The 72,089-nt window shown below is 42.6% G+C and overlaps 4 protein-coding genes across 7 annotated transcripts in view; 3 read left to right on the forward strand and 1 right to left on the reverse strand.

The window, feature by feature from the left end:
* The first annotated feature begins 6,792 nt into the window (after positions 1 to 6,792).
* Positions 6,793 to 24,975, forward strand: LOC111957759 (phosphatidate cytidylyltransferase 2). The gene is made up of 13 exons (XM_023978737.2): positions 6,793 to 6,987; positions 12,050 to 12,186; positions 12,657 to 12,753; positions 13,439 to 13,536; positions 13,990 to 14,129; positions 16,880 to 16,938; positions 17,763 to 17,845; positions 18,377 to 18,464; positions 18,598 to 18,666; positions 18,765 to 18,917; positions 23,574 to 23,693; positions 23,871 to 23,974; positions 24,365 to 24,975. Exons 1-13 carry the CDS (start codon positions 6,925 to 6,927, stop codon positions 24,486 to 24,488), a joined length of 1,335 nt encoding a protein of 444 aa, XP_023834505.1. The 5' UTR covers positions 6,793 to 6,924; the 3' UTR covers positions 24,489 to 24,975.
* A 5,077-nt stretch (positions 24,976 to 30,052) lies between these two features.
* On the forward strand, positions 30,053 to 43,460 carry LOC111957755 (rho GTPase-activating protein 25). 2 transcript variants are annotated; one of them, XM_023978734.2, is made up of 12 exons: positions 30,242 to 30,446; positions 37,571 to 37,670; positions 38,386 to 38,588; positions 38,806 to 38,893; positions 39,109 to 39,222; positions 39,696 to 39,903; positions 40,500 to 40,632; positions 41,167 to 41,240; positions 41,482 to 41,603; positions 41,947 to 42,104; positions 42,363 to 42,940; positions 43,222 to 43,460. In XM_023978734.2, the coding sequence occupies exons 3-12, from the start codon at positions 38,403 to 38,405 to the stop codon at positions 43,421 to 43,423; spliced, it is 1,863 nt and encodes a 620-aa protein (XP_023834502.1). In that variant the 5' UTR covers positions 30,242 to 30,446; positions 37,571 to 37,670; positions 38,386 to 38,402; the 3' UTR covers positions 43,424 to 43,460. The 2 variants fall into 2 exon arrangements, with proteins under 2 accessions (XP_023834501.1, XP_023834502.1); XM_023978733.2 differs by lacking the exon at positions 37,571 to 37,670 and having other exon boundaries at positions 30,053 to 30,446.
* A 5,708-nt stretch (positions 43,461 to 49,168) lies between these two features.
* On the forward strand, positions 49,169 to 53,507 carry LOC111957557 (bone morphogenetic protein 10-like). Its single transcript, XM_070436846.1, is given in 3 exon segments — positions 49,169 to 49,791; positions 49,793 to 50,100; positions 52,314 to 53,507. Coding segments are annotated over 3 exon segments (1,632 nt in total). The 5' UTR covers positions 49,169 to 49,585; the 3' UTR covers positions 53,432 to 53,507.
* An 8,210-nt stretch (positions 53,508 to 61,717) lies between these two features.
* The window catches only part of LOC111957758 (cholesterol 25-hydroxylase-like protein), a 13,030-nt gene continuing 2,658 nt past the window's right edge, over positions 61,718 to 72,089 (reverse strand). The window contains exons 2-3 of one of the 3 annotated variants that reach the window (XM_070436875.1): positions 68,878 to 69,047; positions 61,718 to 65,824 (exon numbers count right to left, since the gene is read on the reverse strand). In XM_070436875.1, coding sequence (XP_070292976.1) covers positions 65,365 to 65,824; positions 68,878 to 69,047 — 630 coding nt within the window. In that variant the 3' untranslated portion in view covers positions 61,718 to 65,364. Of the gene's footprint in view, positions 65,825 to 68,877; positions 69,064 to 72,089 lie in introns of all 3 variants that reach the window. The other 2 variants (XR_002876447.2, XM_023978736.2) reach the window with 2 other exon arrangements.

A 72,089-nucleotide genomic window follows, 5' to 3' on the forward strand; every position in this document is an offset into this window, starting at 1 on the left:
ATAGCTTGACAGAATGTTAAATGTTCTTTTTTGAGACTGCCGCACACTGTGGAAGGCCTTCCTTAACTGTTCTAGATTTCACAATTTTTTCCTTTCCTTGAGAAATGAATCAATCGACAAGCATTGACTGCATGGCCTGATTCTTGGAGCATTAAAACTGGGCATGGGATAGATTTCGCTTGTTGAGTGTAAAAAAAAGAAATTGCCTTAACCATGATCAAAACAATAAAAATCGTTTTCACTTGCATTTCACATGTTTCCGAGGTGGTTCAGGAGCGTTGAGCGTTCATTCTGCTATACTACTGTGACTGTATGTGCTGCTATCTCATGCAGTGGTATTCCTCCCAAAGCCAAATAAAGCCATTTATTAACCAAACCCTTACAACCATCGGCAGTGTCTTCAATAATATCATATCATCAAAACCATTCGACATAAGCTACATTTTATGACTGGGCGCAGGTTTAGAGGGAGAAGAACAAACCGAAAAACAATGCTATAATATTTGAAGCATTTTGCATTGAAAATGCATAGAGTACACAATACAAATGTTAAAGATAGAATACTTAATTGGAACACTAACAAAGTGATCACCCGCCTCAGTTTTAGTAAAAATGCTGAGGGATGGGCCGAGAGAAATATAATCACTTTCAAATTCATAGACAGAGCTATGGATACAAGGACTGACCGTCATGATATCAACATTATAGTTTTAACCATGTTTTGTGGTTATATAGTGTGTGTTTACGTTTACTTTGATTACAAACATTGGAATAAAACAAGTTTGGGGTCTGGTGGGTACGACAGTGGAACTAATAAGCTCATGAGGCATTTATAAGTTATATTCTTCAAGAATCATTCATTTAAAGTTTTAAAAAATGGATGTAGCAACTAAGGTTTCTAGATTTAAATGGAAAAACAAACCGTGATATCAAATCATTACTACACTAATGGACATGGTCAAAGAGATAAATAATAGTCCACAAAGGGAACAAATCAATAAATGGACTTTATTCAAACTGCCTGTCCATCATACTATGTTGACCCATTAGCATGACATAGCAGATATTATTGTCAGTCATGCCACTACCAACTAATGCCATTATTCAATAACTCACTGACCTAAGAGGAATAGGCAAACCTATAATAAACCATAAATGATCATATATTTGATATGACATAACAATTTGGGTTAGCCAACTGGCAATGACTATACCACATAATAACACATCAAAGTTATGTCCTATCACTGACTGACAGGTTATGATCATGTGAAGTAGACATTATGCTTTACTTTAGTCTAGTTTGTTGGATAAAAGTTTTACGAACTGCTCCACCAGACTGAAAGTGATGTATGAAGTCAGTTAGGCCTCTAGATGAGTTGGAGGGTTGCGTCCCAAATTACACCCTATTCCCTATTTAGTACACAAATTTTGACCAGGGCCCACATGGAATAGGGTGACATTTGGATTGCAGGCTAGATCTCCCCATATCAGCTCCCTCTCTCTCCTGCCTGCTTCAAAGGTAAAGGATGAGTGAAGGAGAAGGTAAGATGGATGACAGTAGCAGAGTGGCCACCAGCACTGCTGTCACAAGCAAGCACCTTATCTTAGTGGGGATCTTTACTATCTGCACAGCCACTCAGTAATACTGTGTGGACAAAAAGGTATCAGCGCATTGACAAAAGGTCATCATCAGCACTAAGGACAGATCAATGAAACACAGAAAACAAGACAAAGCCTGCAAGAGGATATGTAAGACCTTGGTATCATATGAACCTCTACACTTTGAGATTATGGGAAGACACTGGCAGCGACAGTCAAAATTTACTTAAAAACTTCTGTGTGTGTGTGTGTGTGTGTGTATACAGTGCATGTGTGGCCATGTGAACCTCAACCTTTGTGTCGGTATGCAAGCCAAGGCACAGAATGACTGATTCACTGTCATCTGCGTGCCATGGAAAGAGTTATGGGTTGGCAGGGCCGGTGGGGTGAATGAGAAAAGTCCAGGGATGTATCACTCTGCAGGAGGATTGCAATGGAAGAAGACACACACACACACACACACACACACACACACACACAGCAAGACAGAGCATAGTATCTAGACAGATTTATTGAAAATAGAGGAATGTGATCAATCCCTTTCTGCGGTGTGTGGCTGTGCCGTGGTGTAGCCGTCCTTGATTTGTTTGGCGGCCTTGCGGTTCGGCACGATGCGGGGAGATATGCCGTCGGCAGATTTGTTGTTCTGGAGATGCAGACATAATTGAACTGCACCTTTTTCTCAGTGCACTCCCGAGACCTGCTGCGATAAGGTCGTAAATCTTGGCCTCAGCAATCAGCAACCACCTCCCTCTATCCATGTTGATGGCCCAATAATTACATTTCCAKTAGAAACTGAATTAGAAGATGGTTACTGGCAGGTAGACAGTTCTCTGACCTTGCCACTGCTTATCCCTTTATCTCCAGTACGGTCAACTGAGTGTTTGGGAAAGGGTCAGTAACCTAATTATATAACATAGACTACTATTACTGTTATGTATGTATACATGACATTAAGATAATGAGTGTACCCAGACATCTTGCTAATCAGAGAAAATATTCCTTTGTGATAAGGATAAGTATTACGTAATTTATTAGCACATGTGGCAGAGGAAGCTGATTGTATCTAGGCAAAGTTACCAAGTTATCAAAGTCTTTCAGTCTGGGCCTCACGGCAGTTTTATCCGATGATCAGTGCTGTGTTTTGGCTTCTCAAAGGGTCCTAGGGATTTATTCAGTTGTCAATAGCAACATATTGCTGATTCAGAAAAAAAGGAAATTGTCAAATTGAGGGTACAATTACTCAATTATTCTTTGTCATTGATACTCACTATCTCTCCCCTTTCTCTACATCTGTCTCATCCTGCTTTTTCTGTACAAGAAGTTTTAATTCATCCACCATTCAGCAGCTCCCCTTTCACACCCTCTTCTCAGCCTTTCTCCCACTCTCTCGCTCCCCCTCTCTCTCTGTCTCTCTCTCTCTCACCTCCCTCTCTCTCTTTCCATTTCTCTGGCATCCTTTCTCCACAGCTATAAATAGACTTCTGCATTGCAGATGTCCCAGAGCCCCGAGGAGCCCCAGCCAAATTCTGCCACTCTGACATACAGTACAGCAAGATACCACACCACCGAGCGGGGCAGGGGGGCACCCTGCCTCATGCATACGCAATATAGCATGACTGTGCAAAGTCGGGTGCCGGAACCTGGTGAAGTACCGCCACATACCACAGAACACAGACACAACACTGCAGTACAAGTATAAAATGTAACCATGTGAAATTGGTTTTTAGATTGCTTTGTGTTTAAAAAAAAATAATACAGTAAACAAACAGTTACCATTTTTAGGAAAAAAGTTATTCAACAGTTATGAACCGAGAAATGTATGGATCTTTACAACTCTCTCCCTAATATGTCTTAGATACATTCACCCAATAACAAGATACAGTATGTGCAGCACCCTCAAAACGCCATGGATCTGATACTGTCAGGGAATGTGGAATCACAATGATCGTAGGGTAGACAGAGAATGGATATGTAGCTTATAGATCACCTCGAGGGAGTGATTGACGGAAGAAAAGTGCTGCATGCATTAATTTCCATAGATTGATTTATCTCTTCCAGCACTACAGGGGTTTTGATGGGTCATAAATCTATGTGCTGTGCTCCAGCATGGGCTACTGTGGTGAGAGGGCTCTCAATGGATTTATGCAAGAATCAAAGGAAGTAATTCAAAGAACTGATAGAGAATTTAAAAAACATCACTTCACAGTAGGCCTATTTAACATGAGCACTGATGTTTTTATAGAAATTGTAGTTCATTCGTAGCCTACTTTACAATTTTTAAACCACTATTGATGACCCTTTAGTACTCTCTTATGAAAAATGTAATATTGAGAGGAGAAAAGAGGGGAAACGCCCTGAGAAGCATAACCACTTGGCTTTTGTGTTTTGTCTGCAATGCTGCCTTCCCTTCACTCCGACTCTGCAGAAGGCCATTAAGTAGTTATACTTCTCCATACCCCTGTCACGCCACTGGGATGAACCACATCTCTGTGCTGCTGGGGGGAGAGAGGCACACACACGAATGCACGCACGCTGCTACACACACATGAACGCATGCTGCACAAAGCATCTCAAACAGTCCTCATTCAATACATTTGTCAGCCTTTGCTGCCACTTGGTGTCAAAACTGTCAATTGCAAAACAAAAACATTTCAACTTCACATTAGTTTTAGCCCACTTCAAGTACCATAAGGGTGAGATATCAGCAAGCCAACTGCATCGTCTGGCATCGATCATCTAGCGCACCAGTCTCCGCCATGAGAGTGCACACTCCGTCGTGAAGGAACTCTCTGAAGCTGGCTTCTCACCATCATCAATTTATTTGTTAATCTACCTACAGTTGAAGTCGGAAGTTTACATACACTTAGGTTAGAGTCATTAAAACTCATTTTTCGGTGGAGTGGTTGAAAAATGAGTTTTAATGACTCCAACCTAAGTGTAATAAAACTTCAGACTTCAACTGTAGGTAGATTAACAAATAAATTGATGATGGTGAGAAGCCAGCTTCAGAGAGTTCCTTCACGACGGAGTGTCTAAAACCAAACAACGATTTATTCTGGAAATAGGACTTCTTGCACAACATTCTGATGGAAGATCAGCAAAAGTAAGAGAATATTTATGATGTTATTTCGTATTTTTGTGTAATATATTGGCTCCAACACGGCGGAGAATAGGTGAGCGCTGTCTCACAGTAATGCATGCTGTATGTTGTAGTAAAGTTTTTTTTATTTTTTATCTAACACAGCGGTTGCATTAAGAACCAGTGTATCTTTCATTTGCCATACAACAAGTATTTTTATGTAAAGTTTATGATGAGTTCTTTGGTTAGATTAGGTGACTGTCCAAAATATCTCCGGACATTTTTTGTGAATTATAACCACGATTTGCAGCTCTAAATATGCACATTTTCGAACAAAACATAAATGTATTGTATAACATGATGTTATAAGACTGTCATCTGATGAAGTTGTCCAAAGGTTAGTGATTAATTTATCTCTATTGCTGGTTTTGCGAAAGCTATGTTGGCGGTGAATAAATGGCTTTGTGTGTTTGGCTATTGTGTTTTCGCTGTAAAACTATTGGGTGGATTCACAAGATGTTTATCTTTCATTTGCTGTACACCATGTATTTTTCATAAATGTTTTATGATGAGTATTTATGTATTTCACGTTGCTCTCTGTAATTATTCTGGCTGCTTTGGTGCTATTTGTGATGGTGGCTGCAATGTAAAACTACGATTTATACGTCAAATATGCACATTTTCGAACAAAACATAAATGTATTGTATAACATGATGTTATAAGATTGTCATCTGATGAAGTTGTTCAAGGTTAGTGATTAATTTTCTCTCTATTTCTGGGTTTTGTGAAAGCTACCTATGCGGTGGAAACATGGTGAAAACATGGCGTTGTGTGTTTGGCTATTGTGGTTAGCTAATATAAATACATATTGTGTTTTCGCTGTAAAACATTTTAAAAATCGGAAATGATGGCTGGATTCACAAGATGTTTATCTTTCATTTGCTGTATTGGACTTGTGATTTCATGAAATTATATTATATGATATCCCTGTCCCGTTAGGCTAGGCTATGCTAGTCAGCTTTTTTGATGAGGAGGATCCCGGATCCAGGATGGGTAGCACTGAAAGGTTAAGAAGGAAAGAAATTCCACAATTTAACTTTTAACAAGGCACACCTGTTAATTGAAATGCATTCCAGGTGACTGCCTTATGAAGCTGGGTGAGAGAATGCGAAGCGTGTGCAAAGCTGTCATCAAGGCAAAGGGTGGCTACTTTGAAGAATCTCAAATATAAAATATATTTTGATTGAACACTTTTTTGGTTACTACATGATTCCATATGTGTTATTTCATAGTTTCATAGAACAATGTAGAAAAAAGTAAAATAAAGAAAAACCCTTGAATGAGTAGGCGTGTCCAAACTTTTGACTGGTACTTTATATATATAAAAAATATAATTGTATATGAAATCCACAACCCAAAAACCACAACCAGCAGTTACCACTATGGAACACATTAACTGTTGATATGTCTAGGCTAGAGAAAGTTGATTTTCAAGAGTGTTTGGTACCCATTGCAAGCCAACGTTACAAAAAGTTGCGATACAGATTGCAATTCAGACCATTAGCAACGTCGCGATTCAACACCGAGGGTCGTCACTAGTTACAACAGCCACAAAGTCATAACCCCCGCCCATTTCGCAAAATAAAATAAAATAGGTAAAATACACATATTTAGCCGATTTTATTGCGGGTGTAGCGAAATGCTTATGTTCCTAGCTCCAACAGTGCAGTATTATCCAACAAGTCACAGAAATATAAAAGTAAAATAATGTCCGAGTGGCATTCTCTAAAATACAGTAGAATATAATACAATATATACATATGAAATGAATAAAGCAGTATGTAAACATTAAAGTGACCAGTGATTCCATGTCTATGGGCAGCAGGATGAGTAATCGGGGGCTCAATTGCTCTTCTTAAATTTGTATTTTAAACCTAAACGTAACCACACTGCTAACAGTATGCCTAAACCTAACCTTGGACTAAGACCAAACTGCACATTTTTGTTTTCATAAATTGTTACGATATAGACAATATCATTTGGACTTTGTGGCTGTAATATCTAGTGGAAACCCAGTGAGAGGGACGTGAATCATCTGGGGTTAACAAGAAAGCATAATTTATGTCGAACGAAACCGTCGTATTTTGTTGTTTAGTAAGCTAACGTTAGCTGGTAAACTGTAACAACCCTGTGTCACATACACTCACCCTCTGTAGTAGCTGGGACACGAGTTGCAGAAATGACAGAGCTACGGCACCGCGGAACGACTGAAAACGACCAATATCAACAATCCGAAGACAAGGTAGCTAGCCTACGGTACTACGGAGTGGTTATGGACTGCCATTTGGAACAAACCCGTTAGCTAGCCAAGGCCCACTAGATGGGACATCATGCCACAAATTATGATTGTGACTAGAATAATGATAAGTATTATTTAGCTAGCTGTAATAGCGTACAAGGCAAGCTAGTTAGCCAGCCACGTCAAACGTTACAATTTAAGTAGCGCGAACGTTAGTTTGCTTGCTAGCAAAACATAGCTAGCACGCTAACAAATTGTATGCTGATTTGTTGTTTACATTAGCTCTGGCATGAATGACACACATTTACAAGATACCATTAGTGGTTAACTAGCTATCTATATCTAACGTTTGTCTTTAGCTTGTCATTGAAAGTAACAAGAAGTATAGCTATTCCTCTCTTGCCTACTCCCCAGTCAACTGAACTAAAAATGGGCGTTGTGCATWTACTGTGTGGCCAGGGCAACTAACTTTAAGTAGATGTATCTATTCAATTAACTTAATCTATGTATTAGTCATAAACTCTGGCTAGTTTTCAAACGTATGAGTTGGATTTCAACTCATGAGGTAGGCTGAATTGAAATGGCCATGGCCAATCAACTCTGCAGGAAGGACAACCCACATACACATTTCAAGCCACATACAAATTCAGACGGATCACAATCACTGCCTCAATTTATAGCTAGTATGTATGATGCCAGTTGTGGGCTGTTTCGAATAAAAAGCCTGGTTACTTTACATTAAATTTAAATTAGGGATGGGCAATATGGCCAAAATATCATGTCACAGTATTTTTCAAATGATGGTATTTTATGTTTTGGATAATAAAAGTTATATATTTGCTTTGAGTAGTGGGTGGCAACACATACATTCGAAGTTAGTTTAACAGGTCTCTCTCCATTCTGATGGTTTTATAATGTTCAATTAAACTTCAACCCCAAATAATTTTCAGCATTTTGATCAATTTCTGCATTTCCTGCACTCATTTGAGATCATTTCCACTGCCACGTAGGGCTGCACAATATTGGCAAAAAATCGAGGCCTTATTTTTAACCAAATGTTAACTGCGATTTGACTTGCGATTTAGTTTAAACCGTTGTAATCATGGAAAAACGTATGATTATTCTAATTCTATAGTTAGAAGATAATAGTGGGCACTTTGAATACAGTGTTGTTTGATATGACAACTAATTCAAATTCCAGGGAGGAGTTATTGTGACAGGGTAGGAATCAAAGTCTTGGTTAGGGGACCCTATATTCTTTGGCCACATTAAATGTTTTCACTTAGCTACTTCATGTAGCTAACATATTCATGCGGGATGGCAGTGGTGTTTGAAATGGAGGGGAGGGACTACAGGGCTAAGCATGTCTCTTAAGGAGGCTAAAAATAGAGTTTGGCTTGGAAAAGTTGAATATTTTCAGAAGGAGTTGGGTAATTGGTTAAGGGAGAAGGATGGGTTTGAATCAGTTGAAGCTAGCAATAACAAGGGAGAGGGTACACTATATATATATTTAGCCACCCGTTCAAATTCGTGGATTCGGCTATTTCCGCCACACCTGTTGCTGACAGGTGAATAAAATCAAGCACACAGCTATGCAATCTCCATAGACAAACATTGGCAGTAGAATGGCCTTACTGAAGAGCTCAGTGACTTTCAACGTGGCGCCGTCATAGGATGCCACCTTTCCAACAAGTCAGTTCGACAAATTTCTGCCCTGCTCGAGCTGCCCCGGTCAATTGTAAGTGCTGTTATTGTGAAGTGGAAACGTCTAGGATCAACAACGGCTCAGCATCGAAGTGGTAGGCCACACAAGCTTACAGAACGGGACCGCTAAGTGCTGTAGCACGTAAAAATAGTCTGTCCTCGGTTGCAACACTCACTACCGATTTCCAAACTGCAGCTGAAAGCAACGTCCGCTCAAGAACTGTTCGTCAGGAGCTTCATGAAATGGGTTTCCATGGCCGAGCAGTCGCACACAAGCCTAATATCACCATGCGCAATGCCAAGCTTTGGTTMGAGTGGTTGTAAAGCTTGCTGCCATTGGACTCTGGAGCAGTGGAAACATGTTCTCAGGAGCGATTAATCACGCCTGACCGTCTGGCAGTCCGACGAACGAATCTGGGTTTGGTGGATGCCAGGAGAACTCTACTTGCACGACTGCATAGTGCCAACTGTAAAGTTTGGTGGATGAGGAATAATGGTCTGGGGTGTTTTTCATGATTCGGGCTAGGCCCCTTAGTTCCAGTGAAGGGAAATCTTAGTGCAACAGCATACAATGATGTTTTAGACGATCTCGTGCTTCCAACTTTGTGGCAACATTTTGGGGAAGGCCCTTTCCTTTTTCAGCATGACAATGTCCCCGTGCACAAAGCGAGGTTCATACAGAAATGCTTTGTCTATCGGTGTGGAAGAACTTGACTGGCCTGCACAGAGAGCCCTGACCTCAAACCCATCGAACACCTTTGGGATGAATTGGAATGCCGACTGCGAGCCAGGCCTAATCGCCCAACCTCACTAATGCTCTTGTGGCTGAATGGAAGCAAGTCCCCGCAGCAATGTTCCAACATCTAGTGGAAAGCCTTCCCAGAAGAGTGGAGGCTGTTATAGCAGCAAAGGGGGGATCAACTCTATATTAATGCCCATAATTTTGGAATGAGATGTTCGAGAAGAGTTAGGAGGGAGTGGAGGGAGAGTTCTTTTTAAATTATTATTWTTWTTTTTTTTTGAGAGGGGGGGCAGCTCTCGGAACTGTGGGCTGATCTTGGATGGTTGGTGGCCTGGCGGTTGGGAGCTTGGGCCGATAGGTCGCTGGTTGGGGACCCTGATTTGACTTTGTGGGAGATCTGTCGACATGCCCTTGGGCAGAGCGCTTGACCCTGGTTGCTCCTGTCGGTCCAGCTGCTCCTTTTGCTCCTGTGGAGCCAGCTAACTAGCGATTTGACGTTAGCGGCTAACACAACTTAGCCAGAACTTGCTAAGAAAAGACAAACAAACTAATGGTGTAATTATAGAATGCTAGTGTATTTATATTCAGAAGTGTAACCGGTGTGAAATGACTAGCTAGTTAGTGGGGTGCGCGCTAATAGCGTTTCAACCGGTGACATCACTGGCTCTGAGATCTTGAAGTAGTTGTTTCCATTGCTCTACATGGGCTGTGGCTTTTGTGGAGCGATAGGTAACGATGCTTCGAGGGTGTCAATTGTTGTGTGCAGAGGGTCCCTGGTTCGAGCCCAGTGAGGGGTGAGGAGAGGGATGGAAGCAATACTGTTACAGAAGCAAAGTGAAAACCGCATCGTAGTCATCAACATTGTTTCATGTGCTGCGTTAACCATGAAGACTGAACGCAAGTGTCTCGTGGTGAGCAACAATAAATGCGGTCTTTGAGTGCCAGGGGTGGGGATAGGTCTGTGTGGAAAGCAGCATAGAGAGGGAGCGCGGAGAGAGATGACTCACTTAGCGGAGTAACCTAAAAAAAATGGTATCACATTTAACAAACCAAACATTCAAATACCATTATAAAAGGTCAAGTAAAAACACAAACCGGTCTGTGCAGCCTTACATTTTAAAGTCAAGTACCTTTTATGAGCTCTAATTAAAAGTGTCCAGCTGCTTTGTTGTGTTGCCTTTTCTCTCCTCATCCATCACACAGGCTCCACTGTGGGGCTTTACTAGTTTCAGGGTCCTTAAAAGACATGCTTTGTTCCCCCCTCCAAGTCCACTTTGACTTGCATTCCCGCCTCAGAATGTAGGCCTTGCGTCTTGGTTTTTGATCAGTGATTGTCAGGCTGGTGCCCCCCTTAGCGACGTTGGCAGAAAGCGGATGTTTCTGGTTGATGACTCCGCTCTGGCGTCTGTCTACTCCTGCTACGTTCGGTTAGGCAGGTTTCATCATGCAGCTGTGTTGTGCTGGTGGTATAGGGCCGTGGCGCTCTGTGGTTTGATTCTGTCAGACATCACTGTAGAAGGACCCTGCCTGCAGGTGCATCATCAGTTCTCCATGGAGAACTTAGTGTCTCTGTCTTGTGCCTACAAAATGTTTTGAGTTGAAATCATATGAGCCAAAGTTGACTTGGTTTGCTCTCACAAAGTTTGAAGAATGGGTATATCAGTCAAATTGTGACAGCCTAAGGACACTGGAAAATAGATCCAGCCTATTTATACCCAGAGGAAATGGCATGTTTGTTGGTCAGTGCCAAACGGAAACCTTGGGATGTCCCAACTCCTAACGTTAACCCCTACCCTAATCTTTTACATTTCAATGGGGTACGGTTAGGGACGTCCCAAGGATCCCAGATAGCACTGACCATTGTTTGTTGTGTATAGTATGTATTAGAGGTCGACCGATTAATCGGAATGGCCGATTATTCGGGGCTGATTTCAAGTTTTCATAACAATCGGAAATCGGTATTTTTGGGCGCCGATTTGCCAATTATTATTATTTATTTTTTTATTAAAAAAAATATATATAATTACACCTTTATTTAATGTTTATTTAACTAGGCAAGTCAGTTAAGAACACATTCTTATTTTCAATGACGGCTGCTCCTTGCCTCCCAGGGAACATGAAAGGGGTCTCTTCAGTACCAGGAGTGTGGAAGGAGGGGCTATTTTTATCCAGGGCATCCTGCCTGATAGGAAATGGGAACCAGCAAACCTGGGGGTTCCATCAGCTTGATAGCTAGGCCTACTGCTATATGTGTGTGTACGGTGTGTGTGTTGACAACCAAGACAGGCAGAGTGTAGGCTAACAGCTATCTGTTGTGTTAATAGGAGGTTATGTGACACAACAGTGCAATTTTGGTAGCGCTAGGGGGGAGAGACCACGATGACATCACAGCAGTCTGCAGTGTCAAATGACAAATGACGCCAAAGCGGAAAAGCACTACAAGCTTGCTCTCACAATGTTGTTGTTCACTGACATAAAATAGACCCGGAAAGGAAGTGGGGGAGCATTCCTCATAGGAGGCTAGCTGTGTTTGTTTACATTGTATGACTCACTCTATATCTGTGTCTGTCTCTCTATCTCCCCCCTCTGTCTCCCCTCTCTCTCTTTCTCTCTCTGTAGGGATCTGAGAATGAGGGGAAAGCAGAGGGGGTGTCTGAAAGTGAGACCAAGCCTGATACAGGGCTCCCGAAGGTGCCTGTCCCTGCTGATGACACCCCTGAGGTCCTCAACAAAGCCCTATCTGGACTGTCCTCACGGTAAACACTTCCAACATATATATWTTTTTTTCATTGACTATTTTCTTATGGTAATCACACTCACAACCTCCGGTTTGGCCATTGTTTGGAACAAGGGAAATATCACCTATTCACAAAACGTAATATCTGCGTCCCATAAGTCTCTGGTCAAAAGTAGTGCCACTAGGCCTATAGGGAATAGAGTGCTATTTGGGACACAACCAACATCTAGATTTTTTTTATTTACTATCTTCGGTTTGCTCCTCCATCCTAACAACATCCTGTTATTTAGACATGGATTATTGAATGCTAATGAAATACCATCTGCTATGCTCAATATAACTATTGATCTGTGTAGGCCTATATTGACATTCTTCAGGAATGTATTGACCAGCACTTCATTTGTGCACACAGACAACTGATATGGATGCTTATTGTTCACCTTTTCATTACACACTGTATCTGGGGATTAACTGTGTYTGTGTTCTCAGATGGAAGAACTGGTGGGTGCGAGGGATCCTGACTCTGGCCATGATCTCCTTCTTCTTCATCATCATCTACCTGGGCCCCATGGTGCTCATGCTGATTGTGAGTGATCCTCATCCTCCTTTCCCTAAGCCTTCTGTCTGTCTGTCAGTCAGTTTGTTAGCCGATCCCAAATCGCTCCCTACCCGTCCCCCTTGGTCCGAACCCCTCTTTTGCCAGATCTGCAGACTTAGGATAGGTATACGCCCGTCCCCCTTGGTCCGAACCCCTCTTTTGCCAGATCTGCAGACTTAGGATAGGTATACGCAGTCCAGTGATGGAACTTCCACCATATTGCGTACATACCTTACAGATCTGCAGAAACAAAAGGTTAGGACGAAAGAGAGGGTAAGGGATTGAATTGGGGCCGGCTGTCTGTCTGTCTGTGTCCTTAATGGATTTAGGCTCAGAGTGTAGCTCAGTGGAAATAACAGACTCTTCTCTGCTTTACTGCTCTGCTGGACTACCTGCTGGGAGGGAGAAAGCTTGCTGCAGGAAGTGAACAGAGAACACAACTCTTTATAGAGTCACAACACAAGAACATTGAACCAAAATGTCTGATTAAGTGAGATGGTATTGAGCAACAAGGAATCATACGATCCAGATACTGTTTTCAGGGTGATATCAAATGTGAAGTGTGGTAGGGGAATACCATGTAGTTGATACCAAAACCCAGACAGTCAATGGCAAACCTCAGTCATTTATTACAAACCTGTTCAAAGTAATAATGGAACATCTTTCTCTACAGGTGCTGTGTGTGCAGATCAAATGCTTCCAGGAGATCATCCACATCGGTTACAGTGTGTACCACTCCTACCACCTGCCCTGGTTCAGAACGTTGAGTTGGTGAGATGCGCGTGCGCACACACACAATTTTATGTCTGTGTTTAATGTTATACTGCAACTAACTGTTTGTTGACCCGAAATAATGAGTTGCACGTTTTATTTCATTGCAGACTTCCTGAGGTTTGTTGGTATGGTGATGTTTACCCAGTTTAAAGTGTTCATCTATATTATTTCTCAGCAGAGAGAAACTATATCATGTTACATGTAGTGGTGATGCTATTTGTAGTATGTTAGCTCTGGTGTAAAAGCTCTTTAGTTATTATAAAACATCATAACTTGTACATTTCTTCATAACTTGAACATTGCTTCTCCAAAAGTTCACCATTGCTCCAGGTTTTCCAGAAAAGGTTGCCTAGTGAATGTTCAGTCTGTTATAACAGTTCTGACCTCACCCCTTGCTCCCTTCCTCCTCCCTTCATCTTCCTCCTCTCCCTCCCTTCCTCTCCCTGTCAGGTACTTCCTGCTCTGTGTAAACTACTTCTTCTATGGAGAGACGGTGACAGACTACTTCTTTAATCTGGTGCAGAGGGAGGAGCCGCTGCGCATCCTCAGCAAATACCACCGCCTCATCTCCTTCGCTCTGTACCTCACAGGTGAGATGCATGCTGTCTCCAAAGTTCTGACTAACTTCCTTTGTTCATGTCTTTTCCTTCATGATCACTGACCTGGCAAGGACAGATGGAAACCGATCTAGTGCTTTTCCCTATTGGTGATAAAGAAGCCATTTTAGAGTATCGAGAGTGAGACAGAGCCAGGGAGAGGGAGTGAGTTAGGGAGGGAGAAAGGGGAGTCCTCTTTTGAACGTTTAGGTTCGTTTTAGTTGGAGCTTCTTCATTTTTAATCCGTTTTTACCTGAAAAAGGGTTTGGTACAAGTTTTTAATTTTTTTATATATATATAAAAGCTTCAGAAGGTAACTCCACTGTGCCACACCCTCCCTCTTTCAGTCAACCAGTGCAGCAGTGGCAGTTCATGGCAGCAGGATGTGGTGAAGGTAGCACTCGCTAAACGTCTGCTGTTTCTGTGTGACTGTATGATCATACCTCGACTTTGTGCCTCAAGGTGAAAGAGGAAAGTTAATACCCATCTATCCCTCCTTCGTTCATACCTCCCTTAGGGTACATTTCAAAACAGGGCCAGGTTGTTCACTGGAGAAGTGTTGGCAGGGAAAGGCTTGTAAGGTAATAGGGCCATCTCTTTTAAGGTAATAGGGCCATCTCTTTTAAAGTAATAGGGCCATCTCTTTTAAGGTAATAGGGCCATCTCTTTTAAGGTAATAGGGCCGTGTCTCCTGTGACAGATAATGTAGAAGGAGCTGAGTTTCACAGAATCTATAAGTAGTTTAATAAAGACAAATCAGAACACTGTGTGCTTTGTTCTAGCCTGGTTCCAGATCTGTTCATCAGGCCAAGTTTCAAGTTTTATTAGTCGTATGTGCGGGATGCACATATGGTATACACCGTCCAACGAAATGATCACTTGCAGGTTCCTTCTTGACAATGCAACAATAATAAGAAATAATGAAAGATAAGTAAACGAACATAAAGTAAATGACTCAGTAGAATAGAATAAACAGTTTAGCAGAAGTATAATACAGTGACTACAATGACCATAGAAGTTGGCAAGACAGCACAAACTGATCTGGTACCAGGCTAGCATTGTTGTGCTCTGATGAAGCATGTGTAACAAATTGATATGGATTGGATGGATGTAGAAATATTCTGGTGTCTAAATTGTTCTAACTGAATTATTGGCCTGGCTGCTTTATCTAATTTGTTAGATTCGATAAAAGCATCTTACTCACAAGGGCGTCTTCTTACTCTGATACAGCCTTGGGGATTGATATAATTCTTGGAAGTGTAAGAAATCAAGAGTTACATGCAGCGCATTCATGTGAATCTGTTTTGATCTGTTACTGACTTTAGCAGGCTTTTAACCTCGGAAACCAAAACCAAATCATAATTTATGTCACTAGAGATTGTGATTGAGTTTGATTGAACATGGCTAGGATGATTACAAGGATGCAGTTGCTGGTCCTCAGTTTTAAAACAAAGAATGACAATAATGGCTTCTAAAAACAGTCTGGCACAAAAATGCTTTGGGGTAAATCCATTTGAATTCAATCACTTTTTGACAGCATCCCTTTTGATTTAAACTAAACTTTTCATTCATGTTTGCCCATGGAAGAAGTGGTCAGAAAGTGACCGTTTGGACCTGAATGCCAAAACGTTCAGGAGATAGAAGGTGCTCAAAGTTCACCCATTTTGCACACCATACAATGAGACATCCATGTCTTCGTCACTGGAAAAGATAAATGGTTGAGTTTGACAACACTGTAAGCTTAAAAATGATAAACTATTTTATTATTTCTTGAAAGAAAAAATATATTTTTAATAATTGTTATTTTTAAACATTTAACGTAAATTATTTAAAAACGTATGACCTCATTGTTTTCATATTCTCATACAGTATGTTGTAGCTTAGACCCTATTTTGCATCGTCTGAGGTTTATGTTTTCCCCGCCATCGGTTGAGACACAACATGCTCTTGAATACAGTGTGGGTATCATTTCAATTATAGAAATATAATTCTTAGAATGGACCTTTTACCTGTCGACCACTGCAATTTAGCTGGTACACCATTGAAATTTGAACTTTTAATTACTACCACAAAGATGACCGCCGGTCCACCCAATGTCAACTTAAATGGTCCTGTCTATTCTATTATTTATATTTCTATGATTTCAATAGGATTGACTGTATTATTTAATACAACCGATATTCCCATCCAAGTCAACATTATCTGATGTGTGGACCTCAACCTATCTTTGTGGTATCGTTTGAAAGTTAAAATGGGAATACATTTGAAATTTTATCAGCCAAAACATGACACCCACCCTGTATTCAAGAGCATGTTGTCTCAACTGATGGTGGGCACAACACTAAAACCTTAGATGATGTCAAATAAGGTTTAAGCTACAACATGTGAAAATGAAAAATATTAGATAATCAACAGTAAATGACATAGTTTTTATTAAAATATTTTTTCCCAAGAAATTAGAAAATAGTTTGACAACCCTGTTTGTAAGATTTTAAATTATATCAATCTCAACCGTTTATCTTTTCCAGTGATGAAGACTATGCAAAATAGGTCAACTTTCAGCACCTTTTATCTCTGTAATGTTTTGGCATTCAGGTCCAAAACGTCACTTTCTGACCACTTGTACAATGGGAAGATATGTATGGAAGGTTTCATTCAAATCAAAAGGGGTGCTGTGAAAAAGAGATTGAATTCAAATGGATTTACCCTGTTGACTTGTTTCCTCTGTTCTCTGTGTTGTGCAGGTTTCTGCATGTTCGTGCTGAGCCTGGTGAAGAAACACTATCGCCTGCAGTTCTATATGGTGTGTGTGTGTGTGTGTGTGTGTGTGTGTGTAGTGCGTGCATGCATGTGTTGCGTAGCATAGTGTGTGTGTACTGTATTATGAACCCTCTGGGCTGCTACTTCATTATTGAAGGAGCCTGGCCCAGAAACATGGAATCCCACCAGCAGTGATCTGGGTCCTCTCCAGGATATAGATGAGGCCCCTAGCCAGACAGACAGACAGACAGACAGACAGACAGACAGACAGACAGACAGACAGACAGACAGACAGACAGACAGACACAAGACACAAGACACAAGACACAAGACACCAGACCCGGCTGAGGGCCCAGCACTCCTCAAGGATATGTTTGTGGTGTTGCAAAGGAAACTTGGTCATCATTGCCCTGTTATCAGTAAGGATTGTTCTGTGCAAAATGTCATTTACAGCATTAATGCTCAATTATAAACAAAGACTGCTGAGTAATTATAAACTGGGTTGTTCGAGCCCTGAATGCTAAAAGCCATGTTATATCAGACTGTTTACCACGGGTATGGCAAGAAATGACTGTTCTATTTACATTGGTAACCAGTTTATAATAGCAATAAGGCACCTCGAGGGTTTGTTGTATATGGCCAATATTCCATGGCTACGGGCTGTATCCAGGCACTCCGCGTTGCGTTGGGGCTAAGAACAGCCCTTAGTAGTGGTATATTGGCCATATACAACACCTCCTCGGGTCTTATTACTTAAATATACTGCAGTTTTCTGGCCATTTTGGGGTAGCTATGTTCCTTTATCACTTATTAAAAATGTTGGGACAATTAAGCTTTCTGAAAATTAATTTCCTTCCTTCCTGTCAGTTTGGCTGGACTCATGTAACTCTGCTGATCGTAGTGACTCAGTCCCACCTCATCATCCACAACCTGTTTGAGGGAATGATCTGGTAAGAAATGTCTCTCTGTCGCTCACTCACTCACTCAAATTCAATCAGAGGGCAAATTCAGTCAGACATTGGTTGTGACCTAAATGGCACTCTATTCCATATATAGTGCACTACTTTTTATCAGTGCCCTGTGGACCATGGTCAAAAGTAGTATACTATATAGGGAATAGGGTGTAATTTGGGACACACCCAGTGGATCTGTTCTGTCAGAGGTTAATGTATGGGAGTGTCTTCACTTAGCCCACTGTCTCCATGCTGTACAATGGGAGGACTTATTGCAGGTTGAAAAGTCTATCTGATGTAATTACGACCTGTCCTACAACCATGTGATGCAAATGACGAGTGCATTAGGGTGGTCTACATSTGAAGCTTATTCAGGAGTCAACAACATTTCAGAACGTTCAGATAGAAATGTACTGTGTTGACGAGACCGGCTCTGTCTCTTCAGAGTAAATACTCATGTCTGCTTTATACACCCCACTGAATACACCCCAGGTGTTGATACCAGTACCTCTCTCCTTCTCGGTCTAGGTTCATCGTGCCCATCTCCTGTGTGATCTGCAATGACATCATGGCCTACATGTTTGGCTTCTTCTTTGGACGTACTCCACTCATTAAGGTTAGCAAGACTGTTACACCACTACTGTATGTAGCATTTTCTGAAGTTTGGATCATTCATTTGATATTTGGTACAAAGGATACCATTGGTAACACCCTGTACTGTGTCAATGTCCTGATTGTGTACTCTACAGCTGTCTCCTAAGAAGACCTGGGAAGGCTTCATCGGCGGATTCTTTTCTACTGTTGTGTTTGGGATCCTGGTAAGACTCGGCCATAGCTAACTGCAAAAGTTTCCATTCAAATTCCCCACAAGTCCTATTATTTTATTCTCTGCTTCTGTCCCTCTCTCTCTCTCCAGTTGTCATATGTGATGGCAGGCTACAGCTTCTTTGTGTGTCCAGTGGAGTTCAACAGTGACCATAACAGTTTTGAGGTGGACTGTGTGCCCTCTGATCTGTTCCAGCTACAGGACTATGCCCTGCCGGCCACCCTCGAGTCCCTCACTGGATGGGTGAGTCGGATCTGTCCCCTCTGTTTGATTGTGCGACTGGCTGGTCTCTGTTTCTGATCTGTCTTTCTGGCTGGCGGGTCTGTTTCTGATTGATTGCTGGCAGTTCTCTGATTGATCGCTGGCAAGTTTCTGATCTGTCTTTCTGGCTAGATGACGGGTCTGTTTCTGATTGCTGGCGGGTCTCTGATCTCTCTGGCTGGCTGGTGGGTCTCTGTCTCTGGCTGGCAGGTCTCTGTTTCTGAACGTTGGCTGGCAGGTTTCTGATCTTTGTCTGGCTGGCTGGTGGGTCTCTGTTTCTGATCTCTTGCTGTCTGGCGGGGCTCTGTTTCTGATCCCTGGCTGGCTGGCTGGCTGGTTGGTGGGTCTCTGTTTCTGGTCTTTGACAGTATTTTCCACTAGCGCCGGRTGTCGGTAATTTTCAGCCGAGTACTTTTTCCACTTAAATTAACTACGCAAATGTTCAATTCTCTAGTTATAAGAAATTCTGCCGGCCTACCTAAGTGGCGCAGCATCTCAGTGCTTGTGTCACCCTGGTTGTGTCACATCCGGCCGTGACCGGGAGTCCAATAGGGTGTCGCACAATTGGCCCAGCGCTGTCCGGGTTAGGGGAGGGTTTGGCCGGGGGCCTTTACTTGGTTCATCGCGATATAGCGACTCCTTGTGGTGGGCCGGGTGCCTGCAGGCTCACTGCGGTCGTCAGTTGAACGGGGTTTCCTCTAACACATTGATGCGGCTGGCTTCCGGGTTAAGAGGCGCGGTTTGGCGGGTCATGTTTTGGAAGACGCATGACACGACCTTCGCCTCTCCCGAGCCCGTTGGGGAGTTGCAGAGATGAGACAAGATCGTAATTGGATATCATGAAATTGGGGGGGGGGAATGCAAATATATATACAGTTGAAGTCGGAAGTTTACATACACCGTAGCCAAATACATTTAAACTCTGTTTTTCACAATTCCTCACATTTAATCCWAGTAAACATTCCCTGTCTTAGGTCAGTTAGGATCACCACTTTATTTTAAGAATGTGAAATGTCAGAATAATAGTAGAGAGAATGATTTATTTCACCTTTTGCTTCTTTCATCACATTCCCAGTGGGTCAGAAGTTTACATACACTCAATTAGTATTTGGTAGTATTGCCTTTAAATGGTTTAACTTGGGTCAAACGTTTCAGGTAGCCTTCCACAAGCTTCCCACAATAAGTTGAGTGAATTTTGGCCCATTCCTCCTGACAGGGCTGGTGTAACTGAGTCAGGTTTGTAGGCCTCCTTGCTCGCACACGCTTTTTCAGTTCTGTCCACAAATTTGCTATGGGATTGAGGTCAGGGTGTTGTGATGGCCACTCAAATACCTTGACTTTAATGTCCTTAAGCCATTTTGCCACAACTTTGGAAGTATGCTTGGGGTCATTGTCCATTTGGAAGACCCATTTGTGACCAAGCTTTAACTTCCTGACTGATGTCTTGAGATGTTGCTTCAATATATCCACATGATTTCCCTTCCTCATGAGGCCATCTATTTTGTGAAGTGCACCAGCCCCTCCTGCAGCAAAGCACCCCCACAACATGATGCTGCCACCCCTGTGCTTTACGGTTGGGATGGTGTTCTTCGGCTTGCAAGCCTCCCACTTTTTCCTCCAAATATAACAATGGTCATTATGGCCAAACAGTTATATTTCTGTATCATCAGACCAGATGACATTTCTCCAAAAAGTACTATCTTTGTCCCCATGTGCAGTTGCAAACCTTAGTCTGGCTTTTTTATGGCGGTTTTGGAGCAGTGGTTTCTTCCTTGCTGAGCGGCCTTTCAGGTTATGTCGATATAGGACTCGTTTTACTGTGGATATAGATACTTTTGTACCTGTTTCCTCCAGCATCTTCACAAGGTCCTTTGCTGTTGTTCTGGGATTGATTTGCACTTTTCACATGAAAGTACATTCATCTCTAGGAGACAGAAGGTGTCTCCTTCCTGAGCGGTATGACGGCTGCGTGGTCCTATGTTGTTTATACTTGCGTACTATTGTTTGTACAGATGAACGTGGTACCTTCAGGCGTTTGGAAATTGCTCCCAAGGATGAACCAGACTTGTGGAGGTCTACAATTTTTCTTCTGAGGTTTTGGCTAATTTCTTTTGATTTTCCCATGATATCGAGCAAAGAGGCACTGAGTTTGAAGGTAGGCCTTAAAGTACATCCACAGGTACACCTCCAATTGACTCAAATGATGTCAATTAGCCTATCAGAAGCTTCTAAAGCCATGACATAATTTTCTGGAATTTTCCAAGCTGTTTAAAGGCACAGTCAACTTAGTGTATGTAAACTTCTGTCCCACTGGAATTGAGATACAGTGAATTATAATTGACATAATCTGTCTGTAAACAATTGTTGGAAAAATTACTTGTCATGCACACAGTAGATGTCCTAATCGATTTGCCAAAACTATAGTTTGTTAACAAGAAATTTGTGGAGTGGTTGAAAAACAAGTTTTTTAATGACTCCAACCTAAGTGTATGTAATCTTCCGACTTGAACTGTATATGAATGTATGGAGCATTAGTGAGGTCGGGCACTGATGTTGGGCGAATAGGCCTGGCTCGCAGTCGGCGTTCCAATTCATCCCAAAGGTGTTCGATGTGGTTGAGGTCAGGGCTCTGTGCAGGCCAGTCAAGTTCTTCCACACCGATCTCGACAATCCATTTCTGTATGGACCTCGCTTTCTTCACGGGGGCATTGTCATGCTGAAACAAGAAAGAGCCTTCCCCAAACTGTTGCCATAAATTTGAAAGCACAGAATCATCTAGAATGTAATTGTGTGCTGTAGCATTGAGATTTCCCCTCACTGGAACTAAGGGGCCTAGCCCGAACCATGAAAAACAGCCCCCAGAAGCGTGATTCATCACTCCAGAGAACGTGTTTCCAGAGTCCAATGGTGGCGAGCTTTACACCACTCCAGCCGACGCTTGGCATTGCACATGGTGATCTTAGGATTGTGTGTAGCTGCTCGGCCATGTAAACCTATTTCATGAAGCTCCCATTCTTCTGCTGACGTTGCTTCCAGAGGCAGTTTGGAACTTGGTAGTGAGTGTTGCAACCGAGGATGGACTATTTTTATGCGCTACGCGCTTCAGCACTCGGTGGTTCCACTCTGTGAGCTTGTTTGGCCTACCACTTCGRGGCTGTTGCTCCTAGACGTTTCCGCTTCACAATAACAGCACTTACAGTTAACCGCGGCAGCTCTAGCAGGGCAGAAATTTGACGAACTGATTTACTGGAAAGGTAGCCAAATCCACTAATTTGAAGGCGTGTCCACAAACTTTTGTATATATAGTGTATTTCATCCGAGTGGAGAAGTGCAACTAAAGCACAAAATTATTTGTTTTACGTTCATGATTTTGAGCAAACCCTGACTGAAGCCTAGCCTAGCTGATTGCTGGCTGGTCTCTGATCTCTGGCTGGCTGGCTGGTCTCTGTTTCTGACCTCGGGCTGGGTGGTCTCTGTTTTCTGATCTTGGCTGGCCTGCGTCTCTTGTTTCTGACCTCTGGCTGGCTGGTCTCTGTTTCTGACCTCGGGCTGGCTGGTCTGGTCTCCTGATTTCCTGACCTCTGGCTGTGCTGGCTGGTCTCTGTTTCTGACCTCAGGCTTGCTGGCTGGTCCTCTGTTCTGACCTCGGGCTGGCTGGCTGGTCTCTGTTTCTGACCTCTGGCTGGCTGGCTGGTCTCTGTTTCTGACCTCGGGCTGGCTGGCTGGTCTCTGTTTCTGACCTCGGGCTGGCTGGCTGGTCTCTGTTTTCTGACCTCTGGCTGCTGGCTGGTCTCTGTTTCTGACCTCTGGCTGGCTGGCTGGTCTCTGTTTCTGATCTCTGGCTGGGCTGGCTGGCTGGCTGGTCTCTGTTTCTGACTCTGGCTGGCTGGCTGGTCCTTGTTTCTGACCTCGGGCTGGCTGGCTGGTCTCTGTTTCTTACCTCGGCTGGCTGGCTGGTTTTGTTTCTGACTTCTGGCTGGCTGGCTGTCTCTGTTTCTGATCTCGGCTGGCTGGCTGGTCTCTGTTTCTGATCTCTGGCTGGCTGGCTGGTCTCTGTTTCTCTACCTCGGGCTGGCTGGCTGGTCTCTGTTTCTGATCTCTGGCTGGCTGGCTGGTCTCTGTTTTGATCTCGGGCTGGCTGGTCTCTGTTTCTGATCTCTGGCTGGCTGGCTGGTCTCTGTTTCTGACCTCGGGCTGGCTGGCTGGTCTCTGTTTCTGACCTCTGGCTGGCTGGCTGGTCTCTGTTTTGTCTCTGGCCGGCTGGCTGGTCTCTGTTTCTGACCTCTGGCTGGCTGGCTGGTCTCTGTTTCTGACCTCTGGCTGGCTGGCTGTGCTCTGTTTCTGACCTCGTGGCTGGCTGGCTGGTCTCTGTTTCTGATCTCTGGCCGGCTGGCTGGTCTCTGTTTCTGACCTCTGGCTGGTCTATGTCTGGAAGTCTGCTTTGATATCCTAAATCCTTTTGTCATTGTTTCTCCTCTTTGTTAAGAAACTGTTTGACCGTATGTGAGACTGTAGTCATCCTCTCTCGCTCCCTTTTCCCCCTTCTCTCTCTCTCTCTCTTCTCTCTCTCTCTCTCCCTCTCTCCTCTCTCCCTCTCTCCCTCTCTCCCTCTCTCCCTCTCTGCCTCTTCTCCTGCAGCCACAGTTGCGCCTCTACCCATTCCAGATTCACAGCATCTCCCTGTCTGCCTTTGCCTCCCTCATGGGACCCTTCGGAGGCTTCTTTGCCAGCGGCTTCAAAAGGGCCTTTAAGATCAAGGTGGGTATGAGGAGAAGAGACCCCTGTTATCGCTGGACCTGGTGGACTCACTAGAATTGAGTGGCCTCTCAGTTGACAGTGCTCATGATCAATGTTCTCTCAAAGCTGCGCGGCAGGGAACATAAATATCAGCCCACGGAGAGAAGCACAAGATTTATATTTTTGTTGTTGTTCCAGGACTTTGCCAACACCATCCCCGGTCACGGTGGCATCATGGACCGCTTCGACTGCCAGTACCTCATGGCCACGTTCGTCAATGTCTACATCGCCAGCTTCATCAGGTAACCCCGTTGTTTATAAAGAGAGTAGTCAGTGGTGCATAGAGAGAGGAGCCACAGTCTTAACTTCTTTTGGCTGACAGTGTGTTGATTGATGAAAATAATGCATTACTAAAGAAGAAGTGATTCTCGAGAAGGCTGTTACTGTATGTGATTCGTTTAACTTTTTAAATGTTAGTCATTTAGCAGACAATCTTATCCAGAGCGACTCAGTTAGTAATCTTCTCTCTCCCATGGGCTTAAACGGCAGCAATGTTCCATCTATTGCATAAAGACATGAGGTACAGCCTCCAGCAAATTGACTAACCAGACATTTTGTGGAGGTGTATTTGTGCTGTCAAAATGTCACCCTGTATGTATATCTGTAATCCATTGTGTAATCTCTCTCTCCAGGGGCCCTAACCCTGCCAAGGTGGTTCAGCAGCTTTTAGCCCTGCGCTTGGACCAGCAGCTCAACATCTTCAACTCCTTAAAGAGCCACCTGATAGAGGGGGGTCTGCTGGAGGATGTAGCCTAGGGCCACCACCCCCAGCCCCAGGTCACCCTACTGGGGACACAGAGAGGAGGGCAGCCCCTGGCACCAGAAAGCCCTGGAGGTGTGGGAGAAGAAGTGTGGTGCTCGTATGAGCAAGAACACATCTGAGAAAGTAACTCAATTCTTTGGGTTATTCCATTTTCTGTGTGACTGAGAGGGAGGGAGTGTATATAGTATGAAAGAATGTGTGTCCTAAACTGTTTTCCTTTGTCAGTGTTTCAGGTTGTATTTGTGAGTACATTTATGTCAGCCATAGTATCTACAACACAGTGATGCCACTTGATCTGTGTACCACAATGAGGTCAGGTGTACATGTGTGTGAATATTTTATGGTACATATATTTTATTTGTGTTTTAATGCACTGCTCAACATAGTCACACTGTATCGTCCTCATCTGCCAACATTTTATTTGCTTCATTCATCGTAATAATTGTTTGTATTTATAATTTTTTATTTTACCTTTTATTTAACTAGGCAAGTCAGTTAAGAACAAATTCTTATTTTCAATGACGGCCTAGGAACAGTGGGTTAACTGCGTTGTTCCGGAGCAGAACGACCGATTTTTACCTTGTCAGCTCGGGGATTCGATCTTGCAACCTTTTGGTTACTAGTCCAATGCTCTAAACACTAGGCTACCCTGCCGCCCCACCTATTACATAATATGTGTGGTTGAGTTTTTACATAGAAATCTTCCGTTGTATCCCTGTTTTGTATAGTCAATGTGAATTTTACCCGGTAGAGGTTCACTCTGCTATTGGCACGTCATGCTGCATACCGGTGTGTTTCTGTCTCRGTTACCATGGAGTGCGTCCCAAATGGTACCCTATTTACTACATAGTGCACTACTTCTGACCATAGCCCTATGTGCCCAAGGCATCATCAACAAGATTCAGCCGCGGCTGGTCAGGGGGCCGGAAGATAATTACAAATAATTTGTAGACTGCAAATTGACCGCAAGAAGCCAAAGCAGATATAATATTTGACTAAAACATAATAATTTAAAACCTTGCTTACATTTGTATAAGATCACATATATTTCCAAAACTAAAATCACTGATTTGCTGGTGTTTTTAGTCTTATGCCCCCCCCAAACTTTGCCCATGGGACAAATGCGGCTAGCGAGCCGCCAGTTGYGGAACCCTGATATAGGGAACAGGGTGCCATTGTAGACACTCATGCTTCACCTGTAGCTTCATTCACACCGTTCTAGGAAGTGGACTGTCTAAATTGGGAGCAAAACACCACTATGGATTATTGACTATCATTATTGTTACAAAATGGAGGTTAAGGGTAAAACATTCCCTAGGAGCAATAGAATACATGTTTGAAAGTGTAAAATGACAAAAGGAATAGTATAGGAATGTATTTTACAATATATTTCATTGCCATTTAATATTCTACTACGCAACTGTCTGCCTTAATGTTAAACTTAATGTAAAACTATTGTGATCTCCTTTTGGTGTGGGAGTTGGACATCAGGGTTTCAGCTGTGGTTATTTGGGTTATTTATTTTCCAATCAAGTTCCGTTATCAGAGATGACGATCTGTGAAGGGTCCTTTCAGTTTACGGTGGATGACTGCCACCAGAGTCTTAAATACAGTACCAGTCAAAAGTTTGTACACACCTACTCATTCAAGGATTTTTCCTTATTTTTCCTATTTTCTTCATTGTAGAATAATAGTGAAGACATCAAAACTATAAAATAACACATATGGAAACATGTAGTAACCCAAAAAGTGTTAAACAAATTCTTCAAAGTAGCCACCCTTTGCCTTGATGACAGCTTTGCACACTTGGCATTCTCTCAACCAGCTTCATGAGGAATGCTTTTCCAACAGTCTTGAAGGAGTTCCCACATATGCTGAGCACTTGTTGGCTGCTTTTCCTTCACACTGTGGTCCAACTCATCCCAAAACATGAAGGAAAACCCTGGAATGAGTAGGTGTGTCCAAACTTTTGACTGGTACTGTGTTTATATATAGATCTCTATAAATGCTATACACTACTCTTTATTTCTGGCTCTGACTGCCACTGCTGAGGTTCTCATAGGAATGTGAGATGGGACACAATCCACCCATGTTGTTTACATCAGCTATTGTAATGGATGAATACATAGTTACAAATGGCCACCAGGCGCTATCTATTTTGTTACCGGTATATCTATTTTGTTGCTGGTATAATATATATTTGTAAACTTCTGCTAAGCGGCAGATTTGTTCAACTGTTACAGAATGTTGTATAGAAAGCACCAGGATGGTGGGGTGAAGGGATCATGCTGTCTGTTCAGTGTCCAAAGCTATGGGACTGTAGTGAAGGATACGACTCAATATTAGGAAGGTGTTCCTAATGTTTGGTATACTCAGTGTAGTGTATTACTTGAGACCAGAGCACTATGTGCCCTGGTCAAAAGTAGTGCACTATAAAGGGAATAGGGTGCCATTTAGGATGCAACCAGGCTCACAGATAGTGCTCGTCGTTACACATCCCTCCTGTGGGTTGCGAACAATCAGTAACAGGAGGCTGCTGAGGGGAGGACGGCTCATAATAAGCCAGTAGTAATACACAGTACCAAAATCACTGACAATCTCACAGATTTTGTTAAGCTACTTTTAATGCTGTTGATGTTTTTCCTCTTGTTGCCATTGTGAGATTACCACCAAGTGACTTTCATTTTGTGGTCACATCCAACATAAATGGTTAAACTCTTGTCCTTGGTTGATCTCTGTTTCATCATCTTCATTTACAGGGACCAATCTATAGACCAATCTGAGTGTAAGGATATGTCATTGAGGTTGTTAGTGGGGAAACCAGGGCCTCTGAGTATAAGTAATCTAGGATCAGTTTAGCCTTTAAGATCATAGTGGATATACATTATATGGACAGGGAGGAGCTGATCCTGGATCAGCACTCCTACTCTTAGATGCTTTATGAATATGGTCCCAGATGCTCATCTATCTATGACTTATGGAAAATTGAGGGAATGATGTGTTTAATTAAAGAGATGGGCCTGTGGCAAGCTGTGACTGACCCACATACAGATTATCTCAGCACTCTGCCTGATCACATAGGGCCCAAATCTGAAATATTGTACAAACTGTCACCTCTTTCACTCTGCCTAATCACATACAGTATGACCCAATACTGATTTTCTGTACAAACGATCATCCATTGATGCCATACGTCTACTGTAACTCCAGATTGGGATCAAATTGTGTATGTAAAGAATCCACTGCCATTCATAGACGGATAAATGTTCAACGTGGTACATTATTGAAATTAGATTTTTGGAGTAGCCTACGTCTTACTTAATCAATCCAAATCAAATGTTAAAATCAAATTTTATTGTTTGCATACACATATTTAGCAGATGTTTTTGTGGGTGTAGTGAAATGCTTGAAATCTAAGGCTCATGAGCAATAATTAGCTACACAGATTTTTATTTTACCTTTATTTTACTAGGCAAGTCAGTTAAGAACAAATTCTTATTTTCAATGACAGCCTAGGAACAGTGGGTTAACTGCCTTGTTCAGGGGCAGATTTTTACCTTGTCAGCTCAGGATTTGATCTTGCAACCTTTTGGTTACAAGTTCAACGCTCTAACCACTAGGCTACCTGCCACCCCAATAATGAAAAGATACCTCAGTTTCTGCCAATAATGTTTTTAATGTCGGATTAAGTATCATAGCTAACACATCTATTCTGTGATTCTATTCTGTAACAGTAAAAGACAAAGCAATATGAAGTATCAATGTAGGATGTGAAATGTCCATGCAGGGTCCAATAGTTACAGTGAGGAGAGTTCATACGAAATCTGTTCACTATAAAGCCATAGAGGTATGTTTGGGATTGGGTGATCTGCACCTCCACTATCATCATCTCTCTGTGCTTCACATCCTCACCATCCATGTCATGTAGCTCCACTAAGATGGGGTTTTGTCTAGATGGGATATAGCTTTTGTCAAAATTGACCTCGTAGCAGGTTACAAGAATTTACGCAGCAGATTAGGATAAATCATTTTCCAGGTTAAGGTTGGGAAAAGTGTAGGGTTACGGTTAGCAACAACAACAAAAACTATTTGGGACAAAAGCTGTATCTCGTCTAGACATGACCCTAATATGGAAGGCCACATAATAGAGCGAAACTTCTATACAGTCCAAAAACCATGCAGCTCTACTCCTTGAAATGCCTACTTCCATAAGCACATTTTTCCTATATTTTTTTGTGATAATTATTTGAGATCCTGTCAGTCTTTAACTTACCTTTCTTATTTTTATTACTATGTTGACTTGTATACTCTACTGGTATTAAACTCACCTTTGATTTTCAATATTATATTATTATATCATACTAATCTAGCTGTTTTGGAAATTATATTATCTATATATCCTTCAGTTTTTACATTACATAACTCACAGATTTACTTAGCTAATGTTCAGAGAAATATTCAGGCAGTATTGGACATATTTAATGTGTTTGTCACTATTTTATCTCTTATTGCTGTGGTATCAGGTGCATTAGCTAGTTTTGAATTTCCAGATATTGGCTGTTGTCGGTCTATGGAAACTATCTGTGGTAACTTTGTGCTGCATTCAAGAGAGGGAACCTATTGTAATGTCTCATGCTGTGTAGATGATAGAGGCATTGATAGAAGTTGTCAGAAGCCAACAAGTGGAATATTGGAAACCAACCAGTGAGAATGGTGGTACATTTTCCTTGGACTTCATTGGCGGTAATAACAGTTTTGTGCCAGTTCCATGTCAGTATTATGGATAGCTGCCACTTGAGTGTGCTAAAGTTTAAAATATATCATTTTTGTGTTATCCTCCTTGGTCTATTAAATTGAGCATCTGCCAGTATTGCACTTACATGTAAAAGCAGCAAGATTATACCTTCTGCATCACTGCTGTTTGATAACATTCCATCTCCTAAGGTTAACTTGAAACTACTTATGGGGGAAATGGGGATCATTATTCCTCCTTAGCAATTTGCTCTTACAGAAATGAGATTTTCCCTCACCAAGAGGTTAATCATAATATTGAGCAGACATATTCTCTGCATAATAGGCTACCGCTGTGAAATTTCCTATTACACAGTTCTATTTTAGTATGTTAGGAATCTTATCAAGTTATCCAGGACATTATGGAATGTATGGAGATCTGCTGTGTTTGGCTGTTCACGCATACGTTTCTCCTCTGGGTCTACTCTGGTTGGTTTGCTTTTGCTCTGATAGATATTGATATTTTATGATTTTTGTTTATTATTATCGTATATTGTGCAATGATATGTGTTAAATTGTATTTGATTTAGGAAACATTTTTGATAATGCCAGAAAATGTGCTTGGTCTTTCAGTAAATATCTTGTTCATATGTTAGATGACAATAAAAGGAAAAGGGTAAATGTGTGTCTGTGAACTCATTGGCTGTATGTTGCCTGTAAGCATCATTGCCACAGCTTGAAGAGACTGCAACCATGAAATGAACCCACTTCCCCTGAGAGAGAACGCAAGGAGACTAATGGCTTAGTGACACTTTTGAATTTTAGGTCATTTGAAACCTTCGATCATGGAGCACCTAATGCTATACCTACATGGAGATAGGAGAACATACAGTGGACTATTAGAATAGCAGAACATGTATCTACAGAGAAGTAGAAAGGGACAAGAAACAATGTGTTTTGACGTTTTGAAAAAAAATAAGATTAATATCTATACAGGAAGTAGGAAGTCAGATACAGAACAGTTTTAGTGTGACTGACAGACAGGAGATTTACAGCAAAACCCTTAATGGATGTGTGTGTGCTGTGTGTATGTGAGTACGTGCGTGCGTTTTTGTTGTGAAGTGAAGACACTGACCTTTCCTATGAAGGAGGGAGAATGTCTCTCAAGCTACCTCGGAACTGGGACTTCAGCACCCTCAAAGCTGAAACCGCCAGAATAGGTAAGTTACTGGTTGTTAAACTGAACATAAAGCTATTCTTAGGTGTCATTGCATTTGTGTAAGTCGGTTTGTTCTATGACCAGTTGCATTGTACACTAGTGTACAGTATGTGTGTGTAACAGGCCTCTAGGTAAAGAGACTGGACCTGTGGGTGTGACATGAGGTTGACTGTGGCAATGTTATTCTCAGACTTGGTTATATTAGTGTGTTTAGCAGTGATTGTGGTCCACGGCCTTGGCTTCCAGCAGGATCGTACACCTGATTACAGGTGAGGCGGTGCACCTATAATAGTGAGTCCATGTGAATACAGAAGTACAGTACATAACCTTATATGGCATGCAAATTAATTCATGCTATAACTATCAGTGGAATATTGCAGTTGTCATCAACATGAGTCAGTGAAAACAATGTGGATACTTCTATTTAGAGTTTTAGTAGGTTATACTGGATGCACATCAGCATAATATAATAAGCATAATTTAATAAATTGGCAATCATTTATTGAGTAAATTATGATATTATGAAGTGGGTTAAAACAGTATCCTGAATAGTGTAATAACTTTAACCAATAATGTAATAACAACCTATAAAAAATACAATAACTAAATTCCCTGTCTTTTATTTATGCATATCAAGTGTCATGCTTCAGTAATAGCTGACTACACACCATACCACATTCCTGATTCCTTATTTGATATTAATAAAGGACTATAACTGGACAGTTAATGAAACCAGTGGACTAATGTTGGAGGGGCCATACTCATCTTTCCCAGCAGACATAAGTGAGGAGATCGTGGCATTTGGCAATCGTGGCATTTGGAATCGTGGCAATTCCCGACACACTTAGATACTACAGATAATCCCAACATGTTGTCATATCTACAGAACATATGTCAAATGGAGCCACGAAGGCAAGTTTGTATTAAAATGCTTCTTGTACTATTTGAAAAAGAAAACGTGTAACATTTCCATATGTGAGGGTCATAAGAGGACTGTAAAGGCAGATAAATGAAAGTAGTCTAAAAAACAGATTTTGGCCTTGGGCCGATAGATGTGGTAAAGGAGTCAATGGAACGCAGACGTTCCAATGACCAGATTGGCGCTTATTCAAAAAATCGGATATTTGATATTCGTCAAATCCGTCATGATTTATGAATTGTAACAGGCCCACATTGTTGTTACTTAAGTCTGATTTGGATATATTTGGCTGTTTTCACTTCATAAAATGTAGAAGTTGTCCCTTTTCAGGTTTAGAAGCAGTGACTGCCTAATGCTAACCCCTGTTCGTTTAAACTGGTTAGCATAGCTAGCATACAGAAATCGGTGGTGGTAGTCAGTCATTTTTAACTGTAATGCAATTGATTGGTAACGATGACATAAACATGTGCTGGGGTTGACATCCATATAAGCATTATACACCGATTTTTACCTCAACATAGTGTGAAATACACATATAAACAGCCTAAATGTTGGCCAATTTTGCTGGGGGGCAATGAGGAGACTGGATATATCCCCCACGGACCTTTCCGCCATGCGTTTCCTTGGCAAATCCATTGTTTTGGTCGAGTTCGATTGACCTGTTTACCACATCTATGGGTTAAGTGTGAGTGAGTGAGTGAGTGAGTGAGTCAGTCAATCAGTCTGTGAGTGTGTGAATCGGTGAGTCTGCCTGCCTGTCTGTCTGTCTGTCTGACATGAGTCTGGTTCGATCTCCACTCTTTAAGTCAAAGTAGCCTGGTAAATCCTGGGATAAGGAGGATTGAAACTCTTCTTGAATATTTTTGTGATCATTAGAATTTGGCTACACATGACTGCAAGGTGTGTCTTCAAATTGAGGATTGTTGTTGTTTTTTCTCTCTAATGACACTGGATGTTTGAATGGAAGTGCAATAGTAACACATTTTGCAAGTCTGTTGTGGCAATGGATGCAAATTAAAAGTGTTCAAGTGTGTAACACTTAATATGCATTCCATTAATGAATGGTTGTTATTGGTTTAAATTATTACACTGTTGATTAACTTGTTTTGTTTTATCCACTTTGTAATGTAATATATATTTTATTTTTTTATTCACAACTGTGTGTGAGGTGGGGGGTGCGATTGTGGGTGCTGTGGGATTATTTAAGATACGTTTGGTATTTCAGATGTTTTCGGAGGATGGGCAAGGACTCTGCTGTCCTAGCTTCAGGGGGAAGCTGGTTACACCATTGGGGTGCCAGGACAGAGAAGAGCTTGGACTGAGCTGAGCTGGTGCTGGTGCTGGGGTGGGAGGGCCAAGAGACCAGAGGCAGAACAGAGTGCTCAGGTTTTGGTGTCAGGTTTGAGCAGAGCCTGAAGGTAGGGAGGGGCAGTTCCTCTTGCTGTTCCGTAAGTAAGCACCATGGTCTTGTAGTGGATACGAGCTTCGACTGGAAGCCAGTGGAGTGTGTGGTGGAGCGGGTTGACATGAGAGAACTTGGGAAGGTTGAACACCAGGCGGGCTGTAGCATTCTGGATAAGCCCAGCCAACAGCAAGTTGAAGTAGTCCAGACGGGAGATGACAAGTGCCTGYATTAGGACCTGCGGCGCTTCCTGTGTGAGGCGTTATGCATTCCGCATATTTATTGCATTATTGGCAATTTATTACATTATAAATGCTAAAGCCATTACATTATTAGCAGATCATTTCCTGCAATTCTACATATTTTGCCATGGGCCAAAGAGAAAAATGTGCAGTTTTATAGCTATTCACATGCTATTCTACACATTTTTCCATGTGGCTGAAAGAAAATGTTGCTGTTACACATTTTGCCATGGGGCAGAGAGGAATGTGTAGTTTTATAGCTAATCTCATGCTATTCTACACATTTTTCCATGAGGCTAATTTCGTCAGAGCTGTGGGTGTTTCTGCTACTCCAGTGGCAGTAAGGCGTTTTTGATTTCCTCTGTGCTCTGTGGTGCTTTCAGCAGGAAGCTGATGAAATGCCAGAACAGTAGCTGTGAGTAGGCTTGCAAAGGAAGGGTGTATTACCGGTAACTRTGGAAGTTTACCAATATACTACCAGAATTTTGGAAACTTTCAAGGATTTTATGGAATTTTCATAACATGTAAAATGTGTAAATTAACAAAATAAGATTATTTTAATATAAAAAAAATTGAATGACAAAGCTGTAAAACATGATCCTAAATATAACCCATCAACTTAGTGAATACCTTTGGTATTTCCGTTGGGTTTCAGCATGAAATATCCTTTATATTTTGACACCCGTTTATTTATTTTACTATGTCATATGTCTTTGTGGTGGCAGTTGTGAAAAAAGTCAATAGTTGGAAGAGCTGCAGAGTTAATTGCCTATTATGTCATTGTTGATTAGATAATGTTTTCATTAATTAGGCTATTTTCTCTTTATCCATATGGTCTATCCAATATAAATGAATGGACAATATGTCCATAGATATTTTATTGTATTTCATATATACATTACCGGTAGTGTGTGTATGTGTTAGTGATGCGTGGGTTGACTCATAATCTGCCGTCCCCACGGTTATATCTACGGGGTGGGCAGGTTTAGGGTCATGAAATATTGTGTGATGAAGGGTGGGTGGGTGGCGGTGGGTGGGTGGCGGTGTCACGCCCTGGCCTTAGTTATCTTTGTTTTCTGTAATATTTTGGTTAGGTCAGGGTGTGACAGGGGGGATGTTTGTGTATAGTTGTCTCGTCTGGGGTGGTTGTATGGTATAGGGGGTTTTGGTAGAGTGTATGGGTTTGTGTTGAGTGTAGGTGTCTAGGTAAGTCTATGGTTGCCTGAATGGTTCTCAATCAGAGACAGCTGTCATTCATTGTCTCTGATTGGGAGCCATATTTAATGCAGCCATAGGCAGTAGGCTTTTGTGGGTAATTGTCTATGTGTAGTGTTTAGTGTCAGCACTATTTGTTTGAATAGCTTCACGGTTGTTTTTGTTCGTCTTCATAATAAAAGGAAGATGTCGTTCTATCACGCTGCGCCTCGGTCCACTCTGCCTCATTACGACGATCGTGACAGGCGGGTTGAATAAAGAGAAAACTATAACTTAAAAAATCCATAAATGTATCATTCTTGTGCAATTTATACCTATAGGCTACATTGAGGTTTTTCTTTCATTATTTTATGCTATCTGGCATTAGTGTGTAAGTCTAAGCTGTACACACGTCAAATAGACTGCCAACGGGCAGAAAAAGTTAACATTGATCCACAGAGGCCAGAAAAGTAATGTTTGTGAAATATTTGGTGAAGTGGTAAAAGAGGTTGATAGCAGTGCCTTTATGTGATGATTATGAGGCGGTACACAAATTAGACAGTCACAAGACGGGGACTTCAAATAGGCTTATGGTACGTCAAGGGAACTGTAGCCTACTGTTCAGATGGGTTAAATGGAAACTGAAATCTGGACACAGACTGTAGGTCTAAAACCTGTCACATTGCCTTAATATTAACTCCTGCAGAATTAAGCTTTTCTTACTGTGAATTGATACACCAAATGTAGGCTAATTTTGGACTCTGGAACAGGACTGGAGAAATATGATATATTTCTTTCGGCATCTTGAGAGAATGCGAATAGGCAGTTAGATAGAGGTGCTATCTTTATCAGCATCATAAAAGCTGATAGTATTTCAACTACATAAAATATGCATCCAAGCCGAACTGAAATCTTATCAGAAACATGTTGGGTCGTTTTCACTGCTTTCTATTTCCTTACAACCAACCGGTCAAATTGATGTCATTTGGAAATCTTGCACAGAAATAATTTTCAGATTTTTTGCATTTTCTCCCTAAAGATCTTTGTTATCGATGTCAACTAGTATATTGAATAATATATTCTACCGATTTATGACATTATTCTGGTGAGCAAGGGTTTATTCAGGCTTATAAGGAAACATACTGTATGACAGAAGAGAAGCTGCATGTATCTAATTATAGACAAGTTGACTAACAAATAGCCTATCAAAATGTCGGAAATTATAAGCAGAAACACATCTAAATCAGGCAACAACAAAGAATCTGCACCCCCTGTCCAAAAATGTTTCTGCCGTCTCTGACTGTGGCCTACAGCACCGTTTCTATATTAGCGGGTTAGGATCAGGTGTGGGCCTCAGATTTTCACTTTATCACATATAGTCGGGCGGTTTCAGATGGGTTATCCGCAATTTTGTTCACCCAAGTGAACAAACAGCTGACCCGCACACTACTTGTGTGTGTGTGTGAGAGAGAGAGAGAGCAAGAGAGAGAGAGACCATGTGAGAAGGCCTGATGTACTTATCTACATCACTACTGTATTTTTCCTTACACCAGTACACTACTATAAATGTCAATGGCATTCCATAGCTAGGCATAAGAAATATATACACAGAATTTAAATGTACAGTTACACAGCTGACTGGGGCAAGTGTTTTCTGTCATTTGAACTGCTAAAGTTGCCACCCTATTCAGTGCGTTACTTTTGACCAGGGCCCATAGGTCTCTGGTGAAAAGTAGTGCCCCATAGGGAATAGGGTGCCATTTGGGATGCATCCTTGGTATCTAGCGTTTTWAAAATTTTATTTTATAATTTTACCTTTATTTAACTAGGGTTCAACATTCACTTTTTCTTCAGAACGTCATTGAGATCATTTGGAACTTCATAATCCTGTGAGTGCTGCACAGTTCAATCAAGTCTCATTCATTTAACATTATTCAACTTGACCTAAAACAGCTGGGCTTGATGGAGAATTTGAACATTTATTTCCGGTTCCATGGGTCTARTGGGTCTAGGAGGTCCTCTGTCTAGTTCCTCAAAGGTCTGTGTCCATCTTTCCAGAGGGTGTTGTGTCTCATACATCACTGTGTGAAGGTTCATCCAGAGCCTTTTGACCAAAGGGTCTGAGTTCTAGGTAGGGGCCTTCGAGTGATGATGCAGTAGCTCTCAATCGCAATCAGTCTAATCTCTCCGGCAACCTATGGTGCCACCGTCTGTGTCACTCCGTCCATCGCTTTCTCTCTCCATCCTGTGCCACGTAGCCTACTTTGGCCAGAATRTCCCTGTTCTGCCTGACTTCATCGTTGTGAGAAAGAGTCTCTCTACGCAGCTGTTCGTTAAGCTGAATGTCTACTCTTGTGCCCCCAAATGTTTTTGAACTCACCGTAGCTTGCAGGTGTGAAGTTGAGTCTTGGTGGTGCAGAGTTGACTTCGTAAAACTTGGTAGGTCTTTGAAACCATTACTGGCCCAGGTTGACGTTTTGTAAGTTCTGAAGAGTAGACAATCCCAGCAGTACAGTTTCCTGATTTGCTCACACCCGGTCATCCATAGATAGGGCTCATAATTGTTAGCTTGAAAATGCCTTTCCAAGCTCTTTCCACATTGCACCAATCAGGGTAGTGCTGGTGTTGGCCACCCCCTCTGCACAACATTTAACTTCTCGTAGAAAGTTAGCCTTGATAAGGGCAATGCCAACAAATTAGCCAACACATCCTCCTCGATAACACCTGCTACAGCCACCCCATTGTCAAACAAAAGCATGGGAAAACTAGGCTACTGCTCACTGTTGGCTCCCAGTCAGTAGTGACATGTCTAGGCCTTCCAGAAGGCCTTTTTATAAATTTTAAACGACGCCACCCATTGCAAGTCTAAATATGATTGGTTTATTCCACTGTCTAATACAATTTAATGGCAGAGTCCTTCTCTCCAGCTTCTGAAAGCCTAGCCAGTGGCTGACTGAACTAGCTCGATTTTTCTTCCCAGAGACCACCAAAGAAAATTCCTGATTGGATATTCTTTTCTCTTCAGAATTAACTCTTAGCTTTCCAACACAAACGGAAGCAATGAAATCAGAAGAGCATACATTAAAAAAAAAACTTTTAAAAGAAGTCCCTCAAGATTCCCCACTGACTTTGGGTCGCACACATCCCACTGAATGTGGAGCTCCAGTTCATCTGCTGATCTTTCAGCAGTCTGCTGACATTTTCGTGGGATTCTAAATATAAAATCTGTTTGCACTCGGTTCGCAAAGCACTCTGGCAGGCAAACGTTATTGGTGTGACACGTAGCCTACAACTTTACCTCCATTTCCATCCTTTCTTCATACGATTATTTTTTTCTCTCTCATGTTCTTCTCTGACATCAAACACAGACGACTAAGACAGTCAGGATGTTGCTGAGCAATGGATGGCCTTTTAGTAAAGGGTAAAGAAACCCAAACATGGACAAATGACTCAACCTTGTTTCATATGGTATGTATTAATTTGTCGATGTTCATCACCCATTTCATATGATGTGCTATGAATTACAATTCATATTATTTTATATATAATATATGTTACGAATTTGCAAAAGTTAGCAGGCTAACGTTAGCAACGTTTGGTTTGCTAGATGTTCAGGTTATATGCCTACCCATCCACCCCGACCAACCACCCTACTTTTGTTTTTGCCTTAAGTAACCATCTGTGCTATGTAACCATACCAAACATAACATATCATACTAATTTGAATATTTACTATATTACGTCTAGTCTATGAGACCAGGCTGAGTTGAGACCAAACTGTATTATTGTTCCTGATTTGCTCTTTCCTCCAGTGCACTTTACTGTTGAAGGCCCAGTGTATTTGTTGTTCGCTATTTTCCATCCACTGAACAATCACAGCAAGAATTTATGATAGCATGTACCTTGACAGGTCAGATTGAGGCAGCTGTATCCTGCCATGCCACCACACACAAGGAGGACAAAAATACACTTGTCAAGTTTCAGCCTGCAGCCCTGCACACAGCCGCACACACTGACTTCTATCTACTGCAAATGTCAGATTGATGCATATTCAAATCAATAAAAGAGGAAGACCTGACTTGACGGATGTTGAGAGCCTTGTTGACATCCTGCCTGTGTTTAGTAAAGAGTCTCTTAAGGCTGTCTTTAACAGTCTGGTGTGTTTGTTTCCACTCTGCTGCAGCGCGGTCTAAGAGTGTGATGCCTGGAGAGGGCAGCCCTGGGTCAGGCTCGCCCGGCTCCAACACCAGGTCCATGGAGAGGCCACTGAAGGCCGGCTGGCTGAGGAAACAGAGGTCCATCGTGAAGAACTGGCAGCTGCGTTACTTTGTGCTGAGAGGGAGCACACTGACCTACCATAAAGATGAAAAGGAGGGGAGTATCCAGGTGAGAGATGGGCCACTAGCTATCCTTTACTGGCGTTTCCTGATCTGGTCATATCGTTAGGAAAAACTCAGGGACCTTTAAGCATCCAAACAACACTACTGCTGTCAATATTCAGTTAGCATGTTTCCATCTTTATTGAAGTAATTTCCTGTGTTTCCTGTAGCATGTATGTGTTATTTACTAAGATGTCAGTGCCTGTCTGCCCCTCTGTCCCTAGGGAGTCATCCAACTGAGGTTCAGTAAAGTAAATGAGCTCCCACTGAACCAAGATGACCTAGGGAAATTCCTGTTTGAGATCATGCCGCGTAAGCAGAAGACTGTCTCTGGTCTCTTTCGCTCTGTCTCTCTCTGTCACGCTCTCTCTCTCTTTCCCTTTTCCACTTGATCTCTCTATCTTTCTTTCACCCTCTCTCTGTCCCTCCGTCTCACCATCTCTCACTCTCTCTCTCTAAAGACCCATCTATGTATGATGTATCCTAGTGTGTTGGTCATACCCTCTCTGTATCTCTGTGAATTCCAGGCAGCAGTGGTGATCGGGAGCGGTGCCCCTACATTCTCATGGCCAACTCCCACAGTGAGATGGATGAGTGGGTCCGCACGCTGCGCAGGGTGGTTGGAGCACCCTCTAGTGGAGGTACAGATAGCTTGCTGAATATATTTAGAGACAGGAGTTTTCCCTGGCCAAGGTACTTGACCCGGAAAAACAGCGTATAACTAGGATATATTTTTCCTGGTCGGATCACATGATCAGGAAAAATGCAGGGCTCTAGTGTGACATCTGAACTTATTTCCTTGACTTTTGGTTCGAGAACTCTTTTTGGAGTTGTCTTCGGGCCCATGACATAAACCATACAAATGTTTCTAGCCACGGGTCAGTAGGCCTACATGGTCGCAAAGCATGAGGAGCCTGCCATCACTACCCACCAGACCAGTGGGTCTCGAGCCTCGACCCACAACTTGAGAAACCGTGTTTTTGATTCTCCAGATTGAGAGAATGCCAATAGGCAGTTAGATAGAGGTGCTATCTTTATCAGCATCATAAACGCTGATAGTATTTCAACCACAAAAAATATGTGACTTACTCTAACTGCTCTCTTACCCCCTCAGCGATATTTGGCAAGAGCTTGGGTGATACTGTGACCTATGAGCAGCGGTTTGGCCCCCACATGGTGCCCATCCTGGTGCAGAAGTGTGCTGAATTCATCAGAGAACACGGACTGAGTGAGGAGGGCATCTTTAGACTGCCGGGACAAGACAACACCGTCAAACAGTTCAGGGACGCTTTCAACGCCGGAGAGAGACCTTCCTTCCCCAGGTGAGATGCCTCAGAGCTAGAGCCCCAATATACAAACAGATAACTATTACACCCTTTTTATAAAAACTCAAATGAACCAATTATCATTGCAGATGGGGTACTGTCTCTAAAGGTTGCATAGAGACATGAGAGAGATGCAGTCAGGATGATAGTGCAGAGAAGCCTGATACACTTCTTCTGCTCTCGGTGCTCTGTGGCTTACACCACATCCTGTCCAACTTGACAGAGAAGAGGAGTGCAACGTTAGTCAACATCACAGTGAACAGTCTTATAAGAACCTTCTGCTCACACTGAACTCTCTATTGACAAAATTAATGAAAACGGGGACAAACTGTTTTGTAGCTGGATTCAACACAAAATAGCAATACACTCAGCACGACTGTATGTTCGTGTGTGTGTGTGTGTGTGTGTGTGTGTGTGTGTGTGTGTGTGTGTGTGTGTGTTGTTGGTGTGTTTGTGTGTGTGTGTGTGTGTGGGTGGTGTGTGTGTGTGTGTGTGTGTGTGTTGCACTGCATGTGTATGTGCGGTAGTGTGTGTGGCTGCGCTTGTATAGCCTGTGTACAGTTTGCACTGTTTGACTGTTTTGTGCCCTGCAGTGACACAGATGTCCACACAGTGGCGTCGTTGTTGAAGTTGTACCTAAGGGATCTGCCTGAGCCAGTGGTTCCTTGGACACAGTACCAAGACTTCCTGGACTGCAGCCCCATGCTGGACCCCAACAGTGCTGCAGTAGGAACTAATATTTACTTAAATGTAGACCTTAGGCAAATATTGTCAAAAATAAACCCTTTGCACTACAATTTGTGATTTAGCACCATTTCTGTCAACTTGTAAAGGAATAAATACAAACTAATTCTTTAGCCAATATTCTTATAATTACACATTTTCTCTTTGCTACAGTTTGTCATTTAGCTCTATTTCTGTCAAGTGTTCTTTTCCTTTCAACGAAGACCATAGCCAAATATTCATATAAAAAACTGTTTTTCGGTACAATTTGTAATTTAGCTCTATTTCTGTCAACTGTGCCACAATTACTATATGGCTGCGTTTAGACAGACATCCCAATTCATATATTTTTTCCAATAATTGGTATTTTGACCAATCACACCATATCTTTTCAGGTCACATCTTTTTCAGAGCTCATCTGATTGGTCAAAAGACCAATTTGTGAAAAATATATCAGAATTGGGCTGCCTGTTTAAACGCAGCCTATGTAGGCCAACTGAATCAATGTTTTGCCTTACTAACTCTCTRTTTGCTCAGGGTCGTGAAAGACTGGAGAAGCAGATCACCCTCCTTCCTAGACCCAACTATAACCTCCTCAGCTACATGTGCAGGTGAGCTTACAGTCACACAACCAAAGATCAGGGGGGTAAGGGGGATAAGGGGGATAAGAGGGTAATTGATTGAATTACAATTCATAGAACCTGTAGTTTGAAGCTCCTTGCAAAACATTTGAAAAGCAATTTGATAACTACACTGTAATATTTAATCTATAGCTTGCTCATACAGCATTTGTTGTTTGATTAGTACATATTTCTGGTGTGAGTGACTTTGCTGCATAACCTCTCTTTGCAGGTTCTTATTTGAGGTGCAGCAAAACTCCAAGGTGAACAAGATGAGTGTTGAAAATCTGGCCACGGTCATTGGGATCAATCTGCTCAAGCCCCAGATCGAGGACCCCATCACTATGATGACGGGTGAGACCAGACTACTGCCTGTCAGGATCCTCTTAGTGCATACTGTAACAGGGTAGTATTTTATTTAACTTTTATTTTTCACATACTGCTGCTGCTTGATGCAATGACCAACTGACCTTACTGACCTACAATAAATACAAATCATGATGCACTGTTTGATTAAGGGCTTGTAAGTAAGCATTTCACGGTAAGGTTTACACCTGTTGTATTCGGCTCATGTGACAAATAAAACTTCATTTSATTTTATTTGATATCAACAAATTGTTTCTTTATCCTCACTATATGTTTACCTTTCAGAAGTGTTTGTGTGTTAACAGACTGTATACTTGTCTGTCTCCTCCAGGTACTCCTCAGATCCAGAAGTTGATGACAGTGATGATCAGACAGCATGAGGCTCTGTTTCCTCCGTCTAAAGACGTGGCTCCTTCACCCCCCAGCAAGAAGAGTGAGAGCAAGAAGAACAGTGCTCCACGCAGCTTTGTGGGCTGGGAGTCTGCTGAGGTAACAACATAACATTTTCAAACGCAGCCCATATGGCCCTAATCAAAAGTWGTGCACTATAAAGGGAATAGGGCACAATTTAGGATGTAACCTTAAAGAGGCTCTCCTATTGTTTCATACTGTGAATGTGGTGAGTAATATACAGTATTATGATACATTATACCAGTAAGCATTGCATAAAGCTAAACAATATAAATATAATCTCACATTCTAGTTTTGTCGTCTATGCTATATTCCACATCCTCTATGTCCCTGCAGTGTGAGGGCTTTCAATCAGAGTCTCCAGAGGAGGAGGAGGAGGAGGACACAGACACCCTGGGGGCCGAGCCAGTTACCATCTCCATCCCCCAGCAGCCCCACTCCCCCTTCTCATCCTCAGACTTGGACCCCTTGTCTGTAAGCCCCCGCAAACGCACCCAGACCCTGCCTACTTTGAACTGCCCTGTCCCGGGGAGCGGGAGGGCCGGCAAGCTGGAGGCTATGAACCGCTGGAGCCGCATCCAGGAGAGCAGCGAGGAGAATGGAGAGAAGACTCTCTCAGAGGACATCTTTAAGATCCTGGACCTGCAGAAGACGTCTCTGTTCGGAGGCGCCCAGAAGGACTGGGAGGACAGAGGGACGGCCAGGAGAGGAAGTGACATCACAGTCACCTATGATGACATCACAGCCATCTCTTCCAAACCCAGCAATGACCCCCGGCAAAAGTCTCAGTCCACGACCCCTGAGAAGAAGACAGAGGCCAGTACAGCTGTGGTTCCATCTTCAGCCCTCCAATCAGACAGCAAGGCTGACCAGCAGGAGGACAGCCAGGGAAACTCAGAGCACCCCAGTACTAGGTCTGTATATTGGGGGTAAGAATACTGTCTGCATCCTAAATGGCACCCTATGCCTTACATGATGTACTGTAGGGAATTGGGTGCTATTTGAGACGCAGACACTATCTTATTGGAAAGGACAAAATGTCAACACTAGTAAGATTATTACATAAATGCATGCACGCACACACACACACGCACGCACGCACGCACGAACACACACTCACACACACACACTGACCAATACATACTTTACTCTGCATTCATAAGTAATATCTCCTCCCCTCTCCCCTGTCATGCAGCCTGCAGCAGAGGAACAAAGAGCTGAGTGCCACAGTAGCAGAACTGCAGTCAGCTCTGGACGCAGAGAAGCGCTGTGTGTCCGCTCTGGAGATCCGGCTGAGGAACGCGGAACACAGCCGAGACGAGGCCCAGAGACGTAACCAGGAGCTGGACCAAGAGATACAGCAGTTCCTCAGCAGAGAACCACAAGGGCCTACTTAGAACCATGAGGGCCAACTTAGAACCACGAAGGGGCCAACTTAGAACCACATAGGGGCCAACCTAGAACCATGAAGGGGCCAACCTAGAACCACAGGTCCAACCTAGATCCAATAGCTCCCRACCAGGGAACCATGAAGCCTACCTAGAACATAGAACTGCCTATAGCCTTAAGTTATCAACGAGATCCCACAATAAAGTATATGGATATTTAACATAGAGATCTCTAAACTGTAACATAACATAGAGATCTCCAACATAGAGAAGAAAGCCCATCACAGTGGACATCACAGCCTCATGCAGATACCTGACTATAGGCCACCTGCTGTTCTACGAGAGGTAGAGAGTCAGTGTCTTGGCCAGAGCTGTAACTCTGGCTGGGACCTGGAACATGTTGCTACAGATGCAGGATCTTAATTTGACAATATTCTCACAGTGGGAAAATAATCCTGCATTAACAGGAAATGTGAATTATTGTGTGGATTATAATTAATGGACATTTTTGTAGGGGGTGATACATTTTTTGTTAGGGCAAGTCAAGTCTGAAATTTTCAAGTGGACATTACAAACTTTAGAAGCCTTTTTAAACCTTGAATACACTATAAGTTTGCATTTCCTGCTGTGCATAAACTGTCCTGCAAGAACAGGGTGATCAAATTAAGATCCTATATCTGTAAGTTTGTTTGTTGAGAAAACCCATGGGTAAACTCTTTAGTCAAACCAGCCATTGTGTTGACTACACTTCACATTTTATAAACACAAAATGAGGAATACTGTGACTGTATATGAATGGCCTTTGCTCGGTGTAGCTGATTATGTAGTATGGATGTGATGTGCAGCAGCCTATACAATGCTGATAGTTGTTGACCATGCCGGCTCCGTTACATTTATATTCTCAGATGATTAGAGCATGTACATGAAATAGCAGGTTGTGCATAATGTCCAGGTTAAGAGAATGTCCAGGACAATTGGACTATAATGGTCTGTATAAGTATTTTGGCCAGGATTCAATTCACAGCGCAGCGCGCTGAAAGCCAACTTTGCAGTTTTTAATTAAATACATTTTACCTACATTCGCGGAGATCGTATTCACGGTAAACGCTGTGCATGTCGACTCAATTGTTAAGGTTTGAATCCTGTTTATATTTTGTTTGACCAGACATTAATAAAAGAGGAACAGAATAAGACGACTTGGCTGATCAATAATCTGCACCGTTTGGCATTATTATGACTTACAAGGTTGAACTGTAACCTTTAAAGAGGGATTGGCAATACAATAAGTGTTACTATAATAATCATGTTTCATAGAGTGAGTGCTAGAGAGAGAGATAGAAAGGATGAATGAGGGCCAAAGTGAATGTCGTCACTCACACTGACGGGGTCAGAGGAAAGATAGTGTGTCAGTGTAGATAACGTGTGTAAGGCCAGGGGAGAAATGGCTGCTGGGAAGTGTGTGCATATGTGTGTGTGCACATTTGTTGGTTCATTCGTGTGTGTGGGAGCACGTTTGTTCGTGCTTGTGTGTTTGTGAGAAAGGCCGCGATAGAGCGAGAGAGAGAGTGGGGCAGGGGCGTTATCAAGCATTCTTCAGCAATGACGGGAGATGGAAGGGAGAAGGGACTGCATACATGGMACTGCACGGGAGATAAGCACCTCTGTCAACTGTCACCCTGGAGGATGAGTAACAGGGGAAGGAAGAGCCTGTTCCTTCCCATGTTCTCCCCTCCTCACTATCAAGAGTGTATCTTTGCAGGTCATAGTCAGAAGCTCAGGAATGAGGACCCCTGAATTGTGGTTGAACCAAGCAGTAGCATCCATACAGATTTTGAAAGTGTAGTTAAATGATACGTCTAAATTTAGGATCTGGAGCTAATGGTAGCATAAATTAACCTTGGGGACCTAAGGCAAATCTGAGAAGACGAAGTGTTGTGATGAGGTATTGAGTGTTTGGAATCACAGTGTTTGGAATCAGTCATCGACAGAGAGAGGAGGTAAAAAGGGCTTTATGAATACATTTGATTGATTGATTGATTGATTGAGAGGTAGAGACAGTGGGCACTCAGTGTAGATTACTCATCTGGTCACTGGTCAGTGGGGAAGTGTTCTAACTTGAGTCATCCAGGTTGCAGTTCTAGTTTGACCTTTGACTCCATGCTGTCTCCCCAATCACAGTGGAATGCTTGGAGACCAGTCTGCCCTTACAAAGCATGGAGTCTGCCCATGCAAAGCCCTCTCTCTCCTGCACTCCACTCTGGGCTGTGGAATCTGGACTAAAGCTAAACTCAGGACCTCAGAAACACTGAACTGAGGGACGTGTGAGGGAACAGCACAGGGCACATTGTAAGTAATTGTAAGTTCTGACTGCTGTGCATTTAATAGACAGTGAGGCCTCTTAATCAGACATCCAGACAGAGATAACCCATTTCCAAAACTGCTGTGACTTCTGCAACATGTTTGCCTACTAAAAGAGGAAGCGTACTTACATTAAGTGTTGCAAACTTCCAAACTCAATTAGGTAATGAGTGGATTACGGGAAAGTTGTGTTTTGTTGTATAGTCTACTCTGTTTCCACAACAGACGGGGAAACAACAACGCTATATATCAATTTTCTGAAATGTTGGTAAATTAGCTGTTATTGGTTAAAGGAATTATGAAATAGATCGGTGTGTTTTTTCACTATCTAATCATGGCATGGGGTTGTTCAATTACAGACGTATTTGTTTAAAATCTATCACTTGATGGTTTCATTTCACATAGACAAATAATCATGTTTCTTTGCAAAATGCTATACACTCAGTGTACAAAACATTAGTAACTCTTTCCTAATGTTGATTTGCACCCCATTTTGCCCTCAGAACAGCCTCAATTCGTCAGGGCATGGACTCTACAAAGTGTTGAAAGGATTCGACAGGGATGCTGGTCCATGTTGACTCCAATGCTTCCCACAGTTGTTTCAAGTTGGCTTGATGTCCTTTGGGTGGTGGACCATTCTTGATACACACGGGAAACTATTGAGCGTGAAAACCCCAGCAGCATTGCAGTTCTTGACAGACTTAAACAAGTGCAGCTGGTACGTACTACCATACCTCCTCAAAGGAATACATTTTCTCAAGGCTTAAAAATCCTTCTTTAACCTGTCTCCCCCCCTTCATCTACACTGAATGAAGTGGATTTAAAAGGTGACATCAATAAGGGATCATATCTTTCACCTGGATTCACCTGGTCAGACTACAGTGCCTTCGGAAAGTATTCAGTATTCAATTTTTCCACATTTTGTTACGTTACAGCCTTATTCTAAAATGGATTAAATACATTTTATCCTCACCAATCTACACATAATACCCCATAATGACAAAGCAAAAACAGAAATACCTTATCTACATAAGTATTCAGACCCTTTGCTATGAGACTCGAAATTGAGATCAGGTGCATCTTGTTTCCATTGATCATCAATGAGTGGCTTCCGTTTGGCCACTCTAKCATAAYGGCCTGATTGGTGGAGTGCTGCAGAGACGGTTGTCCTTCTGGAAGGTTCTCCAATCTCCACAGAGGATCTCTAGAGCTCTGTCTGTGTGACCATCGGGTTCTTGGTCACCTCTCTGACCAAGGCCCTTCTCCCCCGATTGCTCAGTTTGGCCGGGCGGCCAGCTCTAGGAAGAGTCTTGGTGGTTCCAAACTTCTTCCATTTAAGAATGATGGAGGACATTGTGTTCTTGGGGACCTTCAATCCTGCAGCCATTTTTTGGTACCCTTCCCCAGATCTGTGCCTCGACACAATCCTGTCTCTAAGCTCTACAGACAATTCCTTCGACTTCATGACTTAGTTTTTGCTCTGACATGCACTGTCCGCTGTGGGACCTTATATAGACAGATGTGCCTTTCCAAATCATGTACAATGAATTTAATTTGACACAAGTGGACTCAAATCAAGTTGTAGAAGAATCTCAAGGATGATCCATGGAAAAAGGATGCGCCTGAGCTCAATTTCGAGTCTCATAACAATTTGTAAGTCGCTCTGGATAAGAGCGTCTGCTAAATGACTTAAATGTAATGTAATGTAATAACAAAGGGTGTGAATACTTATGTAAATAAGGTATTTCTGTTTTTTATTTGTAAATAATTTTTAATACATTTTCAAAAAAATAAATGTAATACGTCATCATGGGGTATTGTGTGTAGATTGATCAGGGGAAAAAACGTGATGGGAAAAGTCAAGGGGTCTGAATACTTTCCAAATGCACTGTATGTCATGGAAAGAGCAGGTGTTCTTAATGTTTTGTACACTCAGTGCATATCTGCCTCACTCAGAGAAACAAGTCACACAGTTAAATGTAACAAATAACAAAAATAATTTATAAAGAAATGTACAAATGATACATTTGTAACATCAATATTATTATTTTTTATAATTCATACAGTAATATGAGCTCTGTATGTAAAACATTTACAACTTAAGATATCTAGGTGAGACAATCACATATCACAGTCAAATATACAGGATATGAACATTCCATTATAGCTAAACAGTGGATACATAGCGTTTCGCAAAACAACAACAAAAAACCTTCATAGACATCTGAAATATATGAATAAAAATCTGAGAACAGTAATATTTTACACACACGAAGGTACCAATTAGCAATCATTTCTGATGAAAAACATAAATGTGAATAATTGGTGGATAAAGCATTTTGGAAATAAACATATTCCTCTCTCATTATACTTTTTCTCAAAATAAAATAAATGCTTTTTAGGATTACATTTTTAAGTATTACAACTGATTTATGAAATAATATAACTTCTGTCATAAAATGAAAACGAAATGCAGGATTATGCGCTGTGCTGTTCTCATCAGCTGATCTCAATCTGTTTCTTTTGTGCAGATTTACTGATGTCCAACAAATCTTTAATCCGTACCCATTACATCTCACACCTCATTAAAATTACATTTAATTTGGGAAGGTARTGTCCAACCGACATATCCTGTCGCATTCATCAACATCAACAAACCCTTTACGGATTTGTCAACAAGAACTGGTCAATGGAGCAAAGTTCTGTATCTGCAGCTCCACCATTTACAAAACAAATAAACACATAAACAAGATCATCCCTGCCTGATTTTCTGACCCAAAAAATATTGCTTTCACAAGGAAGAGGCTAATGTTTACAAAATCGTCATTAAGGAAGTAGTGAGATAATACGCACGCACGCACGCACGTCGCATTCATCAACATCAACAAACCCTTTACGGATTTGTCAACAAGAACTGGTCAATGGAGCAAAGTTCTGTATCTGCAGCTCCACCATTTACAAAACAAATAAACACATAAACAAGATCATCCCTGCCTGATTTTCTGACCCAAAAAATATTGCTTTCACAAGGAAGAGGCTAATGTTTACAAAATCGTCATTAAGGAAGTAGTGAGATAATACGCACGCACGCACGCACGCACGCACGCACGCACGCACGCACGCACGCACGCACGCACGCACACACACACACACACACACACACACACACACACACACACACACACACACACACACACACACACACACACACACACACAAGAAATGCAGAGCTTACCATATCATAGATAAGGGACAGAAAGAAAGCGAGAGGGAGAGAGAGAGAGAAAGGGGGAGAGAGAGAGCGAGAGAGAGAGCGAGAGAACAGAGGGGGGAGAGAGAGAGCGAGAGAGAGAGCGAGAGACAGAGGGGGGAGAGAGAGAGCGAGAGAGAGAGCGAGAGAACAGAGGGGGGAGAGAGAGAGCGAGAGAGAGAGCGAGAGACAGAGGGGGGAGAGAGAGAGCGAGAGAACAGAGGGATATACTGGGAGAAAAAACAAAACAGATGCCTCCGTTGGATGCCGCAAAGCCACCCTCTCACCGGAACTCCAACTCTTTGGTAAACAACATCAAAAGGTGTGCATGAGGATAAAGGGTGTAAGATCTGGAATAAAAGCAGTTTATCTTGGTTCCAAGCCACACACAGAGAAAGGAACACATAGAGAGAGGAACACACAGAGAGAGCGACAGAACACAGACCTCCACACTGATCAACTCCAAGGTTCAACAGCACCTTTTAAGTCCCCAGAGAACCGACAACCACCCGGATCAGCAAGAGAAAAACACGGTTGCTGTTTCTCACCCTTCATCAAGCTGAATGTGGACCATTGGATTAACACGTGTGATAGATCTAATTGTGTTCAATCGTAAACAACCTTGGATCATCCCTGTGGACACAACAACAGTACCACTCCTCTCCATGGCGGAAACTGGGCTCCCCAGGTTGGAAGCTACCTTTATCACCCGGATCCTCTTCCCCCTGCTCTTCTTGCTCTTCTTGCTGCTCCTGATGTGGCCCCTGTCTGGGCAGCCCCATCTCCCTTGCCCCAGAGAGGCATCACCCTGCTCCCGGGCTGAGGGACAGCCACAGGGGAGTCATAGACCCATCTCTGTTGGAGCAAGACAGTGATGTGGACATGCAGAGCCTGCTGGTGAATCTGAGAGGCCAGTTTCTCCGGACCTTCAACCTGTCTGGCCTGGGCCCTCCTGCCCAGCCACCTGGCAGTGCCCGTGTGGAGCCTCCTGAGTACATGATGGAGTTGTACAACCGCTTCGCCAATGACCGCACCGCCATGCCCACCTCCAACATCATCCGCAGCTTCAAGAATGAAGGTAGAGAACCGCTGTACTGTATTTGGTATCAAATGATTGACGGTGTTAGATGGTGTTCTTCGCTTTCATTTGGAGAAAGAAATAATGAATATGCTGTATAATAACTTTATAATTAAAGTATTATTATCAGAACTGTTCATCAAAAATGTATTACGTATCAAAATTGACCTGTAGAAGGTCAACACATGCCTGCATAGTGTAAAAACAATGAAGGATAAACATTTTCAATAAGATTTGTAATACATTTTTTATTTTACAAATACTGTAGCATCTTAAATAATTGAGAGTGTTTTTTAATTATTTGGTTGAGAAGATCCAAAATATTTCAAGGTGAATTTCTCATAATTTATTTAAAAACAAATACAATTACAGTTGAAGTCAGAAGTTTACATACACCTTAGCCAAATACATTTAGACTCTGTTTTTCACAATTCCTGACATTTAATCCTAGTAAAAATGCCCTTTCTTAGGTCAGTTAGGATCACCACTTTATTTTAAGAATGTGAAATGTCAGAATAATAGTAGAGAGAATGATTTATTTCAGCTTTTATTTCTTTCATCACATTCCCAGTGGGTCAGAAGTTTACGTACACTCAATTAGTATTTGGTAGTATTGCCTTTAAATTGTTTAACTTGGGTCAAACGTTTCGGGTAGCCTTCCACAAGCTTCCCACAATAAGTTGGGTGAATTTTGGCCCATTCCTCCTGACAGAGCTGGTGTAACTGAGTCAGGTTTGTAGGCCTCCTTGCTCGCACACACTTTTTCAGTTCTGCCCACCAATTTTCTATAGGATTGAGGTCAAGGCTTTGTGATTGCCACTCCAATACCTTGACTTTGTTGTCCTCAAGCCATTTTGCCACAACGTTGGAAGTATGCTTGGGGTCATTGTCCATTTGCAAGACCCATTTGCGACCAAGCTTTAACTTCCTGATGTCTTGAGATGTTGCTTCAATATATCCACATGATTTTCCTTCCTCATGAGGCCATCTATTTTGTGAAGTGCACCAGTCCCTCCTGCAGCAAAGCACCCCCACAACATGATGCTGCCACCCCGTGCTTCACGGTTGGGATGGTGTTCTTCGGCTTGCAAGCGTCCCCCTTTTTCCTCCAAACATAACGATGGTCATCATGGCCAAACAGTTCTATTTTTGATTCATCAGACCAGAGGACATTTCTCCAAAAAGTGCGATCTTTGTCCCCATGTGCAGTTGCAAACCATAGTCTGGCTTTTTTATGGCGGTTTTGGAGCAGTGGCTTCTTCCTTGCTGAGCGGCCTTTCGGGTTATGTTGATATAGGACTCGTTTACCTGTGGATATAGATACTTTTGTACCTGTTTCCTCCAGCATCTTCACAAGGTCCTTTGCTGTTGTTCTGGGATTGATTCGCACTTTCGCACCAAAGTACGTTCATCTCTAGGAGACAAAACACGTCTCCTTCCTGAACGGTATGATGGCTGCGTGGTCTATTGGTGTTTCTACTTGCGTACTATTGTTTGTACAGATGAACGTGGTACCTTCAGGCGTTTGGAAATTGCTCCCAAGGATGAACCAGACTTGTGGAGGTCCACAATTTTCTTTCTGAGGTCTTGGCTGAATTCTTTTGATTTTCCCATGATGTCAAGCAAAGAAGCACCGAGTTGCAAGGTAGGCCTTGAAATACATCCACAGGTACACCTCCAATTGACTCAAATTATGTCAATTAGCCTATCAGAAGCTCCTAAAGCCATGACATAATTTTCTGGAATTTTCCAAGCTGTATAAAGGCACAGTCAACTTAGTGTATGTAAACTTCTGACCCACTGGAATTGTGATACAGTGAATTATAAGTTAAATAATCTGTCTGTAAACAATTGTTGGAAAAATTACTTGTGGCCTGCACAAAGCAGATGTCCTGACCGACTTGCCAAAACTAAAGTTTGTTAACAAGTAATTTGTGGAGTGGTTGAAAAACAAGTTTTAATGACTCCAACCTAGGTGTATGTAAACTTCTGACTTCAACTGTACATATTCATTCAACTTGATCTAGTTCAATGTTGAATGGGATGTTACAGTAAAGCTGCAATTGCCTCTCGGAAGTGTGTTGGACAAAATCTTGGCTCTTGCTGTACTTCCAATTCTGCATGAAGTGTAGTACAATGGTGGTCTATTCAAAGCATCAACAAGGAGAACTCCTGATGAACAGCCTTTGTCTCTGTGTATTCCTCTCCCGCAGACTCACCTCCCTGCAGTTTGGGTAGTGGAGGGGTGAGACGACACCCTCTGCTCTTCAACGTATCCATACCCCACAATGAGCGTATCACAACCGCAGAGCTGCGTCTCTATACTTTGGTCCAGACTGATCGCAACCTCTACGCTGGGGTCGACCGCAAGGTGACCATCTATGAGCTGGAGCAGCAGGATGGAACAGGGGAGAACAATAGAACAGAGGACAACAGAACAGGGGAGGACAACAGAACAGGGGAGGACACTGAGAAAGGAGGAGGAGGTGGAGGACGGGAGCAGTTAGTGGAGCTGGCATCACGGCAGGTCTATGGTACTGATAACGGCTGGGAGGCCTTTGACCTGACCGCTGCTGTCCAACGCTGGCGCAAGTCAGAGTACGGCACAACCCACAGGCTGGAGGTGCACATAGCAAGCCTGGCCTCTGAGGGGAACGGAGGGCAGGCACTGGCAGAGGGCGAGGGAGAAGGAGAGGAAGAGGGGAGGAGGACATTTAGGGAAGAGATGGAAATAGACACCAGCCCAGAGGACAAACACAAACCCCTGATGATCGTCTTCTCCAATGACCAGAGCGGTGATCACCGTGACGAGAAGCAGGAGCTGAACGAGATGATTGGACACYAGACTTCGGAGGCGGTGCTTCAGGGTGACCTGGGGCTGGGGCTGGGGCTGAATGGGCTATGGGGGGAGCTGAGCCGGGGCCAGGAAGAGCAGGACGAAGAGGCCCTGATCCAGATGCACTCTAACCTAATCTATGACACAGCCTCTAGGATACGCCGCAACGCCAAGGGCAACCAGTGCATGAAACAGTCCCTCTATGTGGAGTTTGAAGACATCGGCTGGGACAGCTGGATCCTAGCGCCGGCTGGGTACGAGGCCTTTGAGTGCAGCGGCATCTGCGCGTATCCACTGACCGAACACGTGACGCCCACCAAGCACGCCATCGTCCAGACACTGGTGAGCATGAAGAGCCCGCAGAGGGTGGTGCGAGCCTGCTGTGTGCCTACCAAGCTGGATCCTATCTCCCTGCTTTACCTGGATGACACAGGAGTGGTCACGTACAAGTATAGGTTTGAGGGCATGGTGGTGGCAGAGTGTGGCTGCAGATAGCCAGTCTACACACCCTGCTAGTCATATGGACATGGAGAAAGACAGTGGTGAAGAGAAATGACAGGGTTTGGATGGAACAAAGCAAAAACTAAGAACAAAATGGTGGCATTAGAATACACAGACCCTGAATTGAATCTGGTATCACCATTGAGAACAGTTGAGAAGAGAAATAAAAAGGAAGAGTGAGCATTGACAAGGGAGAACAGGACTATGTTGTATCTGCAACTATGATTAATCTAAACTCCTACACTTTGTACATTGTAAATTTATATTTTGAATTTCAGGAAAATGTATGTTATTTTCTACAGTACAACGTCTACGATACGAATTCATCATTCTGAATGACTAAAAAAGTATGGACCTTCAAGAATAAACTATCCTTTTAGCTACACAGCACCCAGGCATACAGTACTGTCCAGTAGGCCTAGCTGGTGGGACCTCACAGGGTTAGCTCTCCTTCTCTGACACTTATCTCTGTTCTCCCCCTAGACGCTAACACTAATCCACACTTAATTTACCTGTCTCTCTAACAGTAACAGCAACAGGCTTCCCAAGGGGAAGCAAAAACCTGACTGGACTGGACTTCTGCTAGGGGCCTGCCCTCATCCTCACCCCCACCACCTCCCCCTGGCACTTGGGCTCATTGTCCTCAGAGAGTCAGTCACATGACATGTGAGCCATTCTCTCCCACTCCTCTGCACAGATAAGGAGGTGTTGGCACTGAGAAACGTGCTCCGCCACTCACGACTGGGGGGGGGGGGGGGTCTGTCAAGATTCCATGGTTACTAATAGAAACATGAAAAGATTGTATAAACTTGGACCGGGTGTTGAGCCATTGTATGTACAAAACAATAGGACAGCACTCCAATGAATAAACTTAAATGAACATATTTTTATTGCTACACAAACTTTTCGGGTATGAGCCTTTCTTCAGCGTGCATAGGAGGCAATGGCAATCAGTGTCACGACAACAAACATTTGTGATGCAGTACAAATATGTTCATTTAAGTTTATTCACCGGAGTGCTGTCCTATTTTTGTTCTACTAACGTTAATAGAAACAGACTCTACTTATACTCTTAGAAAAAGGGTTCCGAAGGGGTTTTTCGGCTGTCCCCATAGGAGTACCCTTTTGGTTCCAGGTAGAACTCTTTTTGGTTCCAAGTAGAACCCTTTTGGGTTCCATGTAGAACCTTCTGTGGAAAGGGTTTTACATGGAACCCGAAAGCATTCTACCTGGAACAAAAAGGTTATTTAAAGCCGTGGAACTCTTCTAGGTTCTAGGTAGCACCTTTTTTTCTAAGAGTGTAGCATAACTCACTGACCTACATGTACCCCCATGTGCCCCCACCATCACCACCCTGAAAACCCCATCTCTGTCCCTTCACCTCTACTATCCCCATCCCTCTCCCCCCGGCCCTGCCATCCACGTTTAAGGAAAGGATTTACCTGCATTTGGCCTGTTATCATGGACAGGCTGAGGATGAGAGGAGGGGGGTGGCACCTCATGTCTCTCCTCCCCTCCTCTGTGAGACTTAAGGAGTCCTGTGTGGGGTCCTCTCTTGTTGTTCTGTGTTCTTCTAATACAAATGTAATACAGTTCTCTGCTGCTTGATAATGTGAAAGCCTATTTATTGATGAATTTATTTATGTAAAATTGTATAACATGGATATGCATACAGAGGGTGAACATACAGCACATACTCTGACCATATTGTAGGAAACAGCCTTAATTTATAGATATTTTGTGAATATTATATTTTGTTACCTGTTGTTCTGGTTGCTTTGTGAATCCTATTGTAAAATACTGAAGCAGCAAAACTGCAGTCTTAGAGTGCATAAATAATTATATTTTCATACAATGAATAGTTTAAAAAATACCATTGAATATAAATGATCATAACATCTTCATCAGGAATCATTATCCATTTCTCCCTTGGCCTGACAACTATGAACATAATGCAACACTTTAGAAAGGGGMCTCTCAGGACTAGGAAGCAGAACTCTGAGGTTGGGACAGTTGCGTACCACAGTATCAGCTCACAGGCCATAGTTTACACATGTCACACAAACACAGAACCATGGGAAACTGACTGGAAGCCCAGCTAATGAACACAATGGATGGTCTGCCTGTCGCTCGCTATGACAAACTGCAGATGCAGACAGCTGCTCTGGATGGAAAACCTGTCCTTCAAAGCTTTTTTGTACGCTTCAAAACACGGAGAGAAAATGAACTAGTAACATGGTTCCTTTGCTTCCAATGCTCTTCTTGATGGACTTATATCAACAGCAGCAGCGGTGTCAAGGCATGTTATTATCATGTAATGTCATTTTCATGTACCAATGCACATAGTGGATGTAAATAAAAAATAATGTGCTCCAAAATGTTGTGTAAAGATGCATGACTCTTGCAGTTGTGATATAATGACTTGGTGTAGAAGCACTTGTAGTAGGCCAAGAACATTTTCCTAAGGTTGTGGTGTTGCCTTCACAGATTTGATAATCACTTTGAAGCCATAAGCGTTTTTAAGAAAGCTATAGACTCTGGACTTGATGTAGCAGTAGGCCTACTGTGCCCAGCTAAACAGTACCCAGTACACTGACACAGTGCAAGGGCCAGTTGACTGTATGCCAGTCTGTGTAGGCATGGTGTCTCCCTCTCTAAGAGGGCTAGTGTCACCCTTGTCAACACACTGAGGAGGGACACATGCAGGGAAGCAGAAACATGGAGGAGCTATTGGCTTTCCCAAGCAGCTAGTTTAAACCCTGTGATAACACAAAAACATAACAGAGTATATAAGGACATGGAAACATTTCCTTTAAATTTCCTTCCCGTGATGTGGATTGATTCAGAGATTCAGAGACAAAGAAAATGGTCATAAAAACAACAACAACAGAAATACAAATAACACTAGTTATATGAATAGTCTGGAAGTGGTTCACGCCACCCAGAAAGACATTTCTGACTACGAGTTATGATATAGTGAGTCATAATTATTAGATAGTAAGTTATTATTATGAGATAGTAATTCTGGATCATGGACAGTCCTGCAGGTTGACCCCTTTTAAAGGAACAATCTGCAATTCAAACATTAACAAAGCTGGCTGGCTCACTTCCGAGAGGCAATCCTGGCTATTTTATTTGGTAAACAGCTGAGGAATGGAGATCAAAATGATAGTTTTAACTGTGTTTTGAAGCTATGCAGTGTTTGTTTATAATTACATTGTCTACAAACAATGGAGTAAAACAAGCTTATATTTGGGGTTCTGATGGGGTAAGACTGTTGCTCATGAGGCATTTCTAAGTTACATTCTTCAAGAATCAACYTCTATATATTAATAATTTATATAAAAGTCCAAAAATGTATGTACCAATCCCAGATTGCCCTTTAATGGATTGAATTGAATGAATGAATGAATTAAATCGGATGTCAACCAGACATCATCAAACAGGCACCAACTCACATCAACAAAACTCTCCAATGCATTAAAATGGAACAATATTAACACAAACTCTCACTCGCTCTCTCACATAGACATGCACACACACACACACATACGCACACACACACACACACACACATAGACACACACACAACACATTTATGACTTGCTATCTCATAATAATAACTCACTATCTCATATTTTCTTTGTTTGAAATGGGCTTCCATAGAACAGAGCCCTTACACAAAATGTAATATTAATGAAAGTATTAGTTCAACAATACACATAACACTTGACAAAACATGCCTCCACCAATCAAATACGTGCATCAAAGCTCATTAACTGCAAAATATGAAAAGTTAAGTAACATCGACACACTTTTTTTGAAGAGTCCTACGTCATACAACTACATGTCTGAGTTATTCACAACCACAGACACAGCTCTTTGAAATCACCATACTAATGACAAGTGCATTGCGATGTTTTGGCAAGAAAAAAATAGGAAACTATGAGATCAGTGACCTCTGTCGTCTCGTGTTAGATGAAAGCAGAGGCCGTCTATATATGGCTGCAGACCAGAGGGCAAGGACCCTAACCAATTACTGGACGACTGGACGTCAACATGCTAGCATGCAAGCCTCGGTGTAGGAGCTCACTAATTTAATATTTACAGAAACCACTGAAAAGAGGAGTCTGGCCACTGTCAACTAATGCCCAAGTCTAGGAAGCATGTTGAAATAGGAAGTCTTTAATGGTTGTGCTGACGATATCTCATGAATGTGGTTTCTATGGCTACTGCTCATGCTACAGAATGACACGATTCTCAAAACATGCAGTGTATGACCCATCAATTGACTATCATAAAAAATWGATTCTTACTCTTTGTGTAATGGTGCATGTGCCAGATTTATGAAATCAAGTTTTTTTCTGGATGTGAAACACACTTAGGCATAATTGTGCAATTGTTATGTTTAAGTAATACACTAGTTTATCAAAGCTAGAAAATGTGTTTTGATTTGTCATCCTGCCCTGCCTTTTCTCTGACGTGGGACAGCTACCATCCCATCCCTCCCTCTGGATCCCTCAGGCCCATATCAGATCATCTCAATAGCAACCCAGCTCCTTACGCTGATCCCCCTCATCCTGCCCTGCAGCTGGACAACAAGACATCACATAGACCTAAACTTTACTCTGTCATTGTATGTGTCTACTCTGTCAGTTGTGCAAGGGCGTGTTTGTGGGTGTTCTTTCCAGCTGGGATTTTGTGTAATTATCTATCCATGCTCATAGGAATAGTACAACGGAGAAGAGGAGAGAGAATAAATAATAGATACACAGATAAAGAAGAACAGAGAGGTTTAGTAGAAGAGAGAGAGGCAGAGCGAGACAGAGCAAGATGGAGAGAGATGAGAAAAGAGAGATGGAGAGAGAGAGAGAGAGACAGAGATACAGAGAGAGACTGAGCAAGCGAGAGAAAGGGGGAGGGAGCTGTGAGATGTAAGGAATCATCGAACGTGAGTATTTACACGGGAGGAAACCTCCTAATTGCCTGTAATGAGGACAGGGGGATGTGTGGCGTACGGTCGACGATGCTGCCCTCCATTCAGCCAGCTCTCTGCCCCACAGCCCCACTGATCAGGGAGATACAGTAGTTGGCACACTTGTGGGAGGCCAATTGTACTGAGGAAGCTGTGCMGAGGTCATGTTGACATGTGGACTAGCTGTGTGGTGAAGAGCTAGGTGTGTGCCTGCATCCTCCAGGGATGGCCCCGGGCCTGTCTTCCCCCTTCAACCCCCACCAATGTTCATCACAGCTAGGGCGAGCCACACTTCGCCAGGAATAAACACTACTGTTCTGTACTGTACCTCAGGCAGCAGCAGCTCATTCAGGAGCTCTAGTGGATGCACAAAGATGTCTGTGGAGTGTAATGACGTTTAGGGATGTCTGAAACTATCTGCACATTACCACGCTCTGCACAGAGACTTCAAATCAAATCAAGCTTTATTTGTCACATACGCCGAATACAACATGTGTAGACCTTACCGTGAAATGCTGATTTATAAGCCCTTAACCAACAGTGCAGTTCAAGAAAGAGTTTAGAAAATATTTACCAAATAAACTAAAGTAAAGAATTATAAAAAGTAACACAATAAAATAACAATAACGAGGCTATATATAGGGGGCACCGGTACCGAGTCAATGTGCGGGGGTACAGGTTAGTCGAGGTAATTTGTACATGTAGGTAGGGGTGAAGTGACTATGCATAGATAATAAACAGCTACTAACAGCAGTGTACATAACAAATGGAAGGGGGGGGGGGGTGTCAATGTAAATAGTCCGGGGGCCTTTTTATTAATTATTCAGCAGTCTTATGGCTTGGGGGTAGAAGCTGTTAAGGAGCCTTTTGGTCCTAGACTTGGCATTCCGGTACCGCTTGCCATGCGGAAGCAGATTAAACAGTCTTTGACTTGGGTGACTGGAGTCTCTGACAATTTTTAGGGCTTTCCTCTGACACCGCCTAGTATATAGGTCCTGGATGGCAGGAAACTTGGCCCCAGTGTTGTACTGGGCCGTACGCACTACCCTCTGTAGCGCCTTACGGTCAGATGCTGAGCAGTTGCCATACCAGGTGGTGATGCAACTGGTCAGGATGCTCTCGATGGTGCAGCTGTAGAACTTTTTGAGGATCTGGGGACCCATGCCAAATCTTTTCAGTCTCCTGAGGCGGAAAAGGTGTTGTTGTGCCCTCTTAACGACTGTCCTGGTGTGTTTGGACCATGATAGTTCGTTGGTGATGTGGACATCAAGGAACTAGAAAATCTCGACCCGCTCCACTACAGCGTCGTTGATGTTAATGGGGGCCTGTTCGGCCKGCGTTTTCCTGTAGTCCACGATCAGCTCCTTTGTCTTGCTCACATTGAGGGAGAGGTTGTTGTCCTYGCACCACACTGCTAGGTCTCTGACCTCCTCCCTATAGGCTGTCTCATCGTTGTCGGTGATCAGGCATACCATTGTTGTGTCGTCAGCAAACTTGATGATGGTGTTTGAGTTGTGTTTGGCCATGCAGTTGTGGGTGAACAGGGAGTACAGGAGGGGACTAAGTACACACCCCTGAGGGCCCCCAGTGTTGAGGATCACCGTGGCAGACGTGTTGTTGCCTACCCTTACCACCTGGGGGCGTCCCATCAGGAAGTCCAGGATCCAGTTGCAGAGGGAAGTGTTTAGTTCCAGGGTRCTTAGCTTAGTGATGAGCTTTGTGGGCACTATGGTGTTTTTAACGCTGAGCTGTAGTCAATGAACAGCATTCTCACTTTGTCCATGTGGGAAAGTGCAGTGTGGAGTGCGATTGAGATTGCGTCATCTGTGGATCTGTTGGGGCAGTATGCAAATTGGAGTGGGTTTAGGGTATCCGGGAGGATGCTGTTGATGTGAGGCATGAGCAGCCTTTAAAACACTTCATGGCTACCGACGTGAGTGCTACGGGGCGGTAATAATTTAGGCAGGTTGCCTTCGCTTCCTTGGGCACAGGGTGCCCACCCATAGRGGTGGTCTGCTTGAAACATGTAGGTATTACTATTACTATAGACTTACTATTCCAGCTGTGCTCTATGCTGCTCAGGGCTTTACTGTTGTACTATTAGTAACTTTCATCTCCTCAATCAGTGCTAAACTGACTATCACTGATATGGGGGAATRCTTTTTTGGGGGGACAATTTACAAAATGTTGTCGTTGTAGCCTCAACACACACACACTAGACTAGTGTACTGTAAAAAACAACTATTTCCTGTGTCTATGATTCATGGTTTCGCTCTCAGTCTAGCATCTATTTCTCCCCAACCACACTGTGACTCTACTGAGTAGCCTACATGTTGCAAGTTATTGACTTGAGCCCCTTGTTACAATRAGTCAGAAATTGACTCAATGAAGACATCTTGTGGTCTTCCAGGGTATTTATGGACTCTGATTCTGCATCATGTAAACTTTCCAGGACCACCATTCTGACATTATTATGAAACCGCGTCTTAATGAAATACAGCAGTTACTACTCAGTACTTAGCCGTATGCCAGAAAACATTATCTGTGATTGAGTTCAAGTAGAGTGAAATGTACTTTTTGTTAACAAAATGTGGAAAAGGGGAAGGGGTCTGAATACTTTCAGAATGCACTGTACTTTGAATAAACCTTAAGTACATTTTATGTATATTTCTCAAACTTATTAGTATTTATGTATTTACTACAATTCTAATTTAGTGTAAACAAATATTTATATGTAGTTGACCAATCAACAGTGGTGGAAAAAGTACTCAATTGTCATACTTGAGTCATTTTCGATTAAGGCATCTTTACTTTTTTAAGTAAAAGTCAACAAGTAAAATATTACTTGAGTAAAAGTCTAAAACGATCTAGTTTTAAATGTAATTAAGTACAGTGCTAGAAAAAGTACTCAATTGTCATACTTGAGTAAAAGTATAAAAAGTACAAGTAAATGCTATACATCAAATTCCTTATATTAAGCAAACCAAACAGCACGATGTTCTTGTTTTTTTTACAGACAGGAGCACACTCCAACACTCAGACATTATTTACAAACTCAGTACTTGTGTTTTGTGACTCAGCCAGATCAAAGCCAGTGGGGATGACAACGCATGATATTGATAGGTGRGTGAATTGGACCACAATTCTGTCCTTCCTGATTCTTTGAACAGGTACTTTTTTGATGTCAGGGAAAATGTATGGGAGTAAAAAGTACATGTTTTCTTTAGGAATGTAGTGGAGTAAAAGTTGTCAAAAATATAAATAGTGAAGGAAAGTACAGATACCCCSAAAAACGACTTAAATAGTACTTTTAAGTATTTTTACTTAAGTGCTTTACATCACTGCCAATCAAAGTCATTGTATTATAGTATACTAGCATGATCAATTAATAACCTTTTACTGCAGTTGGCTGAATCAAGGTCACAAAGAGTGTTTCTTGSTAGTATTACATAAATCTACTTTGAAACAAAAGTARACACCTCACACACATGGGAATGGGCTTAAAAAGCCTGCACCATGTGAGATATAGCGTTGAGGTTGCATCCCAATATTACGCTTTATTTACCTCACAGCAGACTGAAATATAARAGAACCGTTTTAAAAAGAAACACCAGATTTTCGGCGATACACTTAAAAAAAAAAATGAAATTCTGAAAAATATGAATAACATTCCACCCATGAGGCTACTAGAGGATGATTTGGTATTTTGTATTTTCTTTACAAATAAAGTGTATTTATAATATCTTCCAAACATACTTTTACAAATAGACCTAATAATTAACCACATTGACCATTGTAATTAGCCATGCAAATGTTACCTTGATTGACCAAAGCATCTTCTCAGCCAATGTTACAACAGTTATTTACAAATAGTTGTGGCTGGAGTTGCCATTTACAACTAACACTTTTTATAACTGTGATCAGTTGTTCACATTACAGTAAAACATTAACATTCAAAAAATGTGTAARGTATAATTAAAAGTACAACATTATTCAGTTGGAAAATGAACATCAAATTTGAATAAGCTAAATATGAGAAACAACATATTATAATTCAAAACTTCAGACGCAGAAAAGGATGCTGGGTAATATGCAAAAATKTCACAAATGTATCATTTGGTTCATTTGCACATTTCTTTACAGTTCAGACATGTATTTGTTTAATATAAAAAAAGTAGTTATTTGTTACATTTAACTGTGTAAAACCAAGCAGTACAACTTATTTCTCTGAGAGTGAGGCAGATACAGTTAAGTTGGAAGTTTACATACACCTTAGCCAAATACAGTCCCTCCTGCAGCAAAGCCCCCACACAACATGATGCTGCCACCCCCGTGCTTCACGGTTGGGATGGTGTTCTTCGGCTTGCAAGCATCCCCCTTTTCCCTCCAAACATAACAATGGTCATTATGGCCAAACAGTTCTATTTTTGCTTCATCAGACCAGAGGACATTTCTCCAAAAAGTACGATCTTTGTCCCCATGTGCAGTTGCAAACCGTAGTCTGTTTTTTTTATGGAGGTTTTGGAGCAGTGGCTTCTTCCTTGCTGAGCAGCCGTTCAGGTTATGTCGATATAGGACTCGTTATACTGTGGATATAGATACTTTTGTACCAGTTTCCTCCAGCATCTTCACAAGCTCCTTTGCTCTTGTTCTGTAACTGATTTGCACTTTTCACACCAAAGTATGTTCATATCTAGGAGACAGAACGTGTCTCCTTCCTGAGCGGTATGACGTCTGCGTGGTCCCATGGTGTTTATACTTGTGTACCTTCAGGCATTTGGAAATTGCTCTCAAGGATGAACCAGACTTGTGGAGGTCTACAATTTCTTTTCTGAGGTCTTGTCTGATTTCTTTAMATTTTTCCATGATGTCAAGCAGAGGCACTGAGTTTMAAGGTAGGCCTTGAAATACATCAACAGGTACACCTACAATTGACTCAAATTATGTCAATTAGCCTATCAGAAACTCCTAAAGCCATGACATCATTTTCTGGAATTTTCCAAGCTGTTTAAAGGCACAGTAAACTTAGTGTATGTAAACTTCTGACCCACTGGAATTGTGATACAGTGAATTATAAGTMAAATAATCTGTCTGTAAACAATTGTTGGAAAAATTACTTAGGACATCTACTTTGTGCATGACACAACTGACTTGCCAAAACTATAGTTTGTTAACAAGAAATTTGTGGAGTGGTTGAAAAACAAGTTTTAATGACTCCAACCTAAGTGTATGTAAACTTCCGACTTCAACTGTATATAACATTTATAAAAATGTGTTGCTACCCGCGGACATTCATCCACTCGCAAAATATTTACAGCCTCCAAACAGCAGTGAATGGAAAGAGACATCTGTTACACAAAACACCAAAAAGTGTGATGACATTTTCTGATTGTCATTAACAGGGATGCAAACTGCTGAGGGCCCAAAAAGGTGACTTTTTTTTTGTTGCACTGAAACATGCAAAAAATCCCTGTTAGGGGGAGATGCAGGTTTTAACTAATTAAACAACAAAGAATATGATCTACATGATCAGTCTCCATGTGTAAAATAAAAAGTGGTTCGTGTGAACCTGACTCACAGCTAAAAAATGTAAAGCAAGCAATCCAATGTTATTTGTTGCCTAGACTTTACTGCAAATGACAAGTCTACAGAAAAAAACAATACACTAATTTTGCAGTTAGCCATGCCAGCCTTTATAATGGAACGTTTGTGACCACACACACAAATTTTGCTATTGGGAAAAAAACATCTTAAAGTAGAAATAGAATGAAACAAACAGGCATTATATTTTTGCTCTATTATAGTGGCCACTATAGTAGACATCGATCAAGTGCACAAGGCTATATTGGCAAAAATAACGTTCACTGAGTAAAAAAAATATATAATCCCCCTCACTCACGTGTTACTGTCAAGTTCAACACAACAAAAACAATATATTTGGGCTACACTGCACATTATTACATTGTACACTTTCTGTCTGTGGACATCAACAAAAGTGAGAAAGAGGGAAAGTGTGTGGTGTTCCTTTCACCTCTATAGTGGCACCCAGTTTAAGCCAGGCCCAGCTCCAACTACACTTGATCCCTGAATCCGCAAAGCCTCATTTTCACCTAATTCTCTCACTCTGAAAATTAACCACATACTGTACAGGGAAAACATTAGTTAGCATAGTTAGTTAGCTAGTTAACTAGTTAACATTTCACACAGACTGCCAGGGTCCAGTAAGCAACTAACATGCTATAACTTGAGGAACGGCAAGGAGTCGTATACCAGTTAATACTGTAGAGAATTGGTTAGGTTACTAATGTTAGCTCATCTGATGTTGTAACTTTAGCTAGCTGACGTTAACTGTCTGATTTTATTAGCAAGCTAATTTTCACACCAGATTCATTCAATCCAAAGCCTACATGTAAAAATATTAAAGAATGCATCTGTGATTTGTATTTATTGCAACTTTCTGAAGATYCAATGGCATGGGAATGCCTGTGTCTACCACTTTGTGCAGCCAGTTAATTTTTTTGATATTTTTTTTTACATTTAAACTATAACTAGGCAAGTCAGTTAACATTTCCGAAACAGTAATTTCTAAAGGCCTTCCAGTAAACTTTCCAAATTAAATGTTAACTGCAAAGTAGGCTTACCTGGTAGAATGAATTGTATCAAATCGGGTGGTATTTTGTTTTGCAAACTCTGCTATTGCACATGCAGTACAAAAACACTGCCAGCCAAAAACCAGTCTCTTGATGTGCTCAATTGAAATTAAAAGGGGAACTAAAACCTGCAAAATATATAGTTTTATTTTCTTCCCCACACCTCAAAAGTGGTCTCCTGATGTGATTTAAGTTTTGTTGTACAGTACTTAGAAAAACAACAAAATTGTATAAAAAATAATAATTTTGAGAGTGAAAACTGACCTGTCAGTTATTTGATTGCTTCATTGCTTGCATACATTTTAACACACGCATGCCCGCGCACATACACAGTCAGACCCCAGGCTTTTCCTCCTCCTCCTCCTTCTCCTCATTGTCCTCCCTCCATGTTTCCTTCCTGCCTCCTCCCTTACCCTCAGGTAGGTCCCACAAAGCCAGTCCCAGTGCCTGAAGTAGGGGGCGTAGTTCCCCCTGTAGACGTGGTGGTGTGCCTGGTGGAAGGGGGCCCCTCCGAAGCAGGGCAGRAGTCTATGGAGGGCCCAGGGCAGGTCATAACCACAGTGGTCCTCTACGGCCAGCCAGGTGTTGAGCAGGTGGAACAGGGCCTCGCTCAAAGGGTGGCAGCCCACCACCCAGGCACTGGTCAGGGCCAGCACCTGCAGGGAGAGGAGCTCAGCCGGGCTGGCATCCTGGGCAGTCAGGGCAAAGGTAATCCGGTTCTGGTGGTGAGCCTGGTGGACCATCCGATACAGCCAAGGAACCCTGGGGACCATACAGACAGAACTTTGATGTGTATGCACTGTATTGTGTTGGTCTATAACTTTGTTGTCTGGGTTACAACTAAATTATCAAAAACATAGGTGTGTGGTGAATTAATAGGAGAAGCCTTTAGTGATTGAACCAGTGACACCTCAAATCAAATCACATTTTATTGGTCACATACACATGGTTAGCAGATGTTATTGCCAGTGTAGCGAAACGCMTGTGAAATGCTCTGGTGATTGAACCAGTGACCCCTGCAGTTACAGGGCAAGCACACTCTTGGCAGATGCCATGATATGCTTACATACAGGAAGGCCCTGAGAAGCATTGACGTGCAGTCAGGGTAGGCAATGCTTAACCTGTGATAATCTAAGAAAAAAAGCTGCTATGAAAAGTCAAATAAAAATCCCAATTATATAATTATTATTTTTTGTTATCTAATGTTTGTTCTCAAAGATTCTAGTTGTTTTCATGCTCAATCTCAAGAGTTGCTAAAACTGCATCAAAAACTCAGGAAAGGAGCCAGGGTATTCATGCCTTCCTTCCTGACTCCAGTCACTGTTCAAATCACATTTTATTTGTCACATGCACCGAATACAACAGGTGTAGACCTTCAAGTGAAATGCTTACTTACAAGCCCTTAACCAACAACGCTTTAAGAAGTTAAGACAAAAAAAGTAGAAAATAGAAAATAAAAGTAACAAATAATTAAAGAGCAGCAGTAAAATAACAGTAGCGAGGCCATATACAGGGTGTACCGGTACAGAGTCAATGTGTGGGGGTACCGATTAGTCGAGGTAATTGAGGTAATATGTACATGTAGGTAGAGTTAGTGACTATGCATAGATTATAAACAGAGAGTAGCAGCAGTGTAAAAGAGGGGTCTGGGTAGCCCTTTGATTAGCTGTTCAGGAGTCTTATGGCTTGGGGGTAGAAGCTGTAAGAAGCCTCTTGGACATAGACTTAGCGCTCCGGTACCGCTTCCCGTGAGGTAACAGAGAGAACAGTCTATGACTAGGGTGGCTGGAGTCTTTGACAATTTTTAGGGCCTTCTTCTGACACCGCCTGGTATAGAGGTCCTGGATGGCAGGAAGCTTGGCCCCAGTGACGTACTGGGCCGTACGCACTACCCTCTGTAGTGCCTTGCGGTCAGAGGCCGAGCAGTTGCCATACCAGGCAGTGATGCAACCAGTCAGTATGCTCTCGATGGTGCAGCTGTAGAACCTTTTGGATCCTTGGATCTGAGGACCCATGCCAAATCTTTTCAGTCTCCTGGGGGGGAATAGGCTTTGTCGTGCCCTCTTCAGGACTACCAGGCATGATGACTCCTTGCTGTCCCCAGTCCACCTGGCCTTGCTGCTATTCCAGTTTCAACTGTTCTGCCTGCGGTTATGGAACCGCCACCTGTCCCAGACCTGCTATTTTCAACTCTTAATGATCGGCTATGAAAAGCCAACTGAAAATTATTTACATGTTATATTTGACCATGCTTGTCACTTATGAATATTTTGAACATCTTGGCATAGTTCTGTTATAATCTCCACCCGGCACAGCCAGAAGAGGACTGGCCACCCCTCATAGCCTGGTTCCTCTCTAGGTTTCTTCCTAGGTTTTGCCTTTCTAGGGAGTTTTTCCTAGCCACCGTGCTTCTACACCTGCATTGCTTGCTGTTTGGGTTTTAGGCTGGGTTCTGTACAGCACTTTGAGATATCAGCTGATGTACGAAGGGCTATATAAAATAAACTTGATTTGATTCATGACTGTCTTAGGTATTAGGACCATGATAGTTTGTTGGCGATGTGGACACAAGGAACTTGAAGCTCTCAACCTGCCCCACTACAGCCCCATCGATGAGAATGGGGCGTACTCGGTCCTCCCTTTCCTGTAGTTCACAATCATCTCCTTTGTTTGATCACGTTGAGGGAGTGGTGTTTTCCTGCACCACATGGCCAGGTCTCAGACCTCCTCCCTATAGGCTGTCTCATCGTTGTGGTGATCAGGCTTACCACTGTTGTGTCATCGGCAAACTTGATGATGTGTTGGAGTCATACCTGGCCATGCAGTCATGATGAACAGGGAGTACAGGAGGGAACTGAGTATGCACCCCTGAGGGCCCCTGAGGGTATAGCGGGATTTCTTATAAGCTTCCGGGCTAGAGTCCTGCTCCTTGAAACGGCAGCTCTACCTTTTGCTCAGTGCGGATGTTGCCTGTAGTTCCATTGCTTCTGGTTGTCGTATGTACGTACGGTCACTGTGGGGACGATGTCATCGGTGCACTTATTGATGAAGCAGGTGACTGATGTGGTGTACTCCTCAATGCCATCGGAGGAATCCCGGAACATATTCCAGTCTGTGCWAGCAAAACAGCTCTGTAGCTTAGCATCTGCTTCATCTGACGAGTCACTGTTGCTTCCTGCTTTAGTATTTGCTTGTAAGCAGGAATCAGGAGGATAGAATTATGGTCAGATTTGCCAAATGTTGGGTGAGGGAGAATTTTGCACGCGTCTCTGTGTGTGGAGTAAATGTGGTCTAGAGTTTTTTTTCCCTCTGGTTGCACATTTAACATGCTGGTAGAGATTAGGTAGAACGTATTTGAGTTTCCCTGCATTAAAGTCTCCGGCTACTAGGAGCACCGCTTCTGGATGAGCGTTTTCCTGTTTGCTTATGGCCGTATACAGCTCATTGAGTGGGTTTTAGTGCCAGCATCGGTCTGCGGTGGTCTATAAACAGCTACGAAAAATATAGATGTAAACTCTCTTGGTAAATAGTGTGGTCAACAGCTTATCATGAGATACTCCACCTCAGTCAGGCAAGCAAAACCTTGAGACTTCCTTAGATCACACACCAGCTGTTGTTTACAAATAAACATAGGACACTGTTCTATCCTGCCGAACCCGCCAGCTGTATGTTAATCATGTCATCATTCAGATATTAAAGTTTTAAGATACAGTATTTAATGTCCCGTTGATAGGATATACGTGCTCGTAMTTCATCTATTTTATTATCGATTGATTGTACGTTGGCTAATAGGACTGATGATAAAGGTAGATTACCCTGTCYGTGACGGATCCTTACAAGGCACCCGGACAGTCGTCCACGATATCTCCGTCTTTTCCTCCTGCGAATGACGGGGATGAGGGCCCTGTTGGGCGTCCGAAGTAAATCCTTCCCGTTCGACTCGTTGAAGAAGAATTCCTCCAGTACGGGCTGAGTAATCGCTGCCCTGATATCAAGAAGCTCTTTTCGGTCATAAGACATGGTGGCAGAAACATTATGTACAAAATAAGTTACAAATAACGCAAAAAAACATACACAATAGCACAATTGGCTACGGGATCGTAAAACGGCAGCCATCTCCTTTAGCGACATTATTATTTCCATGGGAAGGACAGGGTAGGCAAAAGAATCACTGCTTTGCCTASCTTAATTTGTTGCATTGAGACTATTTCATATGTTGTGCATGCGTATTGCCTAAACATTTGTGTGTAAGTCTGTGGTAAACTCTGCAKWTTTGGGGTGTGTCTACATAATTCTACATAAGACAGCCGATCAGAGATCAGAGGGATGTTTTACAACACTTTGGACAATAGTGTTCCAATGAAAGCCAGGTTTGATAATTTTGTTATCCTTGGACGTACAACGCTGTCACTGAGAGGTTCACCCTAAAAGACAGACGAATAGACTTKATTTACAAGGAAAGGTAGGCCAAAACACATTTTCCTTGCAATTTGTGGGTTAGGCTACTGTTGAATGAAAATACATGTAGAGCATATAACTTTGAAGCATTTTATTTATCTAGCTAGAATTTCATTTTCAATCATTTTGATTGTTGATATGGACATTTTGTTAGAACATTATTTATTATACAGTACCAGTCAAAAGTTTGGACACACCTACTCATTCAAGTGTTTRTTTATTTTTACATTGTATAATAACAGTGAAGACATCAAAACTATGAAATAATTATGTTGCCAGTTATCTTCTGAACACCTCCCCTACCTTGTCACAACACAACTGATTGGCTCAAATGCATTAAGAAGGAAAGTAATTCCACAWWTTAACTTAAGGCACACCTGTTAATTGAAATGCATTCCAGATGACTACTTAATGAAGCTGGTTGAGAGAATGCCAAGAGTGTGCACAGCTGTCATCCAGGCAAAGGTTGGCTACTTTGAAGAATCTCAAATATAAAATATATTTTGATTTGTTCAACACTTTTTTGGTTACTACATGATTCCATATGTGTTATTTCATAGTTTTGATGTATTCACTATTATTCTACAATGTAAAAAATAAAGAAAAACACTTGAAAGAGTAGGTGTGTCCAAACTTTTGACTGGTGCTGTATATGTGTGTGTAATAATATTTCACATAATAATATTATTGTGTGTGTGTGTGTGTGTGTGTGTGTGTGCGCACGATGGGCAACCGCAGGGTGCATGTGACACGTCTAGTGCAGTAGTGCCTAGGTAGAGTTTAGTGGCATGCCCGCTTACCACAGGTTTGCATACCCTCGCTTACAGCTCGCTGCCGCCGGCAAGCCCTTGTGGTGAATTGGGCAGCATCTTCATGCACAAGTCTCCCCTTGCCGGTACAAAGCCTCTCCGTGACCAACACTCCTGGCGGGCCTCCTCACGGTGGCACACGTTAACTGGTTGTCTTGAAATTCCAGGCTAACCGGCAGGGGACCTGGGAGCAGCAGTGGGCCCCAGAGATGCATCTGTACAGGCCCACCTCTGTGGACACGTCCTGGAAGCAATCAACCACTGTCCCACTGCCTTGTGYGTTAATCTGGTACAACAAAGGCTAGGGGATCACACCCTGAGAGAAAAGCAGCGTGCTGGCGGCATGCGGTAAGCGGATGCCGACAGACTGGGGACCCGGTAGCCTCCTGCAGCTGTGGAAGATACTGGTCGTCCTGGGTTTCCCCCTTGTCACTGGACTTTCACCTTCCTGCAGTGAAGTAGTGCTGTTGGGGATTGCGCACCCTCAGCGGCACTTWAAATAACTTCCTTTGCGCAGGTATCCACTTCTGACCTTGGTGAAGCCATCAACCAGAAACCGGACTAAAGTCTGGCGGCGTTGGGGTGTCTGGTGATGGGGGCAGGAGTGAATGCACCGGGAGCCCTTAATCATACCCTTGCACGCCAGCGGCACAGGGCTACTATGGTCGCCAGCAGCTGGGACTTGAGTGGAAGCTGCTCTCGTCAGACCACTGTGTGACTGATTAGCCCTATTTAGGAGCCACACTGCTCACCCCAGCTGGGGAGAGGTCTAGAAAAGGTGGCCTAAAAATTGCCCACTCACTCCATCCTGGATAGGCTACTGCACCTATCGGGAATTCCACTCAGGGGTCGAAAAATGCAAAATAAAATTATTCCCCTGAGACTGGCGACATGGAACATCAGAACTCTTTTGGACACTGACGATAATAACGATAGACCCATCGGAGAACAGCTCTGATTTCTGCAGAACTAAGGTGCTACAACATTGACATTGCTTCCCCGAGTGAGACCAGGTTCCTGGATGAAGGTTCCCTGAAAGAGGAGGGAGAAGGTTAAACCTTCTTCTGGAAAGGTTACCCTCTGGGTGGACAACATCAGCACGGTGTGGGACTGGCAATTGAGAACAGCCTTCTACCCAGCCTCACCGAAACACCTGTTGGCATAAGTGAAAGACTCATGTCTCTCCGTATCCCCCCAGCCAAGATGCGTTATGCTACTCTTCTCAGTGGATACGCACCAACGCTACCATCTGAAAATGAGAGAAAGGACTGCTTCTACCAGTCACTAGATGAGGCAATTCACAGCATCCCCATGAATGACAATATCTTTCTGCTGGGTGGCCTCAACGCAAGGGTGGGACAGAACAACAAAATATGGAATGCTGGGTAGGCATGGTGTTGGCCAGGTCAATGAGAACGGCATGAGACTGCTAACTCTATGTGCCGTGCATGATCTCATTGTCACTAACACCTTGTTCCAGCAGAAGAACAAATATCCAACATCATGGATGCACCCACATTCCAAACACTGGCACCTGATTGACTACGTCACAGTGAGACGTTCTCATACTAATGACAGCCTGCTGACACGTGCCATGAGAGGTGCAGAATGCTGGACAAATCACCGTATGATACTGGCTAATCTCCAGGTGAGAATAGGTCCCACCCAGATCCTGATGAAGTGGGCTGACCACTTTGAAGCACTACTCAATCAGCATTCTCCTACAGACCACTCCATCCTGGAAGAACTGCCTGTTCGTC

The sequence above is a fragment of the Salvelinus sp. IW2-2015 genome, linkage group LG33 (assembly GCF_002910315.2).
Source record: "Salvelinus sp. IW2-2015 linkage group LG33, ASM291031v2, whole genome shotgun sequence".
Lineage (NCBI taxonomy): Eukaryota > Metazoa > Chordata > Actinopteri > Salmoniformes > Salmonidae > Salvelinus > Salvelinus sp. IW2-2015.

Coding starts and splice junctions, on each gene's coding strand:
- LOC111957759 (XM_023978737.2), top strand. CDS start 6,925: ATGACAGAGCTACGGCACCGCGGAACGACTGAAAACGACCAATATCAA. Junction 6,988..12,049: donor ATCAACAATCCGAAGACAAG/GTAGCTAGCCTA, acceptor CTCTCTCTGTAG/GGATCTGAGAATGAGGGGAA. Junction 12,754..13,438: donor CCATGGTGCTCATGCTGATT/GTGAGTGATCCT, acceptor CTTTCTCTACAG/GTGCTGTGTGTGCAGATCAA.
- LOC111957755 (XM_023978733.2), top strand. CDS start 30,383: ATGTCTCTCAAGCTACCTCGGAACTGGGACTTCAGCACCCTCAAAGCT. Junction 38,589..38,805: donor AAAAGGAGGGGAGTATCCAG/GTGAGAGATGGG, acceptor CTCTGTCCCTAG/GGAGTCATCCAACTGAGGTT. Junction 39,904..40,499: donor GAGAGACCTTCCTTCCCCAG/GTGAGATGCCTC, acceptor TGTGCCCTGCAG/TGACACAGATGTCCACACAG.